This window comes from Dendrobates tinctorius, unplaced genomic scaffold (genome assembly GCF_039654945.1).
Source record: "Dendrobates tinctorius isolate UK_male_01 unplaced genomic scaffold, ASM3965494v1 ptg000307l, whole genome shotgun sequence".
In the NCBI taxonomy this organism is placed as follows: domain Eukaryota; kingdom Metazoa; phylum Chordata; class Amphibia; order Anura; family Dendrobatidae; genus Dendrobates; species Dendrobates tinctorius.
The window spans coordinates 971,798-1,043,886 of record NW_027361974.1 but is presented as its reverse complement, the minus strand read 5'-3'; the positions used below and the strand labels follow the sequence as shown (position 1 = coordinate 1,043,886).

Sequence of the window (72,089 nt, the reverse complement as noted above, 5' to 3'; positions counted from 1 at the left end):
ACAATTTTATTTTAATTATAGCTTTAAAAGCTAATGCGACCAGCCTCACTGTAATCTACTACAAAATGAATTGATTCAGCTCTGTGCAGCCTCAATGGCTGCCTGTAGATGATCTAATTACCGTGGGAAAGTTTCTGACTTTTTTCCCACGGTCATTAGTTCATTCACAGATCAGCCGGGGACTCCCCGCAGCCTCAGTGACGTCAGTATTAAAAGACATCTACCCAGTGTAAACAATTGGTAAAAAAAAACAAATCAATGTGAACGTAGACCAAATTGATAACAAGTAGATCTACAGAACCCTACAGTAGTCCTAATTGACTCCTATCTAGCGGTGGAGGTTGGCACCCTAAGAGCTCGATTTTTTTGGCGCCTCCACTCAATGAGGACTATCCCTTACTTCCCTAGATGTCCCTACCAATAGACAGGTGGGAAAACATATAGATAAGAGATACGAGATGGAAAAAAATGGAAAAATTCTGAGGGAAAAAATTGGCTTATATAAATATAGATGCAATCCCCAATAGGTACTCTGTGGGTTATACAGATTCAATAATGATAGCTAATCTGAATACTGATTAACCCCTTTACCCCCAAGGGTGGTTTGCACGTTAATGACAGGGCCAATTTTTACAATTCTGACCACTGTCCCTTTATGAGGTCTTAACTCTGAAACGCTTCCATGAATCCCGGTGATTCTGACATTGTTTTCTCGTGATATATTGTACTTCATGTTAGTGGTAAAATTTCTTTGATATGACTTGCATTTATTTGTGAAAAAAATGGAAATTTGGTGAAAATTTTGAAAATTGTGCAATTTTCCAAATGTGAATTTTTATGCCCTTTAAACAGAGAAATATGGCACACAAAATAGTTAATAAATAACATTTCCCACATGTTTACTTTACATCAGCACAATTTTGGAATCAAATTTTTTTTTTTGTTAGGAAGTTATAAGGGTTAAAAGTTAAATAGCGATTTCTCATTTTTAAAAACAACATTTTATTTTTACGGACCACATCACATTTGAAGTCACTTTGAGGGGTCTATATGATAGAAAATACTCAAAAGTGACACCATTCTAAAAACTGCACCCCTCAAGGTGCTCAAAACCACATTTAAGAAGTTTATTAACCCTTCAGGTGCTTCACAGGAAGTTTTGGAATGTTTAAAAAAAAAATGAACATTTAACTTTTTTTCACAAAAAAATTACTTCAGATCCTATTTGTTTTATTTGACCAAGGGTATCAGGAGATATTGAATCCCAAAAGTTGTTGTACAATTTGTCCTTAGTACGCCAATACCGCATATGTGGGGGGGAACCACTGTTTGGGCGCATGGCAGAAACAGGAAGGGAAGGAGCGCCGTTTTGACTTTTTCAACACAGAATTGGCTGAAATTCAGATCAGATTCCATGTTGCATTTGGAGAGCCCCTGATGTGCCTAAACAGTGGAAACCCCCCAATTCTAACTCCAACGCTAACCCCAACACACCCCTAACCCTAATTCCAACTCTAACCATAACCCTAACACACCCCTAATCCTAATCCCAACCCTAACTATAGCCCCAACCATAACCCCAAGCCTAACCCCAACCCTAACGGGGAAATGGAAATAAATACATTTTTTTATTTTATTGTTTTCCCTATCTAAGGGGGTGATAACGGGGGGTTTGATTTACTATTTATGGCGGTTTTTATGTTTGGCAGCTGTCACACACTAAAAGAAGCCTTTTATTGCAAAAAATAGTTTTTGCACCACCACATTTTAAGAGCCATAAATTTTTCCATATTTTGTCCCACAGAGTCATGTGAGGTCTTGTTGTTTGCGGGACAAGTTGATGTTTTTATTGGTACCATTTTCGAGCACATGACATTTTTGGATCACTTTTTATTCCGATTTTTGGGAGGCAGAATGAACAAAAACCAGTGTTTCATGAATTTCTTTTTGGGGGGGCCTTTACACCGTTTTGCGTGTAGTAAAATTGATAAAGCGGTTTTATTATTCAGGTCAGTACGATTACAGCGATAACACATTTATATCTTTTGTTTTGGCGGTTTTATACAATAAAAACTATTTTATATAAAAAATAATTATTTTTGCATCGCTTTATTCTGCGAGCTATAACTTTTTTATTTTTTCGTTGATGATGCTGTAAGGCGGCTTGGTTTTTTTGCGGGACAAGATGACGTTTTCAGCAGTATCTCGTTTATTCATATCCGTCTTTTTGATAGCGTGCTATTCCACTTTTTGTTCTGCGGTATGATGATAAAGCATTGTTTTTTTGCCTTGTTTTTTTAATGGTGTTCACTAAAGGGGTTAACTAGTGGGACAGTTTTATAGGTTGAGCTGTTATGGACGCAGCGATACTAAATATGTGTACTTTTATTGTTTAGACTTTTTTTATTCAAATATTGATTTAACCCCTTCACCCCCAAGGGTGGTTTGCACGTTCATGACCGGGCCAATTTTTACAATTCTGACCACTGTACCTTTATGAGGTCATAACTCTGGAACGCTTCTATGGATCCCGGTGATTCTGACACTGTTTTCTCGTGACATATTGTACTTCATGTTAGTGGTAAAATTTCATTCAAATAACTTGCGTTTATTTGTGAAAAAAACGGAAATTTGGCAAAAATTTTGAAAATTTCGCAATTTTCCAACTTTGAATTTTTATGCCCTTAAATCACAGAGATACGGCACACAAAAAACTTGATAACTAACATTTCCCACATGTTTACTTTACATCAGCACAATATTGGAACCAAAATTTTTTTTTGTTAGGAAGTTATAAGGGTTAAAAGTTGACCAGCGATTTCTCATTTGTACAACACCATTTTATTTTTAGGACCACATCACATTTGAAGCCACTTTGAGGGGTCTATATGATAGAAAATACCCAAAAGTGACACCATTCTAAAAACTGCACCCCTTAAGGTGCTCAAAACCACATTCAAGAAGTTTATTAACCCTTTAGGTGCGTCACAGGAATTTTTTTGAATATTTAAAAAAAAATGAACATCTAACTTTTTTTCCCAAAAAAAATACTTCATGTTCAATTTTTTTATTTTACCAAGGGTAACAGGAGAAATTGGACTGCAAAAGTTATTGTGCAATTTGTCCTGAGTACGCTGATACCTGATTTGTGGGGGGGAATGACTGTTTCGGCGCATGGCAGAGCTCAGAATGGAAGGAGCGCCGTTTGACTTTTTCAATGCAAAATTGGCTGGAATTCAGATCGGACGCCATGTCACGTTTGGAGAGTCCCTGATGTACCTAAACAGTGGAAACCCCCTACAATTGACCCCATTTTGGAAACTAGACCCCCCAAGGAACTTATCTAGATATGTGGTGAGAACTTTGAACCCACAAGGGCTTTACAGAAGTTTATAACATACAGCGGTACAATTAAAGAATCATATTTTTTCCACAAAAATGATCTTTTCACCCCAATTTTTATTTTCCCAAGGGTAACAGGAGAAATTGGACTGCAAAAGTTATTGTGCAATTTGTCCTGAGTATGCTAATACCCCACATGTGGGGGTAAACCACTATTTGGGCGCATGGCAGAGCTCGGAAGGGAAGCAGCGCCATTTGACGTTTTTGGCTGGAATTGAGATCGGACATCATGTCGCGATTGGAAAACCCCTGATGTACCAAAACAGTGGAAACCCCCCACAAATGACACCATTTTGGAAACTAGACCCCCTAAGGAACTTATCTAGATGTGTGGTGAGAACTTTGAACCCGCAAGGGCTTCACAGAAGTTTATAACATAAAGCCGTACAATTAAAAAATCATATTTTTTCCACAAAAATGATCTTTTCACCCTCAATTCTTATTTTTCCAATGGTAACAGCACCCTAAAAGTTATTGTGCAATTTGTCCTGAGTACGCTGATACCCCACATGTGGGGGTAAACCACTATTTGGGCGCATGGCAGAGCTCGGAAGGGAAGCAGCGCCATTTGACGTTTTTGGCTGGAATTGAGATCGGACACCATGTCGCGATTGGAAAACCCCTGATGTACCTAAACAGTGGAAACCCCCCACATATGACACCATTTTGGAAACTAGACCCCCCTAAGGAACTTATCTAGATGTGTGGTGAGAACTTTGAACCCCCAAGGGCTTCACAGAAGTTTATAACATAAAGCCGTACAATTAAATAATCATATTTTTTCCACAAAAATGATCTTTTCACCCTCAATTCTTATTTTTCCAAGGGTAACAGCACCCTAAAAGTTATTGTGCAATTTGTCCTGAGTACGCTGATACCCCACATGTGGGAGTAAACCACTATTTGGGCGCATGGCAGGGCTCGGAAGGGAAGCAGCGCCATTTGACGTTTTTGGCTGGAATTGAGATCGGACACCATGTCGCGTTTGGAAAACCCCTGATGTACCTAAACAGTGGAAACCCCCCACAAATGACACCATTTTGGAAACTAGACCCCCCAAGGAACTTATCTAGATGTGTGGTGAGCACATTGAACCCCCCAGTGCTTCACAGAAGTTTATAACGCCCGGGCGTGAAAATAAAAAATTCGTATTTTTTCCACAAACATGATCTTTTAGTCACCATTTTTTTATTTTCCCAAGGGTAACAGGATAAATTGGACCCCAAAAGTTGTTGTCCAATTTGTCCTGAGTATGCTGATACCCCATATGTGGGAGAAAACTACTGTATGGGGACACGTCGGGGATCGGAAGGGAAGTAGTGACGTTTTGGAATGCAGACATTGATGGAATGGTCTGCGGGTGTCATGTTGCCTTTGGAGAGCCCCTAATGTACCTAAACAGTGGAAACTCCCCACAAATGACCCCATTTTGAAAACTAGACTCCCTAAGGAACTTATCTAGATGTGAGGTGAGCACTTTGAACCCCCAAGGGCTTCACAGAAGTTTATAATGCCAGGGCATGAAAATAAAAAAATCGTATTTTTTCCACAAACATGATCAATTATTCCCCAATTTTTTTATTTTCCCAAGGGTAACAGGAGAAATTGAACCCCAAAAGTTGTTGTCCAATTTGTCCTGAGTAAGCTGACACCCCATATGTGGGAGAAAACTACTGTATGGACACACGTCAGGGCTCGGAAGGGAAGTAGTGACGTTTTGGAATGCAGACTTTCATGGAATGGTCTGCGGGTGTCATGTTGCCTTTGGAGAGCCCCTAATGTACCTAAACAGTGGAAACTCCCCACAAATGACCCCATTTTGAAAACTAGACCCCCTAAGGAACTTATCTAGATGTGAGGTGAGCACTTTGAACCCCCAAGGGCTTCACAGAAGTTTATAATGCCAGGGCATGAAAATAAAAAAATCGTATTTTTTCCACAAACATGATCAATTAGTCCCCAATTTTTTCATTTTCCCAAGGGTAACAGGAGAAATTGGACCGCAAAAGTTGTTGTCCAATTTGTCCTGAGTACGCTGACACCCCATATGTGGGAGAAAACTACTGTATGGGCACACGTCCGTTCTCGGAATGGAAGTAGTGACGTTTTGGAATGCAGACTTTGATGGAATGGTCTGCGGGTGTCATGTGCGTTTGGAGAGCCCCTGATGTACCTAAACTATTGAAACTCCCAACAAGTGACCCCATTTTGGACACTAGACCCCCCCACGGAACTTATCTAGATGTGTGGTGAGCACTTTGAACCCCCAAGTGCTTCACAGAAGTTTATAACGCTCGGACGTGAAAATAAAAAAAATCATTTTTTTCCACAAAAATGATATTTTTGCCCCCAATTTTTTATTTTCCTAAGGGTAACAGGAGAAATTGGACCCCAAAAATTGTTTTGCAATTTGTCCTGAGTAGGCTGATACCCTACATGTGGGGGTAAAACACTGTTTGGGCGCATGGCAGAGCTTGGAAGGGAAGGAGCACCATAGGACTTTTTCAACTCAGAATTGGCTGGAATTGAGATCAGACGCAATGTTGCATTTGGAGAGCCCCTGATGTGCCCAAACAGTGGAAACCCCCAATTCTAACTCCAACCCGAACCCCAACACACCTCTAACCCTAATCTCAGCCCTAACCCAAGCCCTAACCCTAGCCCTAGCCCTAACCCTAACCCTAGCCCTAACCCTAGCCCTATCCCTAGCCCTAATGGAAAAATGGAAATAAATACATTTTTTTAATTTTATTATTTTTCCCTAACTAAGGGGGTGATAACGGGGGGTTTGATTTACTATTTATGGCGGTTTTTATTTTTGGCAGCTGTCGCACGCTAAAAGACGCTTTTTATTGTAAAAATAGTTTTTGCATCAACACATATTAAGAGCTATAATTTTTCCGTATTTTGGCCCACCGAGTCATGTGAGGTCTTATTTTTTGCGGGACGAGTTGACGTTTTTATTGGTACCATTTTCGGGCATGTGACATTTTTTGATCGCTTTTTATTCCGATTTTTGGGACGCAGAATGAACAAAAACCAGCGTTTCATGAATTTCTTTTGGGGGAGTGCGTTTACACCGTTCCGCGTGCGGTAAAATTGATAAAGCGGTTTTATTCTTCGGGTCAGTACGGTTACAGCGATACCTCATTTAGGTCGTTTTTTATGTTTTGGCGCTTTTATGCAATGAAAACTATTTTATATAAAAAATAATTATTTTTGCATCGCTTTATTCTGCGAGCTATAACTTTTATTTTTTTGCTGATGATGCTGTGTGGAGGCTCGTTTTTTGCGGGACAAGATGACGTTTTCAGTGGTACCATGGATATTTATATGCGTCTTTTTGATCGCGCGTTATTGCACTTTTTGTTTGGCGGTATGATAATAAATCATTATTTTTTGCTTCGTTTTTCATTTTTTATTTTTTAGGGGTTTGCTAAAGGGGTTAACTAATGGGCCAGTTTTATAGGGCGGGTCGTTACGGATGCGGAGATACCTAATATGTGTACTTTAATTGTTTTGGGTTTCTTTTATTTTCAAAAAATGAATTTATTGGGGAATATTTATTTTTTTTTTTTACTAATTTATTTGGCGATTTTTTTAAAATTATTTTTACACTTTTTTTTAATTTTTTTTTTACTTTATTACATAGTCCCAGGTGGGACATCACTGTCCTGTGACAGATCGCTGATCTGTCACATCACAGATCACTGTGACAGATCAGCAATCTGTCACAGGCAGTGCACAAGGCTTCCTCATGCCTGCGCTTTGCTGGCACTGAGGAAGCCAGCTTCCTCCAGGCCCCCGAAGGCCCCCGTCGCCATCTTGGATCCGGGGGCCTGGAGGAAAGGAGTCCCCCGCAGCAGCGCTGCACATTGCGCTGCCGTGGGGGGCTCAGGGAAGCACGGAGGGAGCCCCCTCCCTGCCGATGCTTCCCTTTAACTCCCGCTACACCGCGATCATGTTTGATCGCGGTGTGCAAGGGGTTAACGTGTCGGGGGCGGTCCGTGACCGCCCCTGACACATAGTGCCGGGTGTCAGCTGTGATAATCAGCTGACACCCGGCCGCGATCAGCGGCGCTCACCACGTGGGCGCCGCTGATCGCGCTAGACGTACTATCCCGTCCATGGGCATAGGGGCCCGGGTCCCATGGACGGGATAGTACGTCTGATGTCAGGAAGGGGTTAATAAAAGAATAAAAAAAAAAATTTTTTAAAATATTTTTACAATTATTACAATTTTTTTTTTTTTAGTTCATTCTTACTTTTACATTTTGTCCCACTATGGGACACTCATTTTGTGCAGACTGATCGCTTCTATAGCATAAAGATCTGCATGGTATAGACGCTGTCAGAGCTGCAGCTTCTGTACACTGACCTGTGAGACTTCCTGACATGAACTGCGCATGGCAGGAAGTCTCTCAGGCCTGGAGACTCGGATGTCCTCATGACGATATTGGGTCTCCATGGCAGCGATCGGGACCCCGTGTTATGCCACGGTGTCTCTGATCCAAAGGCAGAGGGGCTCATGTTTAATCGCAGTGTTCGGGGGATAAAGTGCCGGAAGCGGTCCGTGACCGCTCCTGGCACTTAGTTCTGGGTGTCAGTTGTGAGAATCAGCTCACACCCGGCCGCGATAAGCCGCGCTCCCCCCGACCTCGACAGACCTCACACGGACAGCGCTCCGATCAGTGTTATTCTATGGAGCTGTTCAGATAACACCATTCTCTTCGGTATTTCGGATGAGACTCACCTACTCAAGCCTATGGGTGTGCAAAAAAATCGTTATATCATATGTATGTTTTACATCCAATTTTTAAGGACACATTGGTCTTGGAAAGTTTATTTACTGGTGAATAATAACACAGAAGCCATACGGATGGAAAAAAGTCCGCACAGACAAGATAAGGATAATTAACAGGGATATGACAAAAAGGATAAAAATTATAACTTAAAACAATGAATATGAAATTTACTAGAAAGGTTAATGGCATCATCACAGAATTCTTAGACATTCCAGTCTCTATAACTAACAATGAAATTATCACTAAAAACTGCAGAAAACTCCTCTTTCTTTGCAGTAAGACAGTGCCCATCCTCCACATGTAAGAAATCCAATCCGTACAGTCAATTCTTGTGTAGACGATGTACAAATAATATTATGGAAAACTTCACAGAACAGGAGACGGAATTAAAAGAAAAATTAACAAAAAGAGGGCACCCAAAAAAATGAAGTCCCAGAACCTCTGAAGATACGAAGCCCCAGCGACCTGCCCGATTCTAAAGAGGAAGAAAGAAGAATAGAAAGTCCGTTCGCTTTTCTTCTAAGCACAGTCCTTTATCTGCAGCTATAAAATCAGCCGTTTATAACACAAAATTGTCATATAATTGATAATTATCCAGATTTTATATTAGAAACGCAATCACAATAAAAAAAAAAGATAGTTCAGTGTGGAGCCGCTTTAGTGATAGGAAAACCACCTGGGTAGAAAATCCCACACCAAAAGGAAATTAGATGCGGCAATTGCCCAATCTGTACTGACGTCATGATAGAGTCGGGCCTGAAGAAGCGTCACAGAGCGAAACATCGGTGGCCACATAATGTTTCCTGCCTGCACGTCCCATCTACCGCTGCATAGAAATAATGTATGCGGGCATTTCACTTCCAGATGAGATCATGTCCAGCAATTTTGCATATTGAATAAAGAAATATTTGTTTATTTCTTTGGTTATTAATCTTTGTATTTGTTGCTGCATCAGTTCTTGTTTTTTTCTAGTGTTCACAGTTTTTTAAATAGTTAGATGTAAAGGGACCTTGAGTAGGATCTTGACATATGCTAAGTATGTTACTATGAAAAACTAAACTTTTCTTATACTAGGTTATCTGACTATGTCAAACTTAGTCCTGCAGCAGCCGATGATAACATCGCTTACACTCTGGCTGATGATGTCACAATGGTGATGATGTCACAATGGTGATGATGTCACAATACTAGGTGTCTAGTAGGTTAGGGATTCCGATGTCACTGTTCTTACTTTACCTTCAGCTGTTGGAGAGTGAAGACTACTTTTGTGCACTTAGCAATTTCATTATTATTGATATTAACTTATCATGGGACGAAAAAGGAAGTGTGGTGAAAAGAATAAGAGGAATGCTAAAAGGAGATGCATGGAAGAGAATTTTTCCCAGAGAGGAGAAACTTCTCAGGCCATTGTGCAGGATGTACCTGTTGAGAAGACAGATGATCCCTGTACATCATCTTCTAGACATCCTCCAGAGAAAAAGACCCTTAAGAAGGGGAAAAAAAGAGGAAACACATCTCCTGAGAAAGGAGATGCAATCCCAAATAACAGAGGAAGAATGGTGGAATCTGAGAGTGGAAAAGATGCTACCTCTGAAACCAGGAGCTCTCACTTACATCATGATAGAGTTGAAAATCAAAGTTGTAGAGAACAACTTAAGAGAAAGAGGACATCTGACACTGAGACCACCACAAAGAGAAGACGTGAGAATGATAAATCCATCAATCAAGCTCCAGAAGGTAAAGTCTATAGTCATTTTGTCACAGGTTACATCCATCTAATATATAAAGCTCAAAGTGTGTATGTGTGTATGTATGTGTGTGTGTATATGTGTGTATGTCCGGGATAGGCATCCGAACCGTTGCAGCTACAGCCACAAAATTTGGCACAGTCACACGTCTGGACCCCGAGAGCGTCCTAAGCTATGTTGTGAGGCGAAATTTTAACCCCGCGCGTTCGAATTCACCAAACAATTTTGCCCCTATCTACATACTGGGGGAAAAAGTGTGTGCGCGTCAAGCCCCGCCCCTCATTATGATGTCATAATGCCCCTATTTGCATACTGGGGAAACAGTGTGTGAGTATCAAGCCCCGCCCCTCATTATGATGTCACAATGGTTGCCATGGCGACGCTGATGTCATCATAGGTTGCAAGCCCTGCAGCCGCTCATTATGATGTCATAATGGTTGACTATGAGATGGAGGATGTGTGATGGGTATATGGGCACTGGACTATGGGATGGAGGATATGTATGACGGGTATATGGGCACGGGACTATGGGATGGAGGATATGTATGATGGGTATATGGGCACGGGGCTATGAGATGGAGGATATGTATGACGGGTATATGGGCACAGGACTATGGAATGGAGGATATGTATGACGGGTATATGGGCACGGGACTATGGGATGGAGGATATGTATGATGGGTATATGGGCACGGGACTATGAGATGGAGGATATGTATGACGGGTATATGGGCACTGGACTATGGGATGGAGGATATGTATGACGGGTATATGGACACGGGACTATGGGATGGAGGATATGTATGATGGGTATATGGGCACGGGACTATGAGATGGAGGATATGTATGACGGGTATATGGGCACGGGACTATGGGATGGAGGATGTGTGATGGGTATATGGGCACGGGACTATGAGATGGAGGATATGTATGATGGGTATATGGGCACTGGACTATGGGATGGAGGATATGTATGACGGGTATATGGGCACGGGACTATGGGATGGAGGATATGTATGATGGGTATATGGGCACGGGACTATGGGATGGAGGATATGTATGACGGGTATATGGACACGGGACTATGGGATGGAGGATGTGTGATGGGTATATGGGCACGGGACTATGGGATGGAGGATGTGTGATGGGTATATGGGCACGGGACTATGGGATGGAGGATATGTATGATGGGTATATGGGCACGGGACTATGGGATGGAAGATGTGTGATGGGTATATGGGCACGGGAGTATGGGATGGAGGATATGTATGATGGGTATATGGGCACGGGACTATGGGATGGAGGATATGTATGACGGGTATATGGGCACGGGACAATGGGAGGGTGGATATGTATGATGGGTATATGGGCACGGGACTATGGGATGGACGATAAGTATGACGTGTATATGGGCACGGGACTATGGAATGGACGATAAGTATGACGTGTATATGGGCACGGGACTATGGGATGGAGGATGTGTGATGGGTATATGGGCACGGGACTATGGGATGGCGGATATGTATGATGGGTATATGGGCACGGGACTATGGGATGGAGGATAATTATAATTTGTTATAACTAACCACAGTTAGTTACTATGCCCGGGCAGCGCCGGGCTCTTCAGCTAGTGCTTTATATAAAGTGTTAATTTATTTTACAAAATGTAACCTAATGACATAATCGTATCCCGTGCATCTTACCGCGTACATCAGAGCTCTCAACCTTCTATACTTGGGGCTCTCCAGCCAGAACATGGTGGTAACCAGGTTCATCATGGTTCAAAGTTCATGATAGATTTAAAAAAATTGCCAATTTATTGTAGCGTTCTACATGAGCACGACTGTAAGATTAATTGTTGGTTCTTATATCTGTTTTCTGTTCTAGGTGTAGTCGGTGCTCAGACCACCGGCCCTTCAGAGCAAGTGACTGCCTGTCTTTCCCTGAAGAGTTTGATCTTTACCAGGAAGCTTGGAGCAGGCGGCTTTGGCAAGGTGATGCTGGCGACACATCAACCCAGCGGACTTCAGCTGGCGGTCAAGATGGTCAAGAAGAGGGAATTGTTGGAGTATCCTGAAGACATCCGCATAGAGAGAGATGTCCTGGAAATCACTGAAGACAGCAGATTCTTCACACATGTCTATGGCACCTTCCAGACCGCGGTAAGAGACTCCTCACTTTCTAGATATTCTCTCCTTTCTCCCCATCATGTCCATTTGCTTCCATTAGATTGTAAATTCAATCTTTGCCTGTGTAAATGAAGGGACCTGCTGCATGCTCTGTGTGCCTGTATGCCCTGGGCGCCATTACTGACGGCAATCATTAGAGGAGTTTGACTTCGGTTTCACCCTGGACACCTCTCTGGTGTGTGCAGGCACAGAGACCTGTCTTCTGGACATACAGTATAGGCCCCAGACCCATAGTAAATGTTATCAGGATGGATAAAATCTGCATTATTTACCACCATCTTCCCTCCTCTCGCACAGGACTATGTATTTTATGCCATGGAATATCTGAGTGGAGGCGATTTGGCTGCATTTATCAGTTCCAGAGGCCCCCTGGATGTCTGCACGATCAGGTAAGAGAGCAGCCGCTCTGAGACTTCTGTGGCCGCTGTCTCCCCTCATAGTTATTAGTGGTTCCGTTGAACAATTAATGCTGATAGGATTTTTTCTTCCTTTTTAGGTTCCTTGCAGCAGAAATATTGAGTGGAATAGAGTTTCTCCACAGTCGGGGGATTATTCACCGGTAATAAGTCATTTCTTGTTTTCTACGTAGGGAAAGATTTACTATGGGAAATAGTTAACTGTGCCGGAATTGTGGTGTTATTTGGCCAAAATTCTGGTGAACATGGCGTGTTCCACATTTATGAAGTGTTTTAGACACTTTTGGGGCTCACTTGAAGAGGGGACAAGGCTTTTATGGAAATGGGAATAGTTTGATGGGAATCCATGTGGCTTACAATGTCACAACGTGCAACTAAACTGTAACCAGATTTTTGTGATAATGATTGGCTCTAAGTAATGAAACCAATAGTGGTGTAACATCAGACCAAAGCCTCTGAAGATGCTCCTAATGTGTCACACAGCCACGGTGATGAATGTGGCGCGTATTCCGACAGCCTGGTCTATGTCTACACCAGATAGGATTAGTGACTCTGCCCCAGTGTGTAGTGAGTGGTCCTGTGAAGCCCCCACAGCAACCCAAGCACTACAGCTGATCGACGTCTGACTCACAGAACTAGTTCTCTTTCTTTTTTTAAGGGATTTAAAACCAGACAACATTCTTTTGGATGGTGATGGACACGCGAAGATTGCGGATTTCGGCATTGCTGCTATGAATGTATTTGGCTCTCAGAAGGTCAGAGGCGTTTACGGCACTCGTCGCTATATGGCTCCTGAGGTGACTATGTGACCACTAATATCTCTTATTATCCACCTGCAATTCTCACTTAATGTGGAGCTCGTGGAATCACAGATCTGTCACCACAGCGCTCACATTTACTAACGTTATCTAATAGATGGACTGTGTAAGGCCCCCATACAGATTAGACTAAAGTCAGCCGAAGCGGCCAATATCAGAAGGATAAGCCTAGGGCAGCACCGTGGCTCAGTGGTTAGGACTACAGTCTTGCAGTGCTGGGGTCCTGGGGTCAAATCCCACCATGGACAATACCGTGTTTGTCTGGGTTTCCTCCCACACTCCAAAGACATAGTGATAGGGAAAGCACTGCATGTACAGCACTGCGGAATAAGATAGCGCTGTGTAAGAAAAGCATAATAAATAAAATAAACCAGTTTACTGTGTTCTGGGGCATCTCGACTTCAGACGTAGCTATCAACCAAATGATCTCTTGGCCGACATGTCATATGTATGGGGGATTAGGTGTGAAAACACTGCCAGTAACCATGGACCACGATAGTTTTCTCTCTCCCAGGATGACCAATGTACTAACTTACTCTTCTAATCTTATATTTCCACAGATGATTAGTCAACAGACCTTTAATTACACGGTCGACCTGTTTGCTTTTGGGGTCATACTCTTCCAAATGGCCACAGGATCGTACCCGTTTTACTTTGATTCGTGTGATAAATGTGATGACCCTTGCTATCCGCGCGCCACGGATTCTCAGCTCAGGGATCTCATTAAGAGAGTGAGTAAATAGACACTTCTACCTGGAGACATAGGAAGGATAGACCAGTCAGGAGATCTGATAACACACCGTACATTTCATCACCACTGTGTTGGGTATTGGGGATGGAGGATATGTATGACGGGGATATGGGCACGGGACTATGGGATGGAGGATGTATGATGGGTATATGGGCACAGGACTATGGGATGGCGGATGTGTATGATGGGTATATGGGCACGGGACTATGGGATGGAGGATATGTATGATGGGTATATGGGCACGGGACTATGGGATGGAGGATATGTATGATGGGTATATGGGCACGGGACTATGGGATGGAGGATATGTATGATGGGTATATGGGCACGGGACTATGGGATGGAGGATATGTATGATGGGTATATGGGCACGGGACTATGGGATGGAGGATATGTATGATGGGTATATGGGCACGGGACTATGGGATGGAGGATATGTATGATGGGTATATGGGCACGGGACTATGGGATGGAGGATATGTATGATGGGTATATGGGCACGGGACTATGGGAGGGCGGATATGTATGATGGGTATATGGGCACGGGACTATGGGATGGAGGATATGTATGATGGGTATATGGGCACGGGACTATGGGAGGGCGGATATGTATGATGGGTATATGGGCACGGGACTATGGGATGGCGGATATGTATGATGGGTATATGGGAACGGGACTATGGGATGGAGAATATGTATGACGGGGATATGGGCACAGGACTATGGGATGGAGGATATGTATGATGGGTATATGGGCACGGGACTATGGGATGGAGGATATGTATGATGGGTATATGGGCACGGGACTATGGGAGGGCGGATGTGTATGATGGGTATATGGGCACGGGACTATGGGATGGAGGATATGTATGATGGGTATATGGGCACTGGACTATGGGATGGAGGATATGTATGATGGGTATATGGGCACTGGACTATGGGATGGAGGATGTATGACGGTTATATGGGCACGGGACTATGGGATGGAGGATATGTATGATGGGTATATGGGCACGGGACTATGTGATGGAGGATGTGTGATGGGTATATGGGCACGGGACTATGGGATGGAGGATATGTATGATGGGTATATGGGCACGGGACTATGGCATGGAGGATATGTATGATGGGTATATGGGCACGGGACTATGGGATGGAGGATATGTATGATGGGTATATGGGCACGGGACTATGGCATGGAGGATATGTATGATGGGTATATGGGCACGGGACTATGGGATGGAGGATATGTATGATGGGTATATGGGCACGGGACTATGGGATGGAGGATATGTATGATGGGTATATGGGCACTGGACTATGGAATGGAGGATATGTATGATGGGTATATGGGCACGGGACTATGGCATGGAGGATATGTATGATGGGTATATGGGCACGGGACTATGGCATGGAGGATATGTATGATGGGTATATGGGCACGGGACTATGGGATGAAGGATATGTATGATGGGTATATGGGCACGGGACTATGGCATGGAGGATATGTATGATGGGTATATGGGCACGGGACTATGGGATGGAGGATATGTATGATGGGTATATGGGCACGGGACTATGGGATGGAGGATATGTATGACGGGTATATGGGCACGGGACTATGGCATGGAGGATATGTATGATGGGTATATGGGCACGGGACTATGGGATGGAGGATATGTATGATGGGTATATGGGCACGGGACTATGGCATGGAGGATATGTATGATGGGTATATGGGCACTGGACTATGGGATGGAGGATATGTATGATGGGTATATGGGCACGGGACTATGGGATGGAGGATATGTATGATGGGTATATGGGCACGGGACTATGGGATGGAGGATATGTATGACGGGTATATGGGCACGGGACTATGAGATGGAGGATATGTATGATGGGTATATGGGCACTGGACTATGGGATGGAGGATATGTATGATGGGTATATGGGAACGGGACTATGGGATGGAGGATATGTATGATGGGTATATGGGCATGGGACTATGGGATGGCGGATATGTATGATGGGTATATGGGCATGGGACTATGGGATGGAGGATGTGTGATGGGTATATGGGCACGGGACTATGGGATGGAGGATATGTATGATGGGTATATGGGCACGGGACTATGGGATGGAGGATATGTATGATGGCTATATGGGCACGGGACTATGGGATGGCGGATATGTATGATGGGTATATGGGCACGGGACTATGGGATGGAGGATATGTATGATGGGTATATGGGCATGGGACTATGGGATGGAGGATGTGTGATGGGTATATGGGCATGGGACTATGGGATGGAGGATGTATGATGGGTATATGGGCACGGGACTATTGGATGGAGGATATGTATGACGGCTATATGGGCACGGGACTATGGGATGGCGGATATGTATGATGGGTATATGGGCACGGAACTATGGGATGGAGACTGTATGACGGGTATATGGGCACGGGACTATGGAAGGGTGGATATGTATGATGGGTATATGGGCATGGGACTATGGGAGGGCGGATATGTATGATAGGTATATGGGCATGGGACTATGGGAGGGCGTATATGTATGATGGGTATATGGGCACGGGACTATTGGAGGGCGGATGTGTATGATGGGTATATGGGCACGGGACTATGGGATGGAGGATGTATGACGGGTATATGGGCACGGGACTATGGGAGGGCGGATATGTATGATGGGTATATGGGCATTGGACTATGGGAGGGCGGATATGTATGATGGGTATATGGGCACCGGACTATGGGATGGAGGATATGTATGATGGGTATATGGGCACTGGACTATGGGATGGAGGATGTGTGATGGGTATATGGGCACAGGACTATGGGATGGAGGATATGTATGACGGGTATATGGGCACGGGACTATGGGATGGAGGATATGTATGACGGGTATATGGGCACGGGACTATGGGATGGAGGATATGTATGATGGGTATATGGGCACTGGACTATGGGATGGAGGATATGTATGATGGGTATATGGGCACAGGGCTATGGGATGGAGGATATGTATGATGGGTATATGGGCACGGGACTATTGGATGGAGGATATGTATGATGGGTATATGGGCACGGGACTATGGGATGGAGGATATGTATGATGGGTATATGGGCACGGGACTATGGGATGGAGGATATGTGTGATGGGTATATGGGTACTGGACTATGGGATGGAGGATGTGTATGATGGGTATATGGGCACGGGACTATGGGATGGAGGTTGTGTGATGGGTATATGGGCACTGGACTATGGGATGGAGGATATGTATGATGGGTATATGGGCAAGGGACTATGGGATGGAGGATGTATGATGGGTATATGGGCATGGGACTATGGGATGGAGGATATGTATGATGGGTATATGGGCACGGGACTATGGGATGGAGGATATGTATGATGGGTATATGGGCACAGGACTATGGGATGGAGGATAACCATTATAATTTGTTATAACTAACCACAGTTAGTTACTATGCCCGGGCAGCGCCGGGCTCTTCAGCTAGTTATTTATATTATTACTTGTGATATAATAATGGATCTTATATATTTGCAGCTCTTGTGTAACTCACCAGAGAAGAGGCAGGTTGTTTGCAGCAATCTAAAAGGACATCCTTTCTTCTCGCCCATAAACTGGGAGGAATTAGAGGCGGGAAGGTCCCGTCCACCATTTACAATGACACCTGTAAGTGCACAGCGTTATTTTATTATAATGTCAGCTCCTCGTCTGTGTAATGTGATAATATGTGTAAGAAATACTCAAATAATGAGTAACAATCCTACATAGGGTAGGGCAGAATGTGTTTATCCTCCCCTGCTGGTAAATGGGTGGAATTACAGAACGTGCCAGGATGGACAGGCTTTTACTTATTTCTCGAAAGTGTAATCCTTGTTCCCAATTCTTCAGAAGGCCACTTAGTGACTAACTTCGATCTGTTTGGCTGCGCTCACACTGTGCATTTTTTTCTATGAAAAATAGCCATAATGCTCTGGACATTTTGGGGGGAAAACACAAGATAAGGATGCACTATTGGTGACACGGAGTAAAAAGAAGCCAATGTGGCTGCAACGTGTGAACACAGCTTTATGGTGCAGTTGTCGCAGATGTGGAGACCGCAGATTGCCAGGCAGCGCCAGGAGTTGACTAAGGCCTGTTTCACATTTCCGTTTTTTGACGTCAGTCCAAATGCGCCACAGTGTGAAAAAACGGATCCGTTTCCGTTTTGGCACAAACGGATTCCACCGGATCCGTTTTTTGATGGATCCGCTTTAGCAGCCAGTGCCTGAAATTTAAAGTAACATGAGTCTGGAAAAAAGGAGAGAAAGAGAGAGAGAGAGATTTTGCTGCCAAAACGGTTTTCGGGGTTAAATGTAATGAAAGGAAAATCTTCTGGGCATGCTCAGTATAAAAAGGCGGATCCGTTGGCGGATTCCATCAATTAACGGTTGGCTACGGATCCGCCACCCATAGGCGTCCATTATAACGCATGGCGGATAGCGGTGGGTCCGTTCCTATCTGCAGTTTTAACGCAGACAAAAAACGTTTCATTGTCCGTCCACTAAAGACAGCGGACGCCCAAATTATGACGGATCTGTCAAAAAACGGATGCAACCGATGACCATCCCTCAAAATCCGCCGCTAATGCAAGTCAATGGAAAAAAAATGGATTGGCGAAAAAGAAAATGGCGGATCCATTTTTTTTGCAAAACGGCGGATTTTGACTGACGTGAAAAAACGGAAATGTGAAACCGTCCTTATTCTCACGTTGCAAGTCCTGATACATGGTGGCGATTATCGGCAATCTGCACACGGTTACCACGGCTCATCCACAATCTGTACAGCTGTCCTCGGGAGGGGACGGATATAATGAAAGACTTAATGAATTAACCCGACTGATTTGTCTTTCTTCTATAGATCCCAGTTATGGAAACCAGCGAACAAATGGAATTGCACCAAGTGATATCCGGCAATGAAGCCCAGAAACCACCTATAACCCCGGAGGAGCAGCGGCTGTTCTGTGGCTTCTCCTACACCAGCAAGAGGTGGAAGAGCACTGGAAATACGATGCAGCCCCCTCCCCCAATACCTGACTACTGGCTCAGGAAGGCGTGCACCTGGGTGTGGTCTGAAGAAAGAGGCGGGGTCTGTTGGAATCCCGCCCCCGAGGTCTTCCGTCTCCTCTGTTACATATCAGGGACCATTCTCTCCTGCATTCTCATCTGGCTGTCAGGCTACTTGGAGACGTAGGACCATCATACTACAGGACGGCACGGTGGCGCAGTGATTAGCGCTGTTAGCGAGCAGCACGGTGGTCCTGGGTGTAAATCTGGGACTCCATCTGCACAGAGTTTGTATGTTCTCCCCGTGTCCGTGTGGGTTTTCTCCGGGTACTCCGGTTTCCTCCCACAACTCAAAACATACTGATAGGAGACAAAAATAAAATGATTAATTATTGACCATCATCATCCTGTATCTCGCGTATTTCTGTATTTATTACCAGTGTGTGATCTATAGAAAGGTGGTAACACTGCACATTGTCATGGGTGTCATATACTATTATCCTCTACATTACACATCTGTAAGGATTGATGCCCACAGTGACGTAAAACATGGACTTCTGAGTAATTAGGTTTTGGGCCTCTAGTGGTCTGTAACACGTAAACTCACCGGCCCCTTCCTACAGCCCCCCCCTATATGTTGTCATTGCTTCCTCCTGAGAACGAGGTTGTGTCGTTACTAGAACGCCGGGTTTTCTGTTACTACGTGTGCTATGAGGATTGTATTTATCTGTATATGTACAGCGGATGTTGGTTGTGAGTGTGTGGCGCCCCTGAGGGTTCAGTCGCCACAGAGGTACTGCACCTCCTCCTGAGGTGTACTGTCCCACTCCCCAGGTAAGATGGTGACACCTGACCAGACGCTGGTACCGACACTGAGAGGGGAAAGCTGACAGGAAGTTAGGGGGAGCATCCCCTGAGAGGGGGAGGAAGGCAGAAGTTCCCAGCAGGGGGGAGCGGGGAGAAGGACTCTCGACAGTGATAATCCCCGGTGGAGGATAGTGCGAGGACGTGTTTGCAGCCGCCTCCTGTGAGCTGGAGCTGTTAGCAAGGAAAGAGGAAGAAAGAAGGATCAGTTGTTCAGAAGGAAGATAGATAAGCACGGAACGTGAGGAGGAGAGAGACTGGGGCTAGTGCGGAGCCCTTCCCTAAGTTCATTGCTCCAAGGCCGGGCGCCGGTATCCGAGGCTGTGTGTGATACTAATGATCCTGCAGCAGAAACCGGAGGAATAGGAGTTGTGACCGCTTAATTCCCACCAAAGACTCGAAGACACAGTGGCAACGTTGTGTGAGCCGGGACAAGATTGATGGAGTTCCCGAAGCAGGCTACAGCCGCCTGTCATACGAGTGGAGTTATAAGTAACATCAAGAAGGCGGCACTTGAGTGTAATTCAGAATTGCAAGTACTTCAGATTAGCGCTAGAGAGGAGACGTTCAGAAAAGGCACATTTGGAAGGGAGTGCTAGAAGGGTTAATCCATCTGCCTGGGAGTTGGCTGAGCCCCTGACCTGGAGGACACAGCACTGAAACGGGCACCTGTCTGTGCCAGAAACGTGAGTAAAAGACTTGGAACTGCACTCAGCTGTGTCATTGCCTTCTTCCTGCGCCAACCCACTCAGCACTGCCACATCTCTGTGCCTAACACTACACTATCTACCTCAACACCTTCTATTACTGCCCTGGGACTACAACCTTGCCTGTGGAGAGCTATCACATCTTTGCTGCGCCCCACCATCTGTCCCAGAGGATCTGCACCGCAGCGTCGGCTTAACCCCTCCCTTGCCGAGCACCACAGGTGGCGTCACGAACTACCTAGAAACTCTTTACTTCATTCAACCCCTTTTACATTGGACACCCAGGGCCACGGACCGGGTCACCGCCACCGCGACACGTCCCTCTGAGACACCAGCCAGGTACCGAGTAATCCCATAGCTCTGGGGGTGATCCAGGTGCATGGAGCGGGCCCAGGAGAGGAGACCGTGTGCTACCAGGCGGCAGCGGGCTGGACACACAGCTGACTCGCTTCTCTGACTAACTGATAGCACTCTGGGGTTATGGTTCTGAGTCAGGGACGCATCTTCCTGCAGCCTCTCTGACATTATCACTCATCTCCGCATGAGGCCTAATGTCCGTCAGTCACTAATCTAGTGTATGTCTGTCCCACCAAAAGTAGAATGCAGTTACATCAGTCGCCCAATAACTTGGCAGTGCAGTAACGCCCTGACTACACGGGTGGAATCCTATAGCCGCAGGATGGCGCCACACGGCAGAGAATGATCATGACATGCGCTGTACATAGCAATGAGAGCATTCTGGGAACGAAGTGATGTCTGCAGTAACCCGTAATAACTGAGCCAGGATGTGACCGTCCCGTCTACACTCAGCCCAAAATGACACAAATTCTCCACATTTCTAGTGACCTCAATGGGTGATGGAAGTTTTCCGTTTCTCGTCAAGCACCCTCCCCTCCTCTCAGGTTCTACAATAGGAATGCTCAGGTGCTGCCCCCCGAACATGGCTGGACTGGTCATCTGGCAATTCTGGCACATGCCAGAAGGGCCTGTGTGGTCATGGGCTGCCTTGTCTGCTACGTTGCTTACAGAATCGGTGTTCTTCCTTTCCTCCGTCCAGGGTAATATTAGTAATATAGTCATCTGGTCCTTGGGGACACGGACAACATGGGCCTGTGTGATTTCAAATGCCAGGACTGAATTACAGCCCCAGTCCGTAGATGCTCCCCACAAGACCCTTGATGAAAAATAAAAAAGTAAAAAAAACAGGTATTTAACCAGCAAAGATTGAGCTGCAATCAGGCAGCCATCTGAGCGTATTACAGAAATAGTATCATCAGTAAATAAATATAGGAGCCTGAAAAACTGATGTGCCATGTCATAGTCTGAAGAAGTTAAATAGGCCTACAGTTAGATTTCACATGTACATACAGTCTCTATAAATGGAAAGTCCCATAAAAACCTTTCAAACAAATGCAGAGTGATACTTCCCCTATAATCCCTTGATGAAAATAGATGGGCCAACAACCAGATGTTAGTTACAAATTAGACTGCAGTCAAGCGGCCATCAGAGCGTAAAACTAAATGGCCAAAAAAGAGGGAAAAGGGTAAAAAGTTAGATATTGCTGAAGGAGTATAAAATGAGAAACTACTCCCCTAAATTGATAAAGGGTACGAATGAGCAAATGCCCCAAATATAACAAAAAATAATTTTTCATTTAAATCGATCACACAATAGTTTATTATTGTTATTTTATACAGTGGGGCAAAAAAGTATTTAGTCAGTCAGCAATAGTGCAAGTTCCACCACTTAAAAAGATGAGAGGCGTCTGTAATTTACATCATAGGTAGACCTCAACTATGGGAGACAAACTGAGAAAAAAAAATCCAGAAAATCACATTGTCTGTTTTTTTCATTTTATTTGCATATTATGGTGGAAAATAAGTATTTAGTCAGAAACAAGCAATCAAGATTTCTGGCTCTCACAGACCTGTAACTTCTTCTTTAAGAGTCTCCTCTTTCCTCCACTCATTACCTGTAGTAATGGCACCTGTTTAAACTTGTTATCAGTATAAAAAGAAACCTGTGCACACCCTCAAACAGTCTGACTCCAAACTCCACTATGGTGAAGACCAAAGAGCTGTCAAAGGACACCAGAAACAAAATTGTAGCCCTGCACCAGGCTGGGAAGACTGAATCTGCAATAGCCAACCAGCTTGGAGTGAAGAAATCAACTGTGGGAGCAATAATTAGAAAATGGAAGACATACAAGACCACTGATAATCTCCCTCGATCTGGTGCTCCACGCAAAATCCCACCCCGTGGGGTCAGAATGATCACAAGAACGGTGAACAAAAATCCCAGAACCACGCGGGGGGACCTAGTGAATGAACTGCAGAGAGCTGGGACCAATGTAACAAGGCCTACCATAAGTAACACACTACGCCACCATGGACTCAGATCCTGCAGTGCCAGACGTGTCCCACTGCTTAAGCTTGTACATGTCCGGGCCCGTCTGAAGTTTTCTAGAGAGCATTTGGATGATCCAGAGGAGTTTTGGGAGAATGTCCTATGGTCTGATGAAACCCAACTGGAACTGTTTGGTAGAAACACAACTTGTCGTGTTTGGAGGAAAAAGAATACTGAGTTGCATCCATCAAACACCATACCTACTGTAAAGCATGGTGGTGGAAACATCATGCTTTGGGGCTGTTTCTCTGCAAAGGGGCCAGGATGACTGATCCGGGTACATGAAAGAATGAATGGGGCCATGTATCGTGAGATTTTGAGTGCAAACCTCCTTCCATCAGCAAGGGCATTGAAGATGAAACGTGGCTGGGTCTTTCAACATGACAATGATCCAAAGCACACCGCCAGGGCAACGAAGGAGTGGCTTCGTAAGAAGCATTTCAAGGTCCTGGAGTGGCCTAGCCAGTCTCCAGATCTCAACCCTATAGAAAACCTTTGGAGGGAGTTGAAAGTCCATGTTGCTATGCGAAAAGCCAAAAACATCACTGCTCTAGAGGAGATCTGCATGGAGGAATGGGCCAACATACCAACAACAGTGTGTGGCAACCTTGTGAAGACTTACAGAAAACGTTTGACCTCTGTCATTGCCAACAAAGGATATATCACAAAGTATTGAGATGAAATTTTGTTTCTGACCAAATACTTATTTTCCACCATAATATGCAAATAAAATGAAAAAAAACAGACTATGTGATTTTCTGGATTTTTTTTTCTCAGTTTGTCTCCCATAGTTGAGGTCTACCTATGATGTAAATTACAGACGCCTCTCATCTTTTTAAGTGGTGGAACTTGCACTATTGCTGACTGACTAAATACTTTTTTGCCCCACTGTATATTCATGCCTCATAAACAAATAGCTTTTATATGGCTCAACAGGAGAAATACATGTATAAAAAAAAAAACAGATCATAGTAGGTTTCTTGTATGTCCAGAAAATATAAAAAATACCAATAATACTGACACGCAAATATTGTGGACGAAAATAAGGAGAGAAAGTTTTCCCAAAGAGGGATGATACTCTCAAGCCTAAAAGTCTGAATGATCACATACGGGGGAGGGCAGTTATAAAAAAACAAACAAATATGTATATGACAAAAGACTCCTAGAAAGGTGCCAAAAATTGCCCTAAGAAGGAAAATGCCTCCATGAGTGTCCAAAACTGTGCAGCCACAGAGGAGAGTGATTTTCCCTTTTCTCGGTCCTTGGAAGCAGTAGAGATGTTTGAGAGATGCTGTTGTGTTCTCCTAAGTTGTTGGGTGGTTTGTCCCACATAAATTTTAGGAGAACTGCAGAAAATGGCATATACGAGATTTGAAGTCTTGCAATTGAAGTTGTCTCTAGGACGAATCTGAAAAGATAAAGATTGAATACAATAACCATCCTGTGCTATTAAAAGTTGGCAGATACTGCAGTTCCCACAGGGGTTAGAACCCCAAATCCTTGTTCCCCGATTAAGTTTCTTAGTGGGTCTTTGATAGTGGCTATGGCAGAGGTCATCCTTTACGTTTTTTTGCCCTCCTGGCCACCAGGGCAGGTGAATCAGAAATGAAAGGAGTGATCCTATTATCACTCAAAAGGATGTCCCAATTCCTCATGAGGATCCCTGGAATGTCAGACCACTGGTTATTTAAAAGTGGTGATTAGCGGAAGGGGACGGGAGGATTCACATACCTTTTTATTATTTAGTAGCTTAGTTCTGTCTTGACTACGGCCATATTGGTATGCTCCTGGAACAACCTTCCATGGGTAACCTCTTAGCCTGAAACGCATAGTCAAATCTTTTGCTTGTTCAGTAAATTCCAACTCAGAGCTGCAGTTTCTTCTAGGTCGGAGGAGTTCACCCTTTGGGATTCCGTTTTTCAGATGTTGCGGGTGGAAGCTTGAGTAGTGTAAAAAACTATTTGTAGCTGGGGTTTTTTTTCGAAAAAGGCTGCAGATGATCTGGGAATCATCAATGGATAATTTAATGTCAAGGAAGTCTATGGAGATAGCTGAAATGACATGAGTAAGCCTGATGTTAAATGGGTTACTATTAAGATCATTGATGAATTCAATACATTGATCAGGGGAGCCCCTCCATAAAAACAGAATGTCATCAGTATAATGTTTGTTGGGGTCTAGTTTTAGTCTCTGGACATCCCTACATACCTTTTCAAAGAAGATTTGAACTGTAGGAAACAAAGCAAGAGATGGAGTGGCCTTGGAGGGGAGTCGTCTGGAAAATCTTCCTTTTGTTTCTGCTACTTCATTTTCCTGTAATAGGTCGAAGAGATCCAGAAACACCTGTCTCTCGTCATCTGGGAAAGAATCAGCAATGGTTGGCTGATGGAATAACATTTTAAAGATGAGCTGTCGACAAAACAAAATACAGGTCCTTAATGAAAATGAATTAATCAAGAACATTCATAAGGGAGAAAGATAACCCTTTACACAAGACCCGCGTCTCCAAATCTGATAGTACATAAGAAGCGAGGTTGATCGCCTGCAGGTTACCTTGTGATCCCACGATTCCACTTGAGGTAGTCATTGTCTCTTGTTGTATCTTGATGAGAAAATGGAAACGGTCTTAGGAGCGCAGGAAAGAGACTCAGACAAGAGATGGGGTTAAACCACAACGCGTTTCGACGGAGAATCCGTCTTCATCAGGTGGAACTTCCACCTGATGAAGATTCTCCATCGAAACGCGTTGTGGTTTAACTCCATCTCTTGTCTGAGTCTCTTTCCTGCGCTCCTAAGACCGTTTCCATTTTCTCATTGCCCCTATCCGGCTGGAGCTGCGGTGGAGACCTGACATTTTTGTCTGCCCCTGGGTTGCTTCCTAAGTGCTCCTTTATGACCGCTTATCACTGACTCTTATTCTCTTGTTGTATCTTGTCACTCTCCTGAACGTGGGGGACCAATTCCTTTGTGGTTTGCCGTTCTTCTTGAAGATATCTCTTCTTCCTTCTACCCCTCCCGCGGCGCCCTCTGCGTCGCTGGGGTCTGAGGACAAAAAAAATCACTAGACGATACATCCCTAGCTACTGCAGTGTTGTTTATTTCTTGGGGTTCCCGTGAGATGGGGCGTCTATTACCATGATGTACCCATTTATATGCTTTTCCTTTGCTGTAATCTAGTTTATCACGTTGGAATTTATTTCTAGTGATTTTCTCTTTCTCGAAGTGATCTATTGTGGTTTTTAATTTTTGTTGAAAAGGAACAACAGTAGTGTCCCTATCGAAGTTAGTCAGCTTGTTCTCCCATTTTTTATTCTCCTCCTTTATTTTATTCAGCAGAGCCTGGTCATGCTCAATCAAAATGTCAATTAAAATAATCGAACATTGAGCCAACCCTGTTTCCCAAACAGACTGGAAGTCAGAAGCTGCTTCCCAAGAGGGAAAAATCTGCATGCGAAGACCTCGGGGAATTATGCCCACTTTTTTATATTCTTCGAGGCTCCTAACGTTCCATCATAATGAAACTTTCTGAGTGCACTATTGATTATTTAGAGGGGCTCAGATTTTAAAATGTGTATTCTTTTGCCAGTTTTCTCACATCTAGACCCCTCAAAGTCGCTTCAAAAGTGAAGCAGTCCCTAAAAATATAGGTTCGTTAAATTGCATTGAAACAATGAAATATTGCAGATAAAATTTTACCCTTTCAAACAATTTAACAAAAAAAAAAAGTCATTTCAAGAATGATGCTGATGTAAACTTACAGGTGCCTCTCACAAAATTAGAATATCATCAATCATCATTGGGCAGCACGGTGGCTCAGTGGTTAGCGCTGCAGCCTTGCACTGCTGGAGTCCTGGGTTCGAATCCCACCAAGGACAACATCTGCAAGGAGTTTCTATGTTCTCCCCGTGTTTGCGTGGGTTTCCTCCGGGCACTCCGGTTTCCTCCCACACTCCAAAGACATACTGATAGGGAATTTAGATTGTGAGCCCCATCAGGGACAGTGATGATAATATGTTCAAACTGTAAAGCGCTGCGAAATATGTTAGCACTATATAAAGATTATTATTATCAAAAAGTGAATTTATTTCAGTTCTTCAATACATAAAGTGACTCTCCTATATTCTATAGAGTCATTACAGAGTGATCTATTCCACGTGTTTATTTCTGGTAATGTTGATGATTATGGCTTACAGCCAATGAAAACCCAAAAGTCATTATCTCAGTAAATTAGAATAATTCACAATAAACACCTGCACAGGCTTCCTAAGCGTTTATAAAGGTCCCTTAGTTTCAGTAGCTCCACAATCATGGGGAAGACTGCTGACCTGATGTCCAGTAGGCAGTCACTGACACACTCCACAAGGAGGGGAAGCCACAAAAGGTCATTGCTAAAGAAGCCGGCTGTTCACAGAGCGCTGTATCCAAGCATAATAACAGAAAGTTGAGTTGAAGGAAAAAGTGTGGTAGAAAAAGGTGCACAAGCAACCAGGATAACCGCAGCCTGGAAAGGATTGTTAAGGAAAGGCCATTCAAAAATTTGGGAGAGATTCACAAGGAGTGGACTGCTGCTGGAGTCATTGCTTCTAGAGCCACCACACACAGACGTATCCAGGACATGGGATACAAGCGTCACATTCCTTGTGTCAGCCATTCATGACCAATAGTCAATGTCAGAAGCGTCTTACCTGGGCCAAGGAGAAAAAGAACTGGAGTGTTGTCAGTGGTCCAAGGTGTTGTTTTCAGATGAAAGTAAATTTTGCATTTCATTTGGAAATCAAGGTCCCAGAGTCTGGAGGAACGGTGGAGAGGCCACAATCCAAGCTGCTGGAGGTCTAGTGTGAAGTTTCCACAATCAGTGATGGTTTGGGGAGCCATGTCATCTGCTGGTGTCGGTCCACTGTGTTTTATCAAGTACAAAGTAAGCGCAGCCGTCTACCAGGACATTGTAGAGCACTTCATGCTTCCCTCTGCCGACAAGATTTTTGGAGATGGAAATGTCATTCTCCAGCAGGACTTGGCCCCTGTCCACACTGCCAAAAGTACCAATACCTGGTGTACACACAACAGTATCACTGTGCTTGATTGGCAGCAAACTCGCCTGACCTTAACTCCATAGAGAATCTATGGAGTATTATCAAGGGGAAAATGAGACACCAGAGCCAACAATGCAAACGAGCTGAAGGCTGCTGTTACGTGTTACAGAACCACTCAGCACCCAGAATATGTTGTGCAGTTATATGTATGTATAATAGGCTCTATGTGAGATGCATGTCCCTAATGCATCAGCCCACAGGCTGCGCCCCTGGGCAGAGGGGACACGATTATCTGCCCGGGCTGCCTGCACGGGGTCTACTTCATGCAGCACTTCCTCCATCTCTTCCACCCCTTGGTTAGTCGTAGCCCCCAATGCTGGGTCAGCTTCGCCTTGGTAGCAGTGTACAGCAGCCCGGCTGAAGGTAGCTGTTCCTGCCTTTGGCCACTGGGTATGCTGAGTCCGGTTGGGGCATTGTCTTTGCAGGTGGCCCAGCTGACGGCAGGTGTGGCAGTGCGCCCCAGGGGGACTGTGGTAGGCCGGGTTTCTAGCTGGTCCCCCTACAATCTTCGGTGGTTTGAGGCCCTCAAGTGCTGCATGAAGTAGACCCCGTGCAGGCAGCCCGGGCAGATAATCGTGTCCCCTCTGCCCAGGGGGGAAGCCTGTGGGCTGATGCATTAGGGACATGCATCTCACATAGAACCTATTATACATACATATAACTGCACAACATATTCTGGGTGCTGAGTGGTTCTGTAACACGTAACAACCACCTCACATTTTAAGTCACTTTGAGGGGTCTAGATGGCAGAAAATACCCAAAAGTGATGCCATTCTAAAAACTGCACCCATCAAGCTACTCAAAACTACATTCAAGAAGGTTATTAACCCTTCAGGTGCTTCACAGGAACTAAAGCAACGTGGAAGGAAAATATGGACATTTTAATTTTTCCAACACAAATTTTCTTTTAGCATCAATTTTTTCATTTTCATATGAGTAACAGGATAAAATGGATCCTAAAATTTGTTGGGCAATTTCTTCTGAGTACACTGATACCTCATATGTGGTCATAAACCACTGTTTGGGCACGCGGGAGGGCTCAGAAGGGAAGGAGCGCCATTTGACTTTTTGAATGGAAAATATGCTGGAATATTTAGCGATTGCCATGTCTCCTTTGGAGAGCCCCTGTGCGCCTAAACATTGGAGCTCCGCAACAAGTGACCCCATTTTGGGAACTAGACCCTCCAAGGAACTTATCTAGATGCATAGTGAGCACTTTGAACCCCCAGGTGCTTCACAAATTGATTTGTAAAAAAAAGTACTTTTTTTCACAAAAATTTTCTTTTAGCCTCAGTTTTTTCATTTTCACATGGGGAACAGGATAAAAAGGATCCAACAAATTGTTGGGCAACTTCTCCTGAGTGCACCGATACCTCATATGTGGTCATAAACCACTGTTTGGGCACACTGCAGGGCCTGTAAGGGAAGGAGCACCATTTGACTTTTTGAATGGAAAATTAGCTCCAATTAACGACACCATGTCACATTTGGAGAGCCCCTGTGTGCCTAAATATTGGAGCTCTCCTACAAGTGACCCCATTTTGGAAAATAGACCCACAAAGGAACTTATCTAGATGTGTGGTGAGCACTTTGAACCCCCAAGTGCTTCACAGAAGTTTATAACGCAGAGCCGTGAAAATAAAAAATATTTTTTTTCCACAAAAATATTTTTTTTTAGCCCCAATTCTTTTATTTTCCCAAGGGTAACAGGAGAAATTAGACCCCCAAAGTTGTTGTGCAATTTTTCCTGAGTACGCCGATACCCCATATGTGGGGGTAAACCACTGTTTGGGCACACGTCGGGGCTCGGAATGGAGGGAGCACTGTTTGACTTTTTAAACTCAAAATTGGTTGGAATAAATGGTGGCGCCATGTCGCGTTTGGAGACCCCATGATGTGCCTAAACAATGAAAACCCCCCAATTCTAACCCCTAACCCTAATCCCAACTCTAACCCTAAACACAAGCCTAACCCTAATCCCAACCTTAACCCACCCCTAACCCTAATCTTAACCCTAATTACAACCCTAACCCTAATCCCAACCCTATTTCTAACCCTAACCCTATTTCTAACCCTAATTCCAACCCTAACCCTAATTCTAACCCTAATGGAAAAATAAAAATATTTTCTTTATTTCATTGTTTGTTTCTACCTATGGGGGTGATAAAAAGGGAGGGGGATTATTTACTTTTTTTATTTTGATCACTGTGAGAGTTTATCACAGTGATCAAAATGAATGAATGAATCTGCAGCCGGCAGAGTCCAGCGGGTGCACTGCGCATGCGCCCACCATTTCCAAGATGGTGGCGCCCATGATCTGGGATGGTGGGACATCGGGATGGCCAGAGGGACATAGGAGGTATCGGGGGGGTGAGGGAGGATCGGAAGGTGAGGGGAGGGGGAGCAGATGATGACAGCGACGGCCGATCGGTGCGTCAGTCAGTGGGGGGGTCTGATCGGTGTCTCCAGCCATGGCAGATGCTATTGCATCGGCCATGGCTGGATTGTAATATTTCACCAAATTTCAATGGTGAAATATTGCAATCGCTCTGATTGGCTGTTAAACTTTTAACAGCCAATCAGAGCAACTATAGCCAAGGGGGGGGCTAAGCCACCCCCCTGGGGTGAAGTAGAAAGGGTCCTGTGTGTGCAGGTCAGGTGACCTTTCAGTGACCCCGGTCACCCGACCCGCAGGGGGGCTATGAACTCATGACGTCACATAGGCGTCATGGCTCAGATTGGCACCGACTTTCATGACGCCTACGTGGCGTCAAAGGTCGGGAAGGGATCTTCAATCCAAATTTTTCCTTCCAAGATGAACATCATAGGGGGCTGCATTATGGCTGCTAACAGAGATGCATAACTAATAACTGCATTATCCTTACCGGAATCCACTTGTTATAAGCAATGGTTTGCAAAGAGCTGAGCAGGTGTGAGCTACTCCGGAGACGGCTGGAAAAAAGGTTACATGTTGTTGACCAGGCAGAAAGAAGGGGTGGATCTGAACAATTAACCATTTGGAGAATAGAAAATTCCAAACACATGAATAAAAGGAGAGGGGCAACTTATGACACCTACTGGCGATAGCTGGAACAGCACTTAAAAATATCTAGCTGCACAGAATGGGCAGAACAAGGCTCAAGTTAGTTAATGATCTGCCGGGCGGCACCCAACAACAGAGATTTTCTCTATTGGGCCCTGACTTTTGATCACTGTGATAGATCCTTTCAAAGTGATCAAAAGTCCAATATTTGTCATCCCCCTAGTCAGATTAAAGTTGTTGTTTTTTGTTTTCATTTTATAAGTTTGATTTCTTTCATTCTTTGCTTTTAGCCAGGGGTTAGGGATAACTCCTTATGGTTGGGGGTAGGGTTGGGTTTAGGGTTATAGTTGGACTAGAGTTGGACTAGGGTTGGGCTTAGGGTTAGGCTTTAAAGTTAAGGTTCATTCAAAAGTTTAAAAAAATCATAAAATAAATAAAATTAACAAAATATTACTATTACATTAGGTGTACTATTGTTAGATTAGTTCTTATTGTTAGGCATTCATATAAAATCGATGGCGTGCAGAACGGTTACCGAGGCGCAGCGGTGCACCCTGCTTCGCTCCATTAGTTTCTGGAGTCAAACGAAATCTGATTCTGAAGCAGAAGAGTTTTCAGACAGTGATGGCTCCTCTTCCTCCACAAGATCCCACAGCCCGATGGGGTTAGACTTAGTGGTCACCGCTGAATCATCAGAGGCAGGGCCTGGAATAAAATTAGATGTCACCAATTTTATCCCCCCCCAAAGAAAAACAAACACCTCTTTTCCTCCAAATACACGTTGTAATATTAGGTACAATGTGAGAGAGCTCATCAGGGCACATGTGTGCCTACCTAATTTACAAAGACAGGGACGGCCACATTACCCCACCCTACTGCCCCCTGACCATTAGCATCCCAGGTAAAAAAAAAAGTATATTTGGCAACTAATGACACCATTTCTTCACCCAGGCTACCACATGTACACCGACAATTACTATAAACACTAGTGCAATAACATTTGAGGTGTGTTCCTTAGAATGTAAAAAAAAAAAAAAAAAAAAAATGAACATGACAGTAAAAAAAATGCAAATTGTAATTTTTCAAACTTGTGTTGCATTATACTGCATAAAAAACTACCCGCTACCTCCCTAGATAAATACATTAGAGGGTATAATTAGCAAAACAAACATTTCTGTTCATTTCCTGTTGCTCTTGAACCACACAGGCTCTGCCAATATGACTCTATCTACTAGCTATGAACCCGTTCTACGCCCGGGTGGGGGGCATTTTTATTGGTATATGGTCTCCCATCCTGGTATGTGCTGCCCCCCTCCTATCCTGCTATGCGTGGTCCCCCTCATCCTTATCCTCCTATGCATGGTCCCCCTCATCCCTATCCTGCTATGCATGGTCCCCCTCATCCCTATCCTGGTATGTATGGTCCCCTCACCCTCCAATCCTTGTATGCGTGGTCCCCTCACCCCCCAATCCTGGTATGCATGGTCCCATCACCCCCCAAATCCTGGTATGCATGGTCCCCTCACCCCCCAATCCTTGTATGCATGGTCCCCTCACCCCCCAATCCTGGTATGCATGGTCCCATCACCCCCCAAATCCTGGTATGCATGGTCCCCTCACCCCCAATCCTGGAATGCATGGTCCCCTCACCCCCCAATCCTGGTATGCATGGTCCCCTCACCCCCCAATCCTGGTATGCATGGTCCTCTCACCCCCCAGTCCTGGTATGCATGGTCCCCTCATCCCCCAGTCCTGGTATGCATGGTCCCATCACCCCCCAAATCCTGGTATGCATGGTCTCCTCATTCCCAATCCTTGTATGCATGGTCCTCTCACCCCCCTATCCTGGAATGCATGGTCCCCTCACCCCCCAATCCTGGAATGCATGGTCCCCTCACCCCCCAATCCTGGAATGCATGGTCCCCTCACCCCCCAATCCTGGAATGCATGGTTCCCTCACCCCCCTATCCTGATATGCATCGTCCCCTCACCCCCCCTATCCTGATATGCATGGTCCCCTCATCCCCAATACTGGTATGCATGGTCCCCTCACCCCCCTATCCTGATATGTATGGTCCCCTCATCCCCAATACTGGTATGCATGGTCCCCCTCACCCCCCCTTTTCTGGTATGCATGGTACCCCTCATTCCCCAATCCTGGTATTGCCACGGGGTCTCACCGTGAGGTCAGGAGAGGGCGGGATTGTGCCTCCGAAATCAGCCCGATTAAACCCGCGGCAATACCGGATCGGTAAGTTGTTGTGCCATGATGTCAGGAGAGGGCGGGATTGTGCCGGCGAATTTGGCGCTGCGCCGTCATCACTTTCTGGTGCAATTTTCTTGAAGACACACTGCAGTGTGTATTCCACAAAATGGCTCCGGAAAGCGCGGACTGGGCAAGCGCCGATGCCGACAAAATCGGTGCCTGCGCAGTCCTCACTTTCTGGCACCATTTTCTTGAAGACACACTGCAGTGTGTCTTCCAAAATGTGGCGCCAGAAAGCGCGGACTGGGCATGTGCCAATTCCGGCGCCACAACCCACCCTCTCCTGACAGCCCAGCAAGACCCCGTGGCAACACCAGATCGGTAAGGTGTTATGTCGGTGATCGTGGTATGCGTTCAGTGCTTACGCATACCACCATCTCCTGGGCCACCCTCATCACAGGGTGCGTTACTCTGTCCAGACTGCGCAGGCGCGTCGTGCTTGAGCAGTCTATAAAGGCTTCAGACAGAGTGACGCTCCCACCGTTATATTATAGATTCCAAATAGAACTAAAATTCAAATTGTGCCTCTTCTGTTCCGAGCCCTGTCGTGTGTCCAAACATAACTTTTAGACTACATGTGGGGTATTGTTACACCTGCTCCCCGTGCTGGCTCTGTGTCCCGGTCTGCCGCTGCACCCTGTTCTGGCCACTCACCTCCTGTGCTGCACGCTGTCCCTGTACAGCAGCGAGCTCCCTTTCTGTCTCATGCTGCTCCTCGGCGTCCTACTCTCTCCCCCTCCCCCATCTCCTGGTGTCCTGTCAGCAGGTCTTCAGGCAAAGCTATTAGAGCACGCGTGCATGCTCCCCTGGCTTCTTAAAGGGACAGTGTGCATTTTTCAAATTTGGTAATTATCAAATGGCAGCGCACTGGCTGCAATTTCTGGCCTCTCCTCCATAGGGAGAGCGTTGGAGCAACGAGTATCTATCATTGCTACATCCGGTTCTGTTCCTGAGCTGTCTGCACTGTGTTAGCAGTCTCTGTGCATTCTCTCATGCTATCTGTCTCCACAGATTATCTGTATCCTGCTAACCCTGGCAATCTCTGCAAACATCTGTGCAAATGCCATCCCGCTCCGCCAACAGCCATCCGTGTCCATGGACTGTGACAAGGTTCCGGGAGCCTGCTAGGTACCAACTACCCGGAACCAGAACCTCAGCTGTGTGTCTACTTCTCCACGGACTCTGCTATTGTATCTGTTACCCCTTTTCGTCCCGCTGGGACAGCTGCCACGTGTCCCGGGTCTAACTGGAGGTAGCACCTGTGTCCTCCGGGTATTCAATTCTGGTCCTGTCTGAGGGACTTTACTATGGGTACCCGGGGCTCACTAGTTACGCCCCCTTCAGAGCCGCCCGAGGTTCCACTTAAAAATTAAAAAACGAATGTGAACTTCACCATCTCTGCTTCCGCTTCCATTCGTTACAGGTATTGACATACTCAGAAGTATGTGGGTAGCAAACTGTGGGTACACTTTTTGGTATTATCTCTTGCTAAAGTGAGTAATTTGGGGCTAAATCAAGATTTTTGTGAAAATAATGAACATTTTTAATATGACAACCTACTGTCATCAAATTCTGTGTAGTTGCTGTGGGATCAAAATGCTCACTAGACCCCTGGATAAAATCCATGAGGGGTGTAGTTTCCAAAATGGGGTCAATTGTTTGGAGTTTCTGCTGTTTAGGGGCCTTGCAACTACGAAATGGTGCTCGCCATCTCTTTCGTCCAAATTTGTTTTCCAAAATTCAAAAATTGCTCCTTCCATTCCGAGCTCTGCTGTTTGTCTAAACAGAACTTTCTGATTACATGTGGGATATCGTCAAGCTCGAAAGAACATGGGTAACAAACTTTAAGGTCCACCTTTTGGTGTTCTCCTTGCAAAAGTGAGAAATTTGGGGTTAAAACAAGATTTGTGTACAAATTCTGTGGCTTCAAAATGCTCACTATACCCCTGAATAAAATCCTTCAGAGGTGAAGTTTCCAACGTAGGGTGACTTGGAATGATTTCTGCTGTTTAGGCACATTAGGAGTATGCGAACAAGATCATCTACAGACTTGTGAGGAATAATTACGTGTGAACATATAACCCCTTAAAAACAATTTTATTTTAATTATAGCTTTAAAAGCTAATGCGACCAGCCTCACTGTAATCTACTACAAAATGAATTGATTCAGCTCTGTGCAGCCTCAATGGCTGCCTGAAGATGATCTAATTACCGTGGGAAAGTTTCTGACTTTTTTCCCACGGTCATTAGTTCATTCACAGATCAGCCGGGGACTTCCCGCAGCCTCAGTGACGTCAGTATTAAAAGACATCTACCCAGTGTAAACAATTGGTCAAAAAAAACAAATCAATGTGAACGTAGACCAAATTGATAACAAGTAGATCTACAGAACCCTACAGTAGTCCTAATTCACTCCTATCTAGCGGTGGAGGTTGGCACCCTAAGAGCTCGATTTTTTTGGCGCCTCCACTCAATGAGGACTATCCCTTACTTCCCTAGATGTCCCTACCAATAGACAGGTGGGAAAACATATAGATAAGAGATACGAGATGGAAAAAAATGGAAAAATTCTGAGGGAAAAAATTGGCTTATATAAATATAGATGCAATCCCCAATAGGTACTCTGTGGGTTATACAGATTCAATAATGATAGCTAATCTGAATACTGATTAACCCCTTTACCCCCAAGGGTGGTTTGCACGTTAATGACCGGGCTAATTTTTACAATTCTGACCACTGTCCCTTTATGAGGTCTTAACTCTGAAACGCTTCCATGAATCCCGGTGATTCTGACATTGTTTTCTCGTGATATATTGTACTTCATGTTAGAGGTAAAATTCCTTTGATATGACTTGCATTTATTTGTGAAAAAAATGGAAATTTGGTGAAAATTTTGAAAATTGTGCAATTTTCCAAATGTGAATTTTTATGCCCTTTAAACAGAGAAATATGGCACACAAAATAGTTAATAAATAACATTTCCCACATGTTTACTTTACATCAGCACAATTTTGGAATCAAATTTTTTTTTTTGTTAGGAAGTTATAAGGGTTAAAAGTTAAATAGCGATTTCTCATTTTTAAAAACACCATTTTATTTTTACGGACCACATCACATTTGAAGTCACTTTGAGGGGTCTATATGATAGAAAATACTCAAAAGTGACACCATTCTAAAAACTGCACCCCTCAAGGTGCTCAAAACCACATTTAAGAAGTTTATTAACCCTTCAGGTGCTTCACAGGAAGTTTTGGAATGTTTTAAAAAAAAATGAACATTTAACTTTTTTTCACAAAAAAATTACTTCAGATCCTATTTGTTTTATTTGACCAAGGGCATCAGGAGAGATTGAATCCCAAAAGTTGTTGTACAATTTGTCCTGAGTACGCCAATACCGCATATGTGGGGGGGAACCACTGTTTGGGCGCATGGCAGAAACAGGAAGGGAAGGAGCGCCGTTTTGACTTTTTCAACACAGAATTGGCTGAAATTCAGATCAGATTCCATGTTGCATTTGGAGAGCCCCTGATGTGCCTAAACAGTGGAAACCCCCCAATTCTAACTCCAACGCTAACCCCAACACACCCCTAACCCTAATTCCAACTCTAACCATAACCCTAACACACACCTAATCCTAATCCCAACCCTAACTATAGCCCCAACCATAACCCCAAGCCTAACCCCAACCCTAACCCTAACGGGGAAATGGAAATAAATACTTTTTTTATTTTATTATTTTCCCTATCTAAGGGGGTGATAACGGGGGGTTTGATTTACTATTTATGGCGGTTTTTATGTTTGGCAGCTGTCACACACTAAAAGAAGCCTTTTATTGCAAAAAATAGTTTTTGCACCACCACATTTTAAGAGCCATAAATTTTTCCATATTTTGTCCCACAGAGTCATGTGAGGTCTTGTTGTTTGCGGGACAAGTTGACGTTTTTATTGGTACCATTTTCGAGCACATGACATTTTTGGATCACTTTTTATTCCGATTTTTGGGAGGCAGAATGAACAAAAACCAGTGTTTCATGAATTTCTTTTTGGGGGGGCCTTTACACCGTTTTGCGTGTAGTAAAATTGATAAAGCGGTTTTATTATTCAGGTCAGTACGATTACAGTGATAACGCATTTATATCTTTTGTATTGGCGGTTTTATACAATAAAAACTATTTTATATAAAAAATAATTATTTTTGCATCGCTTTATTCTGCGAGCTATAACTTTTTTATTTTTTCGTTGATGATGCTGTAAGGTGGCTTGGTTTTTTTGCGGGACAAGATGACGTTTTCAGCAGTATCTCATTTATTCATATCCGTCTTTTTGATAGCGTGCTATTCCACTTTTTGTTCTGCGGTATGATGATAAAGCATTGTTTTTTTGCCTTGTTTTTTTAATGGTGTTCACTAAAGGGGTTAACTAGTGGGACAGTTTTATAGGTTGAGCTGTTATGGACGCAGCGATACTAAATATGTGTACTTTTATTGTTTAGACTTTTTTTATTCAAATATTGATTTAATGAAAGAATAAAAAAAATTTTTTTTTTAAATATTTTTACAATTATTACAAATTTTTTTTTTTTATTTCATTCTTACTTTTACATTTTGTCCCACTATGGGACACTCATTTTGTGCAGACTGATCGCTTCTATAGCATACAGATCTGCATGGTATAGACGCTGTCAGAGCTGCAGCTTCTGTACACTGACCTGTGAGACTTCCTGACATGAACTGCGCATGGCAGTAAGTCTCTCAGGCCTGGAGACTCGGATGTCCTCATGACGATATTGGGTCTCCATGGCAGCGATCGGGACCCCGTGTTATGCCACGGTGTCTCTGATCCAAAGGCAGAGGGGCTCATGTTTAATCGCAGTGTTCGGGGGATAAAGTGCCGGAAGCGGTCCGTGACCGCTCCTAGCACTTAGTACTGGGTGTCAGTTGTGAGAATCAGCTCACACCCGGCCGCGATAAGCCGCGCTCCCCCCGACCTCGACAGACCTCACACGGACAGCGCTCGGATCAATGTTATTCTATTCTGTTCGGATAACACCATTCTCTTCGGTATTTCGGATGAGACTCACCTACTCAAGCCTATGGGTGTGCAAAAAAATCGTTATATCATATGTATGTTTTACATCCAATTTTTAAGGACACATTGGTCTTGGAAAGTTTATTTACTGGTGAATAATAACACAGAAGCCATACGGATGGAAAAAAGTCCGCACAGACAAGATAAGGATAATTAACAGGGATATGACAAAAAGGATAAAAATTATAACTTAAAACAATGAATATGAAATTTACTAGAAAGGTTAATGGCATCATCACAGAATTCTTAGACATTCCAGTCTCTATAACTAACAATGAAATTATCACTAAAAACTGCAGAAAACTCCTTTCTTTGCAGTAAGACAGTGCCCATCCTCCACATGTAAGAAATCCAATCCGTACAGTCAATTCTTGTGTAGACGATGTACAAATAATATTATGGAAAACTTCACAGAACAGGAGACGGAATTAAAAGAAAAATTAACAAAAAGAGGGTACCCAAAAAAATGAAGTCCCAGAACCTCTGAAGATACGAAGCCCCAGCGACCTGCCCGATTCTAAAGAGGAAGAAAGAAGAATAGAAAGTCCGTTCGCATTTCTTCTAAGCACAGTCCTTTATCTGCAGCTATAAAATCAGCCGTTTATATAAAAAAATTGTCATATAATTGATAATTATCCAGATTTTATATTAGAAACGCAATCACAATAAAAAAAAAGATAGTTCAGTGTGGAGCCGCTTTAGTGATAGGAAAACCACCTGGGTAGAAAATCCCACACCAAAAGGAAATTAGATGCGGCAATTGCCCAATCTGTACTGACGTCATGATAGAGTCGGGCCTGAAGAAGCGTCACAGAGCGAAACATCGGTGGCCACATAATGTTTCCTGCCTGCACGTCCCATCTACCGCTGCATAGAAATAATGTATGCGGGCATTTCACTTCCAGATGAGATCATGTCCAGCAATTTTGCATATTGAATAAAGAAATATTTGTTTATTTCTTTGGTTATTAATCTTTGTATTTGTTGCTGCATCAGTTCTTGTTTTTTTCTAGTGTTCACAGTTTTTTAAATAGTTAGATGCAAAGGGACCTTGAGTAGGATCTTGACATATGCTAAGTATGTTACTATGAAAAACTAAACTTTTCTTATACTAGGTTATCTGACTATGTCAAACTTAGTCCTGCAGCAGCCGATGATAACATTGCTTACACTCTGGCTGATGATGTCACAATGGTGATGATGTCACAATGGTGATGATGTCACAATACTAGGTGTCTAGTAGGTTGGGGATTCCGATGTCACTGTTCTTACTTTACCTTCAGCTGTTGGAGAGTGAAGACTACTTTTGTGCACTTAGCAATTTCATTATTATTGATATTAACTTATCATGGGACGAAAAAGGAAGTGTGGTGAAAAGAATAAGAGGAATGCTAAAAGGAGATGCATGGAAGAGAATTTTTCCCAGAGAGGAGAAACTTCTCAGGCCATTGTGCAGGATGTACCTGTTGAGAAGACAGATGATCCCTGTACATCATCTTCTAGACATCCTCCAGAGAAAAAGACCCTTAAAAAGGGGAAAAAAAGAGGAAACACATCTCCTGAGAAAGGAGATGCAATCCCAAATAACAGAGGAAGAATGGTGGAATCTGAGAGTGGAAAAGATGCTACCTCTGAAACCAGGAGCTCTCACTTACATCATGATAGAGTTGAAAATCAAAGTTGTAGAGAACAACTTAAGAGAAAGAGGACATCTGACACTGAGACCACCAAAAAGAGAAGACGTGAGAATGATAAATCCATCAATCAAGCTCCAGAAGGTAAAGTCTATAGTCATTTTGTCACAGGTTACATCCATCTAATATATAAAGCTCAAAGTGTGTATGTGTGTATGTATGTGTGTGTGTATATGTGTGTATGTCCGGGATAGGCATCCGAACCGTTGCAGCTACAGCCACAAAATTTGGCACAGTCACACGTCTGGACCCCGAGAGCGTCCTAAGCTATGTTGTGAGGCGAAATTTTAACCCCGCGCGTTCGAATTCACCAGACAATTTTGCCCCTATCTACATACTGGGGGAAAAAGTGTGTGCGCGTCAAGCCCCGCCCCTCATTATGATGTCATAATGCCCCTATTTGCATACTGGGGAAACAGTGTGTGCGTATCAAGCCCCGCCCCTCATTATGATGTCACAATGGTTGCCATGGCGACGCTGATGTCATCATAGGTTGCAAGCCCTGCAGCCGCTCATTATGATGTCATAATGGTTGACTATGAGATGGAGGATGTGTGATGGGTATATGGGCACTGGACTATGGGATGGAGGATATGTATGACGGGTATATGGGCACGGGACTATGGGATGGAGGATATGTGTGATGGGTATATGGGCACGGGGCTATGAGATGGAGGATATGTATGACGGGTATATGGGCACAGGACTATGGAATGGAGGATATGTATGACGGGTATATGGGCACGGGACTATGGGATGGAGGATATGTATGATGGGTATATGGGCACGGGACTATGAGATGGAGGATATGTATGACGGGTATATGGGCACTGGACTATGGGATGGAGGATATGTATGACGGGTATATGGACACGGGACTATGGGATGGAGGATATGTATGATGGGTATATGGGCACGGGACTATGAGATGGAGGATATGTATGACGGGTATATGGGCACGGGACTATGGGATGGAGGATGTGTGATGGGTATATGGGCACGGGACTATGAGATGGAGGATATGTATGATGGGTATATGGGCACTGGACTATGGGATGGAGGATATGTATGACGGGTATATGGGCACGGGACTATGGGATGGAGGATATGTATGATGGGTATATGGGCACGGGACTATGGGATGGAGGATATGTATGACGGGTATATGGACACGGGACTATGGGATGGAGGATGTGTGATGGGTATATGGGCACGGGACTATGGGATGGAGGATGTGTGATGGGTATATGGGCACGGGACTATGGGATGGAGGATATGTATGATGGGTATATGGGCACGGGACTATGGGATGGAAGATGTGTGATGGGTATATGGGCACGGGACTATGGGATGGAGGATATGTATGATGGGTATATGGGCACGGGACTATGGGATGGAGGATGTGTGATGGGTATATGGGCACGGGACTATGGGATGGAATATGTGTGATGGGTATATGGGCACGGGACTATGAGATGGAGGATATGTATGACGGGTATATGGACACGGGACTATGGGATGGAGGATGTGTGATGGGTATATGGGCACGGGACTATGGGATGGAGGATGTGTGATGGGTATATGGGCACGGGACTATGGGATGGAGGATATGTATGATGGGTATATGGGCACGGGACTATGGGATGGAGGATGTGTGATGGGTATATGGGCACGGGACTATGGGATGGCGGATATGTATGATGGGTATATGGGCACGGGACTATGGGATGGAGGATAATTATAATTTGTTATAACTAACCACAGTTAGTTACTATGCCCGGGCAGCGCCGGGCTCTTCAGCTAGTGCTTTATATAAAGTGTTAATTTATTTTACAAAATGTAACCTAATGACATAATCGTATCCCGTGCATCTTACCGCGTACATCAGAGCTCTCCACCTTCTATACTTGGGGCTCTCCAGCCAGAACATGGTGGTAACCAGGTTCATCATGGTTCAAAGTTCATGATAGATTTAAAAAAATTGCCAATTTATTGTAGCGTTCTACATGAGCACGACTGTAAGATTAATTGTTGGTTCTTATATCTGTTTTCTGTTCTAGGTGTAGTCGGTGCTCAGACCACCGGCCCTTCAGAGCAAGTGACTGCCTGTCTTTCCCTGAAGAGTTTGATCTTTACCAGGAAGCTTGGAGCAGGCGGCTTTGGCAAGGTGATGCTGGCGACACATCAACCCAGCGGACTTCAGCTGGCAGTCAAGATGGTCAAGAAGAGGGAATTGTTGGAGTATCCTGAAGACATCCTCCGCATAGAGAGAGATGTCCTGGAAATCACTGAAGACAGCAGATTCTTCACACATGTCTATGGCACCTTCCAGACCGCGGTAAGAGACTCCTCACGTTCTAGATATTCTCTCCTTTCTCCCCATCATGTCCATTTGCTTCCATTAGATTGTAAATTCAATCTTTGCCTGTGTAAATGAAGGGACCTGCTGCTTGCTCTGTGTGCCTGTATGCCCTGGGCGCCATTACTGACGGCAATCATTAGAGGAGTTTTACTTCGGTTTCACCCTGGACACCTCTCTGGTGTGTGCAGGCACAGAGACCTGTCTTCTGGACATACAGTATAGGTCCCAGACCCATAGTAAATGTTATCAGGATGGATAAAATCTGCATTATTTACCACCATCTTCCCTCCTCTCGCACAGGACTATGTATTTTATGCCATGGAATATCTGAGTGGTGGCGATTTGGCTGCATTTATCAGTTCCAGAGGCCCCCTGGATGTCTGCACGATCAGGTAAGAGAGCAGCCGCTCTGAGACTTCTGTGGCCGCTGTCTCCCCTCATAGTTATTAGTGGTTCCGTAGAACAATTAATGCTGATAGGATTTTTTCTTCCTTTTTAGGTTCCTTGCAGCAGAAATATTGAGTGGAATAGAGTTTCTCCACAGTCGTGGGATTATTCACCGGTAATAAGTCATTTCTTGTTTTCTACGTAGGGAAAGATTTACTATGGGAAATAGTTAACTGTGCCGGAATTGTGGTGTTATTTGGCCAAAATTCTGGTGAACATGGCGTGTTCCACATTTATGAAGTGTTTTAGACACTTTTGGGGCTCACTTGAAGAGGGGACAAGGCTTTTATGGAAATGGGAATAGTTTGATGGGAATCCATGTGGCTTACAATGTCACAACGTGCAACTAAACTGTAACCAGATTTTTGTGATAATGATTGGCTCTAAGTAATGAAACCAATAGTGGTGTAACATCAGACCAAAGCCTCTGAAGATGCTCCTAATGTGTCACACAGCCACGGTGATGAATGTGGCGCGTATTCCGACAGCCTGGTCTATGTCTACACCAGATAGGATTAGTGACTCTGCCCCAGTGTGTAGTGAGTGGTCCTGTGAAGCCCCCACAGCAACCCAAGCACTACAGCTGATCGACGTCTGACTCACAGAACTAGTTCTCTTTCTTTTTTTAAGGGATTTAAAACCAGACAACATTCTTCTGGACGGTGATGGACACGCGAAGATTGCGGATTTTGGCATTGCTGCTATGAATGTATTTGGTTCTCAGAAGATCAGAGGCGCTTACGGCACTCGTCGCTATATGGCTCCTGAGGTGACTATGTGACTACTAATATCTCTTATTATCCACCTGCAATTCTCACTTAATGTGGAGCTCGTGGAATCACAGATCTGTCACCACAGCGCTCACATTTACTAACGTTATCTAATAGATGGACTGTGTAAGGCCCCCATACAGATTAGACTAAAGTCAGCCGAAGCGGCCAATATCAGAAGGATAAGCCTAGGGCAGCACCGTGGCTCAGTGGTTAGGACTACAGTCTTGCAGTGCTGGGGTCCTGGGGTCAAATCCCACCATGGACAATACCGTGTTTGTCTGGGTTTCCTCCCACACTCCAAAGACATAGTGATAGGGAAAGCACTGCATGTACAGCACTGCGGAATAAGATAACGCTGTGTAAGAAAAGCATAATAAATAAAATAAACCAGTTTACTGTGTTCTGGGGCATCTCGACTTCAGACGTAGCTATCAACCAAATGATCTTTTGCCCGACATGTCATATGTATGGGGGATTAGGTGTGAAAAAACACTGCCAGTAACCATGGACCACGATAGTTTTCTCTCTCCCAGGATGACCAATGTACTAACTTACTCTTCTAATCTTATATTTCCACAGATGAATAGTCAACAGACCTTTAATTACACGGTCGACCTGTTTGCTTTTGGGGTCATACTCTTCCAAATGGCCACAGGATCGTACCCGTTTTACTTTGATTCGTGTGATAAATGTGATGACCCTTGCTATCCGCGCGCCACGGATTCTCAGCTCAGGGATCTCATTAAGAGAGTGAGTAAATAGACACTTCTACCTGGAGACATAGGAAGGATAGACCAGTCAGGAGATCTGATAACACACCGTACATTTCATCACCACTGTGTTGGGTATTGGGGATGGAGGATTTGTATGACGGGTATAAGGGCACGGGACTATGGGATGGCGGATGTGTATGATGGGTATATGGGCACTGGACTATGGGATGGCGGATGTGTATGATGGGTATATGGGCACTGGACTATGGGATGGAGGATGTGTGATGGGTATATGGGCACAGGACTATGGGATGGAGGATATGTATGATGGGTATATGGGCACGGGACTATGGGATGGAGGATATGTATGATGGGTATATGGGCACGGGACTATGGGATGGAGGATATGTATGATGGGTATATGGGCACGGGACTATGGGATGGAGGATGTGTGATGGGTATATGGGCACGGGACTATGGGATGGAGGATATGTATGATGGGTATATGGGCATGTGACTATGGGATGGAGGATGTCTGATGGGTATATGGGCACGGGCCTATGGGATGGAGGATATGTATGATGGGTATATGGGCACGGGCCTATGGGATGGAGGATATGTATGATGGGTAAATGGGCACGGGACTATGGGATGGAGGATGTGTGATGGGTATATGGGCACGGGACTATGGGATGGAGGATATGTATGATGGGTATATGGGCACGGGACTATGGGTTGGAGGATATGTATGATGGGTATATGGGCACAGGCCTATGGGATGGAGGATATGTATGATGGGTATATGGGCACGGGCCTATGGGATGGAGGATATGTATGATGGGTATATGAGCACAGGACTATGGGATGGAGGATATGTATGATGGGTATATGGGCACGGGACTATGGGATGGAGGATGTGTGATGGGTATATGGGCACAGGACTATGGGATGGAGGATATGTATGATGGGTATATGGGCACGGGACTATGGGATGGAGGATATGTATGATGGGTATATGGGCACGGGACTATGGGATGGAGGATGTGTGATGGGTATATGGGCACGGGACTATGGGATGGAGGATATGTATGATGGGTATATGGGCACGGGACTATGGGATGGAGGATATGTATGATGGGTATATGGGCACGGGACTATGGGATGGAGGTTGTGTGATGGGTATATGGGCAGGGGACTATGGGATGGAGGATATGTATGATGGGTATATGGGCACTGGACTATGGGATGGAGGATATGTATGATGGGTATATGGGCACGGGACTATGGGATGGAGGATAACCATTATAATTTGTTATAACTAACCACAGTTAGTTACTATGCCCGGGCAGCGCCGGGCTCTTCAGTTAGTTATTTATATTATTACTTGTGATATAATAATGGATCTTATATATTTGCAGCTCTTGTGTAACTCACCAGAGAAGAGGCAGGTTGTTTGCAGCAATCTAAAAGGACATCCATTCTTCTCGCCCATAAACTGGGAGGAATTAGAGGCGGGAAGGTCCCGTCCACCATTTACAATGACACCTGTAAGTGCACAGCGTTATTTTATTATAATGTCAGCTCCTCGTCTGTGTAATGTGATAATATGTGTAAGAAATATTCAAATAATGAGTAACAATCCTACATAGGGTAGGGCAGAATGTGTTTATCCTCCCCTGCTGGTAAATGGGTGGAATTACAGAACGTGCCAGGATGGACAGGCTTTTACTTATTTCTCGAAAGTGTAATCCTTGTTCCCAATTCTTCAGAAGGCCACTTAGTGACTAACTTCGATCTGTTAGGCTGCGCTCACACTGTGCATTTTTTTCTATGAAAAATAGCCATAATGCTCTGGACATTTTGGGGGGAAAACACAAGATAAGGATGCACTATTGGTGACACGGAGTAAAAAGAAGCCAATGTGGCTGCAACGTGTGAACACAGCTTTATGGTGCAGTTGTCGCAGATGTGGAGACCGCAGATTGCCAGGCAGCGCCAGGAGTTGACTAAGGCCTGTTTCACATTTCCGTTTTTTGACGTCAGTCCAAATCCGCCACAGTGTGAAAAAATGGATCCGTTTCCGTTTTGGCACAAACGGATTCCACCGGATCCGTTTTTTGATGGATCCGCTTTAGCAGCCAGTGCCTGAAATTTAAAGTAAGATGAGTCTGGAAAAAAGGAGAGAAATAGAGATTTTGCTGCAAAACGGTTTTCGGGGTTAAATGTAATGAAAGGAAAATCTTCTGGGCATGCTCAGTATAAAAAGGCGGATCCGTTGGCGGATTCCGTCAATTAACGGTTGGCTACGGATCCGCCACCCATAGGCGTCCATTATAACGCATGGCGGATAGCGGTGGGTCCGTTCCTATCTGCAGTTTTAACGCAGACAAAAAACGTTTCATTGTCCGTCCACTAAAGACAGCGGACGCCCAAATTATGACGGATCTGTCAAAAAACGGATGCAACCGATGACCATCCCTCAAAATCCGCCGCTAATGCAAGTCAATGGGAAAAAAAATGGATTGGCCAAAAATAATGGCGGATCCATTTTTTTTGCAAAACGGCGGATTTTGACTGACGTGAAAAAACGGAAATGTGAAACCGTCCTTATTCTCACGTTGCAAGTCCTGATACATGGTGGCGATTATCGGCAATCTGCACACGGTTACCACGGCTCATCCACAATCTGTACAGCTGTCCTCGGGAGGGGACGGATATAATGAAAGACTTAATGAATTAACCCGACTGATTTGTCTTTCTTCTATAGATCCCAGTTATGGAAACCAGCGAACAAATGGAATTGCACCAAGTGATATCCGGCAATGAAGCCCAGAAACCACCTATAACCCCGGAGGAGCAGCGGCTGTTCTGTGGCTTCTCCTACACCAGCAAGAGGTGGAAGAGCACTGGAAATACGACGCAGCCCCCTCCCCCAATACCTGACTACTGGCTCAGGAAGGCGTGCACCTGGGTGTGGTCTGAAGAAAGAGGCGGGGTCTGTTGGAATCCCGCCCCCGAGGTCTTCCGTCTCCTCTGTTACATATCAGGGACCATTCTCTCCTGCATTCTCATCTGGCTGTCAGGCTACTTGGAGACGTAGGACCATCATACTACAGGACGGCACGGTGGCGCAGTGATTAGCGCTGTTAGCGAGCAGCACGGTGGTCCTGGGTGTAAATCTGGGACTCCATCTGCACAGAGTTTGTATGTTCTCCCCGTGTCCGTGTGGGTTTTCTCCGGGTACTCCGGTTTCCTCCCACAACTCAAAACATACTGATAGGAGACAAAAATAAAATGATTAATTATTGACCATCATCATCCTGTATCTCGCGTATTTCTGTATTTATTACCAGTGTGTGATCTATAGAAAGGTGGTAACACTGCACATTGTCATGGGTGTCATATACTATTATCCTCTACATTACACATCTGTAGGGATTGATGCCCACAGTGACGTAAAACATGGACTTCTGAGTAATTAGGTTTTGGGCCTCTAGTGGTCTGTAACACGTAAACTCACCGGCCCCTTCCTACAGCCCCCCCTATATGTTGTCATTGCTTCCTCCTGAGAACGAGGTTGTGTCGTTACTAGAACGCCGGGTTTTCTGTTACTACGTGTGCTATGAGGATTGTATTTATCTGTATATGTACAGCGGATGTTGGTTGTGAGTGTGTGGCGCCCCTGAGGGTTCAGTCGCCACAGAGGTACTGCACCTCCTCCTGAGGTGTACTGTCCCACTCCCCAGGTAAGATGGTGACACCTGACCAGACGCTGGTACCGACACTGAGAGGGGAAAGCTGACAGGAAGTTAGGGGGAGCATCCCCTGAGAGGAGAGGAAGGCAGAAGTTCCCAGCAGGGGGGAGCGGGGAGAAGGACTCTCGACAGTGATAATCCCCGGTGGAGGATAGTGCGAGGACGTGTTTGCAGCCGCCTCCTGTGAGCTGGAGCTGTTAGCAAGGAAAGAGGAAGAAAGAAGGATCAGTTGTTCAGAAGGAAGATAGATAAGCACGGAACGTGAGGAGGAGAGAGACTGGGGCTAGTGCGGAGCCCTTCCCTAAGTTCATTGCGCCAAGGCTGGGCGCCGGTATCCGAGGCTGTGTGTGATACTAATGATCCTGCAGCAGAAACCGGTGGAATAGAACTTGTGACCGCTTTATTCCCACCAAAGACTCGAAGACACAGTGGCAACGTTGTGTGAGCCGGGGCAAGATTGATGGAGTTCCCGAAGCAGGCTACAGCCGCCTGTCATACGAGTGGAGTTATAAGTAACATCAAGAAGGAGGCACTTGAGTGTAATTCAGAACTGCAAGTACTTCAGATTAGTGCTAGAGAGGAGACGTTCAGAAAAGGCACATTTGGAAGGGAGTTCCTGAAGGGTTAATCCATCTACCTGGGAGCTGGCTGAGCCCCTGACCTGGAGGACACAGCACTGAAACGGGCACCTGTCTGTGCCAGAAACGTGAGTAAAAGACTTGGAACTGCACTCAGCTGTGTCATTGCCTTCTTCCTGCGCCAACCCACTCAGCACTGCTACATCTCTGTGCCTAACACTACTCCATCTACCTCAACACCTTCTATTACTGCCCTGGGACTACAACCTTGCCTGTGCAGAGCTATCACATCTTTGCTGCGCCCCACCATCTGTCCCAGAGGATCTGCACCGCAGCGTCGGCTTAACCCCTCCCTTGCCGAGCACCACAGGTTGCGTCACGAACTACCTAGAAACTCTTTACTTCATTCAACCCCTTTTACATTGGACAAACAGGGCCACGGACCGGGTCACCGCCACCGCGACACGTCCCTCTGAGACACCGGCCAGGTACCGAGTAATCCCACAGCCCTGGGGGTGATCCAGGTGCATGGAGCGGGCCCAGGAGAGGAGACTGCGTGCTACCAGGCGGCAGCGGGCTGGACACACAGCTGACTCGCTTCTCTGACTGACTGATAGCACTCTGGGGTTATGGTTCTGAGTCAGGGACGCATCTTCCTGCAGCCTCTCTGACATTATCACTCATCTCCGCATGAGGCCTAATGTCCGTCAGTCACTAATCTAGTGTATGTCTGTCCCACCAAAAGTAGAATGCAGTTACATCAGTCGCCCAATAACTTGGCAGTGCAGTAACGCCCTGACTACACGGGTGGAATCCTATAGCCGCAGGATGGCGCCACACGGCAGAGAATGATCATGACATGCGCTGTACATAGCAATGAGAGCATTCTGGGAACGAAGTGATGTCTGCAGTAACCCGTAATAACTGTCCCAGGATGTGACCGTCCCGTCTACACTCAGCCCAAAATGACACAAATTCTCCACATTTCTAGTGACCTCAATGGGTGATGGAAGTTTTCCGTTTCTCGTCAAGCACCCTCCCCTCCTCTCAGGGTCTACAATAGGAATGCTCAGGTGCTGCCCCCCGAGCATGGCTGGACTGGTCATCTGGCAATTCTGGCACATGCCAGAAGGGCCTGTGTGGTCATGGGCTGCCTTGTCTGCTACGTTGCTTACAGAATCGGTGTTCTTCCTTTCCTCCGTCCAGGGTAATATTAGTAATATAGTCATCTGGTTCTTGGGGACACGGACAACATGGGCCTGTGTGATTTCAAATGCCAGGACTGAATTACAGCCCCAGTCCGTACCTGCTCCCCACAAGACCCTTGATGAAAAGTAAAAAAGTAAAAAAAACAGGTATTTAACCAGCAAAGATTGAGCTGCAATCAGGCAGCCATCCGAGCGTATTACAGAAATAGTATCATCAGTAAATAAATATAGGAGCCTGAAAAACTGATGTGCCATGTCATAGTCTGAAGAAGTTAAATAGGCCTACAGTTAGATTTCACATGTACATACAGTCTCTATAAATGGAAAGTCCCATAAAAACCTTTCAAACAAATGCAGAGTGATACTTCCCCTATAATCCCTTGATGAAAATAGATGGGCCAACAACCAGATGTTAGTCACAAATTAGACTGCAGTTAGGCGGCCATCAGAGCGTAAAACTAAATGGCCAAAAAAGAGGGAAAAGGGTAAAAAGTTAGATATTGCTGAAGGAGTATAAAATGAGAAACTACTCCCCTAAATTGATAAAGGGTACGAATGAGCAAATGCCCCAAATATAACAAAAAATAATTTTTCATATAAATCGATCACACAATAGTTTATTATTGCTATTTTATATATTCATGCCTCATAAACAATTAGCTTTTATATGGCTCAACAGGATAAATACATGTATAAAAAAAACAGATCATAGTAGGTTTCTTGTATGTCCAGAAAATATAAAAAATACCAATAATACTGACACGCAAATATTGTGGATGAAAATAAGGAGAGAAAGTTTTCCCAAAGAGGGATGATACTCTCAAGCCTAAAAGTCTGAATGATCACATACGGGAGAGGGCAGTTATCAAAAAAACAAACAAATATGTATATGACAAAAGACTCCTAGAAAGGTGCCAAAAATTGCCCTAAGAAGGAAAATGCCTCCATGAGTGTCCAAAACTGTGCAGCCACAGAGGAGAGTGATTTTCCCTTTTCTCGGTCCTTGGAAGCAGTAGAGATGTTTGAGAGATGCTGTTGTGTTCTTCTCCTAAGTTGTTGGGTGGTTTGTCCCACATAAATTTTAGGAGAACTGCAGAAAATGGCATATACGAGATTTGAAGTCTTGCAATTGAAGTTGTCTCTAGGACGAATCTGAAAAGATAAAGATTGAATACAATAACCATCCTGTGCTATTAAAAGTTGGCAGATACTGCAGTTCCCACAGGGGTTAGAACCCCAAATCCTTGTTCCCCGATTAAGTTTCTTAGTGGGTCTTTGATAGTGGCTATGGCAGAGGTCATCCTTTACGTTTTTTTGCCCTCCTGGCCACCAGGGCAGGTGAATCAGAAATGAAAGGAGTGATCCTATTATCACTCAAAAGGATGTCCTAATTCCTCATGAGGATCCCTGGAATGTCAGACCACTGGTTATTTAAAAGTGGTGGTTAGCGGAAGGGGACGGGAGGATTCACATACCTTTTTATTATTTAGTAGCTTAGTTCTGTCTTGACTACGGCCATATTGGTATGCTCCTGAAACAACCTTCCATGGGTAACCTCTTAGCCTGAAACGCATAGTCAAATCTTTTGCTTTTTCAGTAAATTCCAACTCAGAGCTGCAGTTTCTTCTAGGTCGGAGGAGTTCACCCTTTGGGATTCCGTTTTTCAGATGTTGCGGGTGGAAGCTTGAGTAGTGTAAAAAACTATTTGTAGCTGGGTTTGTTTTTCGAAAAAGGCTGCAGATGATCTGGGAATCATCAATGGATAATTTAATGTCAAGGAAGTCTATGGAGATAGCTGAAATGACATGAGTAAGCCTGATGTTAAATGGGTTACTATTAAGATCATTGATGAATTCAATACATTGATCAGGGGAGCCCCTCCATAAAAACAGAACGTCATCAGTATAACGTTGCCACCTAAAAACATGATCATGGAAGGCCTGATGTTGATACACAGTTTGTTCCTCCCACCACCCAAGAAAAAGGTTGGCATATGAAGGTGCGCAGCGGGCACCCATTGCTGCGCCGGTCCTTTGTCTGTAATATTTTTTATCGAAAACAAAGTAATTTCTGTCCAAGACAAAATAAAACAGTTCCAATAGAAAACGATCATGGTGGGTGTTTCTGTTGGAACCCTTGTCAAGAAAATATTTCACCGCTTGCATACCTAGGGTGTGTGAGATGCTGGTGTATAAGGCTTCCACATCCATGCTCACAAGGTAGGTCTCATCAGGTAAATCCAGATTTTCCAAGAGCTGCATCAAATGGGTAGAGTCCCTAGTGTAAGATTTAAGGGACAAGACCAACGGTTGGAGAAAATGGTCTATAAAGATACAAGTGCGCTCAAAAAGACTGCCCTCCCCGGAGACAAAGGGCCTACCTGGTGGCTCCTTAACGGACTTATGCACCTTTGGAAAGGCATAAAATGTTGGAATAACCGGAACCGGAGTGGTTAAAACCTCTGCTTCTTTTTTCATCACTGTTCCTTCCCGTAGTGCCCTGTTGATAAGACAATCAATTTTATCCTTGAATACTGTTGTTGGATCAGAAGGTAAAAGAACATAGCAGTTTTCATCATGTAACTGGCGCCTTTACCTCCTTGATATTGTTCATGGGGCCACAAAAAGGACTACAAATTTGTTGTTGTTTTTTATTTTTTGTAGGGCCTTCCTTTCCTCCTTGCTAAAGTTATGTTTGTTGGGGTCTAGTTTTAGTCTCTGGACATCCCTACATACCTTTTCAAAGAAGATTTGAACTGTAGGAAACAAAGCAAGAGATGGAGTGGCCTGGGAGGGGAGTCGTCTGGAAAATCTTCTTTTTGTTTCTGCTACTTCATTTTCCTGTAATAGGTCGAAGAGATCCAGAAACACCTGTCTCTCGTCATCTGGGAAAGAATCAGCAATGGTTGGCTGATGGAATAACATTTTAAAGATGAGCTGTCGACAAAACAAAATACAGGTCCTTAATGAAAATGAATTAATCAAGAACATTCATAAGGGAGAAAGATAACCCTTTACACAAGACCCGCGTCTACAAATCTGATAGTACATAAGAAGCGAGGTTGATCGCCTGCAGGTTACCTTGTGATCCCACGATTCCACTTGAGGTAGTCATTGTCTCTTGTTGTATCTTGATGAGAAAATGGAAACGGTCTTAGGAGCGCAGGAAAGAGACTCAGACAAGAGATGGGGTTAAACCACAACGCGTTTCGACGGAGAATCCGTCTTCATCAGGTGGAACTTCCACCTGATGAAGATTCTCCATCGAAGATTCTCCATTCTCTATCGAAGTTAGTCAGCTTGTTCTCCCATTTTTTATTCTCCTCCTTTATTTTATTCAGCAGAGCCTGGTCATGCTCAATCAAAATGTCAATTAAAATAATCGAACATTGAGCCAACCCTGTTTCCCAAACAGACTGGAAGTCAGAAGCTGCTTCCCAAGAGGGAAAAATCTGCATGCGAAGACCTCGGGGAATTATGCCCACTTTTTTATATTCTTCGAGGCTCCTAACGTTCCATCATAATGAAACTTTCTGAGTGCACTATTGATTATTTAGAGGGGCTCAGATTTTAAAATGTGTATTCTTTTGCCAGTTTTCTCACATGTAGACCCCTCAAAGTCGCTTCAAAAGTGAAGCAGTCCCTAAAAATATAGGTTCGTTAAATTGCATTGAAACAATGAAAAATTGCAGATAAAATTTTACCCTTTCAAACAATTTAACAAAAAAAAAAAGTCATTTCAAGAATGATGCTGATGTAAACTTACAGGTGCCTCTCACAAAATTAGAATATCATCAATCATCATTGGGCAGCACGGTGGCTCAGTGGTTAGCGCTGCAGCCTTGCAGTGCTGGAGTCCTGGGTTCGAATCCCACCAAGGACAACATCTGCAAGGAGTTTCTATGTTCTCCCCGTGTTTGCGTGGGTTTCCTCCGGGCACTCCGGTTTTCTCCCACACTCCAAAGACATACTGATAGGGAATTTAGATTGTGAGCCCCATCAGGGACAGTGATGATAATATGTTCAAACTGTAAAGCGCTGCGGAATATGTTAGCGCTATATAAAAATAAAGATTATTATTATCAAAAAGTTACATTATTTCAGTTCTTCAATACATAAAGTGACTCTCCTATATTCTATAGAGTCATTACAGAGTGATCTATTCCACATGTTTATTTCTGGTAATGTTGATGATTATGGCTTACAGCCAATGAAAACCCAAAAGTCATTATCTCAGTAAATTAGAATAATTCACAATAAACACCTGCACAGGCTTCCTAAGCGTTTATAAAGGTCCCTTAGTTTCAGTAGCTCCACAATCATGGGGAAGACTGCTGACCTGACAGATGTCCAGTAGGCAGTCACTGACACACTCCACAAGGAGGGGAAACCACAAAAGGTCATTGCTAAAGATGCCGGCTGTTCACAGAGCGCTGTATCCAAGCATAATAACAGAAAGTTGAGTTGAAGGAAAAAGTGTGGTAGAAAAAGGTGCACAAGCAACCAGGATAACCGCAGGCTGGAAAAGATTGTTAAGGAAAGGCCATTCAAAAATTTGGGGGAGATTCACAAGGAGTGGACTGCTGCTGGAGTCATTGCTTCTAGAGCCACCACACACAGACGTGTCCAGGACATGGGCTACAAGTGTCACATTCCTTGTGTCAGCCATTCATGACCAATAGTCAATGTCAGAAGCGTCTTACCTGGGCCAAGGAGAAAAAGAACTGGACTGTTGTCAGTGGTCCAAGGTGTTGTTTTCAGATGAAAGTAAATTTTGCATTTCATTTGGAAATCAAGGTCCCAGAGTCTGGAGGAACGGTGGAGAGGCCACAATCCAAGCTGCTGGAGGTCTAGTGTGAAGTTTCCACAATCAGTGATGGTTTGGGGAGCCATGTCATCTGCTGGTGTCGGTCCACTGTGTTTTATCAAGTACAAAGTAAGCGCAGCCGTCTACCAGGACATTGTAGAGCACTTCATGCTTCCCTCTGCCGACAAGATTTTTGGAGATGGAAATGTCATTCTCCAGCAGGACTTGGCCCCTGTCCACACTGCCAAAAGTACCAATACCTGGTGTACACACAACAGTATCACTGTGCTTGATTGGCAGCAAACTCACCTGACCTTAACCCCATAGAGAATCTATGGAGTATTATCAAGGGGAAAATGAGACACCAGAGCCAACAATGCAAACGAGCTGAAGGCTGCTGTTACGTGTTACAGAACCACTCAGCACCCAGAATATGTTGTGCAGTTATATGTATGTATAATAGGCTCTATGTGAGATGCATGTCCCTAATGCATCAGCCCACAGGCTGCGCCCCTGGGCAGAGGGGACACGATTATCTGCCCGGGCTGCCTGCACGGGGTCTACTTCATGCAGCACTTCCTCCATCTCTTCCACCCCTTGGTTAGTCGTAGCCCCCAATGCCGGGTCAGCTTCGCCTTGGTAGCAGTGTACAGCAGCCCGGCTGAAGGTAGCTGTTCCCGCCTTTGGCCACTGGGTATGCGGAGTCCGGTTGGGGCATTGTCTTTGCAGGTGGCCCAGCTGACGGCAGGTGTGGCAGTGCGCCCCAGGGGGACTGTGGTAGGCCGGGTTTCTAGCTGGTCCCCCTACAATCTTCGGTGGTTTGAGGCCCTCAAGTGCTGCATGAAGTAGACCCCGTGCAGGCAGCCCGGGCAGATAATCGTGTCCCCTCTGCCCAGGGGGGAAGCCTGTGGGCTGATGCATTAGGGACATGCATCTCACATAGAACCTATTATACATACATATAACTGCACAACATATTCTGGGTGCTGAGTGGTTCTGTAACACGTAACAACCACCTCACATTTTAAGTCACTTTGAGGGGTCTAGATGGCAGAAAATACCCAAAAGTGACGCCATTCTAAAAACTGCACCCATCAAGCTACTCAAAACTACATTCAAGAAGGTTATTAACCCTTCAGGTGCTTCACAGGAACTAAAGCAACGTGGAAGGAAAATATGGACATTTTAATTTTTCCAACACAAATTTTCTTTTAGCATCAATTTTTTCATTTTCATATGAGTAACAGGATAAAATGGATCCTAAAATTTGTTGGGCAATTTCTTCTGAGTACACTGATACCTCATATGTGGTCATAAACCACTGTTTGGGCACGCGGGAGGGCTCAGAAGGGAAGGAGCGCCATTTGACTTTTTGAATGGAAAATATGCTGGAATATTTAGCGATTGCCATGTCTCCTTTGGAGAGCCCCTGTGCGCCTAAACATTGGAGCTCCGCAACAAGTGACCCCATTTTGGGAACTAGACCCTCCAAGGAACTTATCTAGATGCATAGTGAGCACTTTGAACCCCCAGGTGCTTCACAAATTGATTTGTAAAAAAAAGTACTTTTTTCACAAAAATTTTCTTTTAGCCTCAGTTTTTTCATTTTCACATGGGGAACAGAATAAAAAGGATCCAAAAAATTGTTGGGCAACTTCTCCTGAGTGCACCGATACCTCATATGTGGTCATAAACCACTGTTTGGGCACACTGCAGGGCCTGTAAGGGAAGGAGCACCATTTGACTTTTTGAATGGAAAATTAGCTCCAATTAACGACACCATGTCACATTTGGAGAGCCCCTGTGTGCCTAAATATTGGAGCTCTCCTACAAGTGACCCCATTTTGGAAAATAGACCCACAAAGGAACTTATCTAGATGTGTGGTGAGCACTTTGAACCACCAAGTGCTTCACAGAAGTTTATAACGCAGAGCCGTGAAAATAAAAAATATTTTTTTTCCACAAAAATATTTTTTTTTAGCCCCAATTCTTTTATTTTCCCAAGGGTAACAGGAGAAATTAGACCCCCAAAGTTGTTGTGCAATTTTTCCTGAGTACGCCGATACCCCATATGTGGGGGTAAACCACTGTTTGGGCACACGTCGGGGCTCGGAATGGAGGGAGCACTGTTTCACTTTTTAAACGCAAAATTGGTTGGAATAAATGGTGGCGCCATGTCGCGTTTGGAGACCCCATGATGTGCCTAAACAATGAAAACCCCCCAATTCTAACCCCTAACCCTAATCCCAACTCTAACCCTAAACACAAGCCTAACCCTAATCCCAACCTTAACCCACCCCTAACCCTAATCTTAACCCTAATTACAACCCTAACCCTAATCCCAACCCTATTTCTAACCCTAACCCTATTTCTAACCCTAATTCCAACCCTAACCCTAATTCTAACCCTAATGGAAAAATAAAAATATTTTCTTTATTTCATTGTTTGTTTCTACCTATGGGGGTGATAAAAAGGGAGGGGGATTATTTACTTTTTTTATTTTGATCACTGTGAGAGTTTATCACAGTGATCAAAATGAATGAATGAATCTGCAGCCGGCAGAGTCCAGCGGGTGCACTGCGCATGCGCCCACCATTTCCAAGATGGTGGCGCCCATGATCTGGGATGGTGGGACATCGGGATGGCCAGAGGGACATAGGAGGTATCGGGGGGTTGAGGGAGGATCGGAAGGTGAGGGGAGGGGGAGCAGATGATGACAGCGACGGCCGATCGGTGCCGTCAGTCAGTGGGGGGGTCTGATCGGTGTCTCCAGCCATGGCAGATGCTATTGCAGCATCGGCCATGGCTGGATTGTAATATTTCACCAAATTTCAATGGTGAAATATTGCAATCGCTCTGATTGGCTGTTAAACTTTTAACAGCCAATCAGAGCAACTATAGCCAAGGGGGGGGGGCTAAGCCACCCCCCTGGGGTGAAGTAGAAAGGGTCCTGTGTGTGCAGGTCAGGTGACCTTTCAGTGACCCCGGTCACCCGACCCGCAGGGGGGCTATGAACTCATGACGTCACATAGGCGTCATGGCTCGGATTGGCACCGACTTTCATGACGCCTACGTGGCGTCAAAGGTCGGGAAGGGATCTTCAATCCAAATTTTTCCTTCCAAGATGAACATCATAGGGGGCTGCATTATGGCTGCTAACAGAGATGCATAACTAATAACTGCATTATCCTTACCGGAATCCACTTGTTATAAGCAATGGTTTGCAAAGAGCTGAGCAGGTGTGAGCTACTCCGGAGACGGCTGGAAAAAAGGTTACATGTTGTTGACCAGGCAGAAAGAAGGGGTGGATCTGAACAATTAACCATTTGGAGAATAGAAAATTCCAAACACATGAATAAAAGGAGAGGGGCAACTTATGACACCTACTGGCGATAGCTGGAACAGCACTTAAAAATATCTAGCTGCACAGAATGGGCAGAACAAGGCTCAAGTTAGTTAATGATCTGCCGGGCGGCACCCAACAACAGAGATTTTCTCTATTGGGCCCTGACTTTTGATCACTGTGATAGATCCTTTCAAAGTGATCAAAAGTCCAATATTTGTCATCCCCCTAGTCAGATTAAATTTGTTGTTTTTTGTTTTCATTTTATAATTTTGATTTCTTTCTTTCTTTGCTTTTAGCCAGGGGTTAGGGATAACTCCTTATGGTTGGGGGTAGGGTTGGGTTTAGGGTTGTAGTTGGACTAGAGTTGGACTAGGGTTGGGCTTAGGGTTAGGCTTTAAAGTTAAGGTTCATTCAAAAGTTTAAAAAAATCATAAAATAAATAAAATTAACAAAATATTACTATTACATTAGGTGTACTATTGTTAGATTAGTTCTTATTGTTAGGCATTCATATAAAATCGATGGCGTGCAGAACGGTTACCGAGGCGCAGCGGTGCACCCTGCTTCGCTCCATTAGTTTCTGGAGTCAAACGAAATCTGATTCTGAAGCAGAAGAGTTTTCAGACAGTGATGGCTCCTCTTCCTCCACAAGATCCCACAGCCCGATGGGGTTAGACTTAGTGGTCACCGCTGAATCATCAGAGGCAGGGCCTGGAATAAAATTAGATGTCACCAATTTTATCCCCCCCCCAAAAAAAAACAAACACCTCTTTTCCTCCAAATACACGTTGTAATATTAGGTACAATGTGAGAGAGCTCATCAGGGCACATGTGTGCCTACCTAATTTACAAAGACAGGGACGGCCACATTACCCCACCCTACTGCCCCCTGACCATTAGCATCCCAGGTAAAATCCTGGAATGCATGGTCCCCTCACCCCCCAATCCTGGAATGCATGGTCCCCTCACCCCCCTATCCTGATATGCATCGTCCCCTCACCCCCCCTATCCTGATATGCATGGTCCCCTCATCCCCAATACTGGTATGCATGGTCCCCTCACCCCCCTATCCTGATATGTATGGTCCCCTCATCCCCAATACTGGTATGCATGGTCCCCCTCACCCCCCCTTTTCTGGTATGCATGGTACCCCTCATTCCCCAATCCTGGTATTGCCACGGGGTCTCACCGTGAGGTCAGGAGAGGGCGGGATTGTGCCTCCGAAATCAGCCCGATTAAACCCGCGGCAATACCGGATCGGTAAGTTGTTGTGCCGTGATGCCAGGAGAGGGCGGGATTGTGCCGGCGAATTTGGCGCTGCGCCGTCATCACTTTCTGGTGCAATTTTCTTGAAGACACACTGCAGTGTGTATTCCACAAAATGGCTCCGGAAAGCGCGGACTGGGCAAGCGCCGATGCCGACGAAATCGGTGCCTGCGCAGTCCTCACTTTCTGGCACCATTTTCTTGAAGACACACTGCAGTGTGTCTTCCAAAATGTGGCGCCAGAAAGCGCGGACTGGGCATGTGCCAATTCCGGCGCCACAACCCACCCTCTCCTGACAGCCCAGCAAGACCCCGTGGCAACACCAGATCGGTAAGATGTTATGTCGGAGATCGTGGTATGCGTTCAGTGCTTACGCATACCACCATCTCCTGGGCCACCCTCATCACAGGGTGCGTTACTCTGTCCAGACTGCGCAGGCGCGTCGTGCTTGAGCAGTCTATAAAGGCTTCAGACAGAGTAACGCTCCCACCGTTATATTATAGATTCCAAATAGAACTAAAATTCAAATTGTGCCTCTTCTGTTCCGAGCCCTGTCGTGTGTCCAAACATAACTTTTAGACTACATGTGGGGTATTGTTACACCCGCTCCCCGTGCTGGCTCTGTGTCCCGGTCTGCCGCTGCACCCTGTTCTGGCCACTCACCTCCTGTGCTGCACGCTGTCCCTGTGCAGCAGCAAGCTCCCTTTCTGTCTCATGCTGCTCCTCGGCGTCCTACTCTCTCCCCCTCCCCCATCTCCTGGTGTCCTGTCAGCAGGTCTTCAGGCAAAGCTATTAGAGCACACGTGCATGCTCCCCTGGCTTCTTAAAGGGACAGTGTGCATTTTTCAAATTTGGTAATTATCAAGTGGCAGCGCACGGCTGCAATTTCTGGCCTCTCCTCCATAGGGAGAGTGTTGGAGCAACGAGTATCTATCATTGCTACATCCGGTTCTGTTCCTGAGCTGTCTGCACTGCGTTAGCAGTCTCTGTGCATTCTCTCATGCTATCTGTCTCCACAGATTATCTGTATCCTGCTAACCCTGGCAATCCCTGCAAACATCTGTGCAAATGCCATCCCGCTCCGCCAACAGCCATCCGTGTCCATGGACTGTGACAAGGTTCCGGGAGCCTGCTAGGTACCAACTACCCGGAACCAGAACCTCAGCTGTGTGTCTACTTCTCCACGGACTATGCTATTGTATCTGTTACCCCTTTTCGTCCCGCTGGGACAGCTGCCACGTGTCCCGGGTCTAACTGGAGGTAGCACCTGTGTCCTCCGGGTATTCAATTCTGGTCCTGTCTGAGGGACTTTACTATGGGTACCCGGGGCTCACTAGTTACGCCCCCTTCAGAGCCGCCCGAGGTTCCACTTAAAAATTAAAAAACGAATGTGAACTTCACCATCTCTGCCTCCGCTTCCATTCGTTACAGGTATTGACATACTCAGAAGTATGTGGGTAGCAAACTGTGGGTACACTTTTTGGTATTATCTCTTGCTAAAGTGAGTAATTTGGGGCTAAATCAAGATTTTTGTGAAAATAATGAGCATTTTTAATATGACAACCTACTGTCATCAAATTCTGTGTAGTTGCTGTGGGATCAAAATGCTCACTAGACCCCTGGATAAAATCCATGAGGGGTGTAGTTTCCAAAATGGGGTCAATTGTTTGGAGTTTCTGCTGTTTAGGGGCCTTGCAACTACGAAATGGTGCTCGCCATCTCTTTCGTCCAAATTTGTTTTCCAAAATTCAAAAATTGCTCCTTCCATTCCGAGCTCTGCTGTTTGTCTAAACAGAACTTTCTGATTACATGTGGGATATCGTCAAGCTCGAAAGAACATGGGTAACAAACTTTAAGGTCCACCTTTTGGTGTTATCCTTGCAAAAGTGAGAAATTTGGGGTTAAAACAAGATTTGTGTACAAATTCTGTGGCTTCAAAATGCTCACTATACCCCTGAATAAAATCCTTCAGAGGTGAAGTTTCCAACGTAGGGTGACTTGGAATGATTTCTGCTGTTTAGGCACATTAGGAGTATGCGAACAAGATCATCTACAGACTTGTGAGGAATAATTACGTGTGAACATATAACCCCTTAAAAACAATTTTATTTTAATTATAGCTTTAAAAGCTAATGCAACCAGCCTCACTGTAATCTACTACAAAATGAATTGATTCAGCTCTGTGCAGCCTCAATGGCTGCCTGTAGATGATCTAATTACCGTGGGAAAGTTTCTGACTTTTTTCCCAGGGTCATTAGTTCATTCACAGATCAGCCGGGGACTCCCCGCAGCCTCAGTGACGTCAGTATTAAAAGACATCTACCCAGTGTAAACAATTGGTAAAAAAAAACAAATCAATGTGAACGTAGACCAAATTGATAACAAGTAGATCTACAGAACCCTACAGTAGTCCTAATTGACTCCTATCTAGCGGTGGAGGTTGGCACCCTAAGAGCTCGATTTTTTTGGCGCCTCCACTCAATGAGGACTATCCCTTACTTCCCTAGATGTCCCTACCAATAGACAGGTGGGAAAACATATAGATAAGAGATACGAGATGGAAAAAAATGGAAAAATTCTGAGGGAAAAAATTGGCTTATATAAATATAGATGCAATCCCCAATAGGTACTCTGTGGGTTATACAGATTCAATAATGATAGCTAATCTGAATACTGATTAACCCCTTTACCCCCAAGGGTGGTTTGCACGTTAATGACAGGGCCAATTTTTACAATTCTGACCACTGTCCCTTTATGAGGTCTTAACTCTGAAACGCTTCCATGAATCCCGGTGATTCTGACATTGTTTTCTCGTGATATATTGTACTTCATGTTAGTGGTAAAATTTCTTTGATATGACTTGCATTTATTTGTGAAAAAAATGGAAATTTGGTGAAAATTTTGAAAATTGTGCAATTTTCCAAATGTGAATTTTTATGCCCTTTAAACAGAGAAATATGGCACACAAAATAGTTAATAAATAACATTTCCCACATGTTTACTTTACATCAGCACAATTTTGGAATCAAATTTTTTTTTTTGTTAGGAAGTTATAAGGGTTAAAAGTTAAATAGCGATTTCTCATTTTTAAAAACAACATTTTATTTTTACGGACCACATCACATTTGAAGTCACTTTGAGGGGTCTATATGATAGAAAATACTCAAAAGTGACACCATTCTAAAAACTGCACCCCTCAAGGTGCTCAAAACCACATTTAAGAAGTTTATTAACCCTTCAGGTGCTTCACAGGAAGTTTTGGAATGTTTAAAAAAAAAATGAACATTTAACTTTTTTTCACAAAGAAATTACTTCAGATCCTATTTGTTTTATTTGACCAAGGGTATCAGGAGAGATTGAATCCCAAAAGTTGTTGTACAATTTGTCCTGAGTACGCCAATACCGCATATGTGGGGGGGAACCACTGTTTGGGCGCATGGCAGAAACAGGAAGGGAAGGAGCGCCGTTTTGACTTTTTCAACACAGAATTGGCTGAAATTCAGATCAGATTCCATGTTGCATTTGGAGAGCCCCTGATGTGCCTAAACAGTGGAAACCCCCCAATTCTAACTCCAACGCTAACCCCAACACACCCCTAACCCTAATTCCAACTCTAACCATAACCCTAACACACCCCTAATCCTAATCCCAACCCTAACTATAGCCCCAACCATAACCCCAAGCCTAACCCCAACCCTAACGGGGAAATGGAAATAAATACATTTTTTTATTTTATTGTTTTCCCTATCTAAGGGGGTGATAACGGGGGGTTTGATTTACTATTTATGGCGGTTTTTATGTTTGGCAGCTGTCACACACTAAAAGAAGCCTTTTATTGCAAAAAATAGTTTTTGCACCACCACATTTTAAGAGCCATAAATTTTTCCATATTTTGTCCCACAGAGTCATGTGAGGTCTTGTTGTTTGCGGGACAAGTTGATGTTTTTATTGGTACCATTTTCGAGCACATGACATTTTTGGATCACTTTTTATTCCGATTTTTGGGAGGCAGAATGAACAAAAACCAGTGTTTCATGAATTTCTTTTTGGGGGGGCCTTTACACCGTTTTGCGTGTAGTAAAATTGATAAAGCGGTTTTATTATTCAGGTCAGTACGATTACAGCGATAACACATTTATATCTTTTGTTTTGGCGGTTTTATACAATAAAAACTATTTTATATAAAAAATAATTATTTTTGCATCGCTTTATTCTGCGAGCTATAACTTTTTTATTTTTTCGTTGATGATGCTGTAAGGCGGCTTGGTTTTTTTGCGGGACAAGATGACGTTTTCAGCAGTATCTCGTTTATTCATATCCGTCTTTTTGATAGCGTGCTATTCCACTTTTTGTTCTGCGGTATGATGATAAAGCATTGTTTTTTTGCCTTGTTTTTTTAATGGTGTTCACTAAAGGGGTTAACTAGTGGGACAGTTTTATAGGTTGAGCTGTTATGGACGCAGCGATACTAAATATGTGTACTTTTATTGTTTAGACTTTTTTTATTCAAATATTGATTTAACCCCTTCACCCCCAAGGGTGGTTTGCACGTTCATGACCGGGCCAATTTTTACAATTCTGACCACTGTACCTTTATGAGGTCATAACTCTGGAACGCTTCTATGGATCCCGGTGATTCTGACACTGTTTTCTCGTGACATATTGTACTTCATGTTAGTGGTAAAATTTCATTCAAATAACTTGCGTTTATTTGTGAAAAAAACGGAAATTTGGCAAAAATTTTGAAAATTTCGCAATTTTCCAACTTTGAATTTTTATGCCCTTAAATCACAGAGATACGGCACACAAAAAACTTGATAACTAACATTTCCCACATGTTTACTTTACATCAGCACAATATTGGAACCAAAATTTTTTTTTGTTAGGAAGTTATAAGGGTTAAAAGTTGACCAGCGATTTCTCATTTGTACAACACCATTTTATTTTTAGGACCACATCACATTTGAAGCCACTTTGAGGGGTCTATATGATAGAAAATACCCAAAAGTGACACCATTCTAAAAACTGCACCCCTTAAGGTGCTCAAAACCACATTCAAGAAGTTTATTAACCCTTTAGGTGCGTCACAGGAATTTTTTTGAATATTTAAAAAAAAATGAACATCTAACTTTTTTCCCAAAAAAAATACTTCAGGTTCAATTTTTTTATTTTACCAAGGGTAACAGGAGAAATTGGACTGCAAAAGTTATTGTGCAATTTGTCCTGAGTACGCTGATACCTGATTTGTGGGGGGGAATGACTGTTTCGGCGCATGGCAGAGCTCAGAATGGAAGGAGCGCCGTTTGACTTTTTCAATGCAAAATTGGCTGGAATTCAGATCGGACGCCATGTCACGTTTGGAGAGTCCCTGATGTACCTAAACAGTGGAAACCCCCTACAATTGACCCCATTTTGGAAAATAGACCCCCCAAGGAACTTATCTAGATATGTGGTGAGAACTTTGAACCCACAAGGGCTTTACAGAAGTTTATAACATACAGCGGTACAATTAAAGAATCATATTTTTTCCACAAAAATGATCTTTTCACCCCAATTTTTATTTTCCCAAGGGTAACAGGACCCTAAAAGTTATTGTGCAATTTGTCCTGAGTATGCTAATACCCCACATGTGGGGGTAAACCACTATTTGGGCGCATGGCAGAGCTCGGAAGGGAAGCAGCGCCATTTGACGTTTTTGGCTGGAATTGAGATCGGACATCATGTCGCGATTGGAAAACCCCTGATGTACCAAAACAGTGGAAACCCCCCACAAATGACACCATTTTGGAAACTAGACCCCCTAAGGAACTTATCTAGATGTGTGGTGAGAACTTTGAACCCGCAAGGGCTTCACAGAAGTTTATAACATAAAGCCGTACAATTAAAAAATCATATTTTTTCCACAAAAATGATCTTTTCACCCTCAATTCTTATTTTTCCAATGGTAACAGCACCCTAAAAGTTATTGTGCAATTTGTCCTGAGTACGCTGATACCCCACATGTGGGGGTAAACCACTATTTGGGCGCATGGCAGAGCTCGGAAGGGAAGCAGCGCCATTTGACGTTTTTGGCGGAAATTGAGATCGGACACCATGTCGCGATTGGAAAACCCCTGATGTACCTAAACAGTGGAAACCCCCCACAAATGACACCATTTTGGAAACTAGACCCCCCTAAGGAACTTATCTAGATGTGTGGTGAGAACTTTGAACCCCCAAGGGCTTCACAGAAGTTTATAACATAAAGCCGTACAATTAAATAATCATATTTTTTCCACAAAAATGATCTTTTCACCCTCAATTCTTATTTTTCCAAGGGTAACAGCACCCTAAAAGTTATTGTGCAATTTGTCCTGAGTACGCTGATACCCCACATGTGGGGGTAAACCACTATTTGGGCGCATGGCAGGGCTCGGAAGGGAAGCAGCGCCATTTGACGTTTTTGGCTGGAATTGAGATCGGACACCATGTCGCGATTGGAAAACCCCTGATGTACCTAAACAGTGGAAACCCCCCACAAATGACACCATTTTGGAAACTAGACCCCCCAAGGAACTTATCTAGATGTGTGGTGAGCACATTGAACCCCCCAGTGCTTCACAGAAGTTTATAACGCCCGGGCGTGAAAATAAAAAATTCGTATTTTTTCCACAAACATGATCTTTTAGTCACCATTTTTTTATTTTCCCAAGGGTAACAGGATAAATTGGACCCCAAAAGTTGTTGTCCAATTTGTCCTGAGTATGCTGATACCCCATATGTGGGAGAAAACTACTGTATGGGCACACGTCGGGGATCGGAAGGGAAGTAGTGACGTTTTGGAATGCAGACATTGATGGAATGGTCTGCGGGTGTCATGTTGCCTTTGGAGAGCCCCTAATGTACCTAAACAGTGGAAACTCCCCACAAATGACCCCATTTTGAAAACTAGACTCCCTAAGGAACTTATCTAGATGTGAGGTGAGCACTTTGAACCCCCAAGGGCTTCACAGAAGTTTATAATGCCAGGGCATGAAAATAAAAAAATCGTATTTTTTCCACAAACATGATCAATTATTCCCCAATTTTTTTATTTTCCCAAGGGTAACAGGAGAAATTGAACCCCAAAAGTTGTTGTCCAATTTGTCCTGAGTAAGCTGACACCCCATATGTGGGAGAAAACTACTGTATGGACACACGTCAGGGCTCGGAAGGGAAGTAGTGACGTTTTGGAATGCAGACTTTCATGGAATGGTCTGCGGGTGTCATGTTGCCTTTGGAGAGCCCCTAATGTACCTAAACAGTGGAAACTCCCCACAAATGACCCCATTTTGAAAACTAGACCCCCTAAGGAACTTATCTAGATGTGAGGTGAGCACTTTGAACCCCCAAGGGCTTCACAGAAGTTTATAATGCCAGGGCATGAAAATAAAAAAATCGTATTTTTTCCACAAACATGATCAATTAGTCCCGAATTTTTTCATTTTCCCAAGGGTAACAGGAGAAATTGGACCGCAAAAGTTGTTGTCCAATTTGTCCTGAGTACGCTGACACCCCATATGTGGGAGAAAACTACTGTATGGGCACACGTCCGTTCTCGGAATGGAAGTAGTGACGTTTTGGAATGCAGACTTTGATGGAATGGTCTGCGGGTGTCATGTGCGTTTGGAGAGCCCCTGATGTACCTAAACTATTGAAACTCCCAACAAGTGACTCCATTTTGGACACTAGACCCCCCCACGGAACTTATCTAGATGTGTGGTGAGCACTTTGAACCCCCAAGTGCTTCACAGAAGTTTATAACGCTCGGACGTGAAAATAAAAAAATCATTTTTTTCCACAAAAATGATATTTTTGCCCCCAATTTTTTATTTTCCTAAGGGTAACAGGAGAAATTGGACCCCAAAAATTGTTTTGCAATTTGTCCTGAGTAGGCTGATACCCTACATGTGGGGGTAAAACACTGTTTGGGCGCATGGCAGAGCTTGGAAGGGAAGGAGCACCATAGGACTTTTTCAACTCAGAATTGGCTGGAATTGAGATCAGACGCAATGTTGCATTTGGAGAGCCCCTGATGTGCCCAAACAGTGGAAACCCCCAATTCTAACTCCAACCCGAACCCCAACACACCTCTAACCCTAATCTCAGCCCTAACCCAAGCCCTAACCCTAGCCCTAGCCCTAACCCTAGCCCTAACCCTAGCCCTATCCCTAGCCCTAATGGAAAAATGGAAATAAATACATTTTTTTAATTTTATTATTTTTCCCTAACTAAGGGGGTGATAACGGGGGGTTTGATTTACTATTTATGGCGGTTTTTATTTTTGGCAGCTGTCGCACGCTAAAAGACGCTTTTTATTGTAAAAATAGTTTTTGCATCAACACATATTAAGAGCTATAATTTTTCCGTATTTTGGCCCACCGAGTCATGTGAGGTCTTATCTTTTGCGGGACGAGTTGACGTTTTTATTGGTACCATTTTCGGGCATGTGACATATTTTGATCGCTTTTTATTCCGATTTTTGGGACGCAGAATGAACAAAAACCAGCGTTTCATGAATTTCTTTTGGGGAGTGCGTTTACACCGTTCCGCGTGCGGTAAAATTGATAAAGCGGTTTTATTCTTCGGGTCAGTACGGTTACAGCGATACCTCATTTAGGTCGTTTTTTATGTTTTGGCGCTTTTATGCAATGAAAACTATTTTATATAAAAAATAATTATTTTTGCATCGCTTTATTCTGCGAGCTATAACTTTTATTTTTTTGCTGATGATGCTGTGTGGCGGCTCGTTTTTTGCGGGACAAGATGACGTTTTCAGTGGTACCATGGATATTTATATGCGTCTTTTTGATCGCGCGTTATTGCACTTTTTGTTTGGCGGTATGATAATAAATCATTATTTTTTGCTTCGTTTTTTATTTTTTATTTTTTAGGGGTTTGCTAAAGGGGTTAACTAATGGGCCAGTTTTATAGGGCGGGTCGTTACGGATGCGGAGATACCTAATATGTGTACTTTTATTGTTTTGGGTTTCTTTTATTTTCAAAAAATGAATTTATTGGGGAATATTTTTTTTTTTTTTTTACTAATTTATTTGGCGATTTTTTTTAAATTATTTTTACACTTTTTTTAAATTTTTTTTTAACTTTATTACATAGTCCCAGGTGGGACATCACTGTCCTGTGACAGATCGCTGATCTGTCACATCACAGATCACTGTGACAGATCAGCAATCTGTCACAGGCAGTGCACAAGGCTTCCTCATGCCTGCGCTTTGCTGGCACTGAGGAAGCCAGCTTCCTCCAGGCCCCCGAAGGCCCCCGTCGCCATCTTGGATCCGGGGGCCTGGAGGAAAGGAGTCCCCCGCAGCAGCGCTGCACATTGCGCTGCCGTGGGGGGCTCAGGGAAGCACGGAGGGAGCCCCCTCCCTGCCGATGCTTCCCTTTAACTCCCGCTACACCGCGATCATGTTTGATCGCGGTGTGCAAGGGGTTAACGTGACATGAACTGCACATGGCAGGAAGTCTCTCAGGCCTGGAGACTCGGATGTCCTCATGACGATATTGGGTCTCCATGGCAGCGATCGGGACCCCGTGTTATGCCACGGTGTCTCTGATCCAAAGGCAGAGGGGCTCATGTTTAATCGCAGTGTTCGGGGGATAAAGTGCCGGAAGCGGTCCGTGACCGCTCCTGGCACTTAGTTCTGGGTGTCAGTTGTGAGAATCAGCTCACACCCGGCCGCGATAAGCCGCGCTCCCCCCGACCTCGACAGACCTCACACGGACAGCGCTCCGATCAGTGTTATTCTATGGTGCTGTTCAGATAACACCACTCTCTTCGGTATTTCGGATGAGACTCACCTACTCAAGCCTATGGGTGTGCAAAAAAATCGTTATATCATATGTATGTTTTACATCCAATTTTTAAGGACACATTGGTCTTGGAAAGTTTATTTACTGGTGAATAATAACACAGAAGCCATACGGATGGAAAAAAGTCCGCACAGACAAGATAAGGATAATTAACAGGGATATGACAAAAAGGATAAAAATTATAACTTAAAACAATGAATATGAAATTTACTAGAAAGGTTAATGGCATCATCACAGAATTCTTAGACATTCCAGTCTCTATAACTAACAATGAAATCATCGCTAAAAACTGCAGAAAACTCCTCTTTCTTTGCAGTAAGACAGTGCTCATCCTCCACATGTAAGAAATCCAATCCGTACAGTCAATTCTTGTGTAGACGATGTACAAATAATATTATGGAAAACTTCACAGAACAGGAGACGGAATTAAAAGAAAAATTAACAAAAAGAGGGCACCCAAAAAAATGAAGTCCCAGAACCTCTGAAGATACGAAGCCCCAGCGACCTGCCCGATTCTAAAGAGGAAGAAAGAAGAATAGAAAGTCCGTTCGCTTTTCTTCTAAGCACAGTCCTTTATCTGCAGCTATAAAATCAGCCGTTTATATCAAAAAATTGTCATATAATTGATAATTATCCAGATTTTATATTAGAAACGCAATCACAATAAAAAAAAAGATAGTTCAGTGTGGAGCCGCTTTAGTGATAGGAAAACCACCTGGGTAGAAAATCCCACACCAAAAGGAAATTAGATGCGGCAATTGCCCAATCTGTACTGACGTCATGATAGAGTCGGGCCTGAAGAAGCGTCACAGAGCGAAACATCGGTGGCCACATAATGTTTCCTGCCTGCACGTCCCATCTACCGCTGCATAGAAATAATGTATGCGGGCATTTCACTTCCAGATGAGATCATGTCCAGCAATTTTGCATATTGAATAAAGAAATATTTGTTTATTTCTTTGGTTATTAATCTTTGTATTTGTTGCTGCATCAGTTCTTGTTTTTTTCTAGTGTTCACAGTTTTTTAAATAGTTAGATGCAAAGGGACCTTGAGTAGGATCTTGACATATGCTAAGTATGTTACTATGAAAAACTAAACTTTTCTTATACTAGGTTATCTGACTATGTCAAACTTAGTCCTGCAGCAGCCGATGATAACATCGCTTACACTCTGGCTGATGATGTCACAATGGTGATGATGTCACAATGGTGATGATGTCACAATACTAGGTGTCTAGTAGGTTAGGGATTCCGATGTCACTGTTCTTACTTTACCTTCAGCTGTTGGAGAGTGAAGACTACTTTTGTGCACTTAGCAATTTCATTATTATTGATATTAACTTATCATGGGACGAAAAAGGAAGTGTGGTGAAAAGAATAAGAGGAATGCTAAAAGGAGATGCATGGAAGAGAATTTTTCCCAGAGAGGAGAAACTTCTCAGGCCATTGTGCAGGATGTACCTGTTGAGAAGACAGATGATCCCTGTACATCATCTTCTAGACATCCTCCAGAGAAAAAGACCCTTAAGAAGGGGAAAAAAAGAGGAAACACATCTCCTGAGAAAGGAGATGCAATCCCAAATAACAGAGGAAGAATGGTGGAATCTGAGAGTGGAAAAGATGCTACCTCTGAAACCAGGAGCTCTCACTTACATCATGATAGAGTTGAAAATCAAAGTTGTAGAGAACAACTTAAGAGAAAGAGGACATCTGACACTGAGACCACCAAAAAGAGAAGACGTGAGAATGATAAATCCATCAATCAAGCTCCAGAAGGTAAAGTCTATAGTCATTTTGTCACAGGTTACATCCATCTAATATATAAAGCTCAAAGTGTGTATGTGTGTATGTATGTGTGTGTGTATATGTGTGTATGTCCGGGATAGGCATCCGAACCGTTGCAGCTACAGCCACAAAATTTGGCACAGTCACACGTCTGGACCCCGAGAGCGTCCTAAGCTATGTTGTGAGGCGAAATTTTAACCCCGCGCGTTCGAATTCACCAAACAATTTTGCCCCTATCTACATACTGCGGGAAAAAGTGTGTGCGCGTCAAGCCCCGCCCCTCATTATGATGTCATAATGCCCCTATTTGCATACTGGGGAAACAGTGTGTGCGTATCAAGCCCCGCCCCTCATTATGATGTCACAATGGTTGCCATGGCGACGCTGATGTCATCATAGGTTGCAAGCCCTGCAGCCGCTCATTATGATGTCATAATGGTTGACTATGAGATGGAGGATGTGTGATGGGTATATGGGCACTGGACTATGGGATGGAGGATATGTATGACGGGTATATGGGCACGGGACTATGGGATGGAGGATATGTATGATGGGTATATGGGCACGGGGCTATGAAATGGAGGATATGTATGACGGGTATATGGGCACAGGACTATGGAATGGAGGATATGTATGACGGGTATATGGACACGGGACTATGGGATGGAGGATATGTATGATGGGTATATGGGCACGGGACTATGAGATGGAGGATATGTATGACGGGTATATGGGCACAGGACTATGGAATGGAGGATATGTATGACGGGTATATGGGCACAGGACTATGGAATGGAGGATATGTATGACGGGTAT

At 44.2% G+C, this 72,089-nt stretch overlaps 2 long non-coding RNA genes across 2 annotated transcripts; both read right to left on the bottom strand.

The window, feature by feature from the left end:
* Positions 1-24,938: 24,938 nt before the first annotated feature.
* Positions 24,939-32,033, bottom strand: LOC141073582 (uncharacterized). Its single transcript, XR_012227006.1, has 3 exons — positions 31,873-32,033; positions 25,410-25,558; positions 24,939-25,252 (listed from the first exon to the last, which is right to left on the bottom strand). It is a non-coding gene; the product is annotated as an uncharacterized lncRNA (long non-coding RNA).
* A 19,136-nt stretch (positions 32,034-51,169) lies between these two features.
* LOC141073581 (uncharacterized) lies at positions 51,170-52,671 on the bottom strand. Its single transcript, XR_012227005.1, has 4 exons — positions 52,602-52,671; positions 52,389-52,498; positions 51,697-52,016; positions 51,170-51,373 (listed from the first exon to the last, which is right to left on the bottom strand). It is a non-coding gene; the product is annotated as an uncharacterized lncRNA (long non-coding RNA).
* Between the last annotated feature and the right edge of the window lie 19,418 nt (positions 52,672-72,089).